The sequence below is a fragment of the Myzus persicae genome, unplaced genomic scaffold (genome assembly GCF_001856785.1).
Source record: "Myzus persicae strain clone G006 unplaced genomic scaffold, MPER_G0061.0, whole genome shotgun sequence".
In the NCBI taxonomy this organism is placed as follows: domain Eukaryota; kingdom Metazoa; phylum Arthropoda; class Insecta; order Hemiptera; family Aphididae; genus Myzus; species Myzus persicae.
Window position 1 is genome coordinate 152,167 of NW_019102855.1, and position 70,642 is coordinate 222,808.

At 27.2% G+C, this 70,642-nt stretch overlaps 10 protein-coding genes across 18 annotated transcripts in view; 5 read left to right on the forward strand and 5 right to left on the reverse strand.

Moving 5' to 3' along the window:
* The first annotated feature begins 720 nt into the window (after positions 1–720).
* LOC111033262 (60S ribosomal protein L28) lies at positions 721–3,180 on the forward strand. Its single transcript, XM_022313929.1, has 5 exons — positions 721–853; positions 1,040–1,137; positions 1,227–1,355; positions 2,870–2,983; positions 3,052–3,180. The coding sequence occupies exons 2-5, from the start codon at positions 1,051–1,053 to the stop codon at positions 3,145–3,147; spliced, it is 426 nt and encodes a 141-aa protein (XP_022169621.1). The 5' UTR covers positions 721–853; positions 1,040–1,050; the 3' UTR covers positions 3,148–3,180.
* LOC111033258 (intraflagellar transport protein 122 homolog) lies at positions 3,047–13,180 on the reverse strand. Of its 2 annotated transcripts, XM_022313921.1 has the most exons (26): positions 12,914–13,178; positions 12,763–12,831; positions 12,556–12,665; positions 11,243–11,363; positions 10,903–11,187; positions 10,755–10,830; positions 10,487–10,678; positions 9,729–9,817; positions 9,361–9,469; positions 9,136–9,279; positions 8,936–9,073; positions 8,687–8,851; positions 8,512–8,631; positions 8,320–8,438; positions 8,097–8,250; positions 5,730–5,891; positions 5,496–5,662; positions 5,142–5,422; positions 4,932–5,076; positions 4,769–4,862; positions 4,592–4,692; positions 4,316–4,424; positions 4,091–4,250; positions 3,627–3,826; positions 3,351–3,515; positions 3,047–3,289 (listed from the first exon to the last, which is right to left on the reverse strand). In XM_022313921.1, the coding sequence occupies exons 2-26, from the start codon at positions 12,819–12,821 to the stop codon at positions 3,212–3,214; spliced, it is 3,543 nt and encodes a 1,180-aa protein (XP_022169613.1). In that variant the 5' UTR covers positions 12,822–12,831; positions 12,914–13,178; the 3' UTR covers positions 3,047–3,211. The 2 variants fall into 2 exon arrangements, with proteins under 2 accessions (XP_022169613.1, XP_022169614.1); XM_022313922.1 differs by lacking the exons at positions 3,047–3,289; positions 3,351–3,515; positions 4,091–4,250; positions 4,316–4,424 and having other exon boundaries at positions 3,685–3,826; positions 12,914–13,180.
* A 99-nt stretch (positions 13,181–13,279) lies between these two features.
* LOC111033260 (kelch domain-containing protein 4) lies at positions 13,280–19,057 on the forward strand. Its single transcript, XM_022313925.1, has 9 exons — positions 13,280–13,460; positions 13,563–13,690; positions 14,253–14,423; positions 16,454–16,689; positions 17,183–17,349; positions 17,408–17,557; positions 18,282–18,509; positions 18,571–18,756; positions 18,833–19,057. The coding sequence occupies exons 2-9, from the start codon at positions 13,583–13,585 to the stop codon at positions 18,994–18,996; spliced, it is 1,410 nt and encodes a 469-aa protein (XP_022169617.1). The 5' UTR covers positions 13,280–13,460; positions 13,563–13,582; the 3' UTR covers positions 18,997–19,057.
* A 231-nt stretch (positions 19,058–19,288) lies between these two features.
* LOC111033259 (myotubularin-related protein 10) lies at positions 19,289–31,772 on the reverse strand. Of its 2 annotated transcripts, none has more exons than XM_022313923.1 (12): positions 31,487–31,772; positions 30,570–30,627; positions 29,634–29,770; positions 29,412–29,567; positions 29,220–29,344; positions 27,075–27,209; positions 26,712–27,016; positions 26,491–26,637; positions 25,430–25,602; positions 20,494–20,664; positions 20,222–20,437; positions 19,289–20,148 (listed from the first exon to the last, which is right to left on the reverse strand). In XM_022313923.1, the coding sequence occupies exons 1-12, from the start codon at positions 31,574–31,576 to the stop codon at positions 19,927–19,929; spliced, it is 1,935 nt and encodes a 644-aa protein (XP_022169615.1). In that variant the 5' UTR covers positions 31,577–31,772; the 3' UTR covers positions 19,289–19,926. The 2 variants fall into 2 exon arrangements, with proteins under 2 accessions (XP_022169615.1, XP_022169616.1); XM_022313924.1 differs by having other exon boundaries at positions 31,474–31,497.
* On the forward strand, positions 22,023–24,020 carry LOC111033261. 3 transcript variants are annotated; one of them, XM_022313927.1, is made up of 2 exons: positions 22,023–22,563; positions 23,020–24,020. In XM_022313927.1, exon 2 carries the CDS (start codon positions 23,023–23,025, stop codon positions 23,509–23,511), a length of 489 nt encoding a protein of 162 aa, XP_022169619.1. In that variant the 5' UTR covers positions 22,023–22,563; positions 23,020–23,022; the 3' UTR covers positions 23,512–24,020. The 3 variants fall into 3 exon arrangements, with proteins under 3 accessions (XP_022169619.1, XP_022169618.1, XP_022169620.1); XM_022313926.1 differs by having other exon boundaries at positions 22,043–22,559; XM_022313928.1 differs by lacking the exon at positions 22,023–22,563 and adding an exon at positions 22,573–22,858 and having other exon boundaries at positions 23,020–23,649.
* Positions 31,773–36,772: 5,000 nt separating the features above from the next.
* LOC111033257 (39S ribosomal protein L38, mitochondrial) lies at positions 36,773–39,924 on the forward strand. Its single transcript, XM_022313920.1, has 7 exons — positions 36,773–37,062; positions 37,122–37,277; positions 38,413–38,618; positions 38,678–38,796; positions 38,877–39,035; positions 39,355–39,579; positions 39,634–39,924. The coding sequence occupies exons 1-7, from the start codon at positions 36,903–36,905 to the stop codon at positions 39,833–39,835; spliced, it is 1,227 nt and encodes a 408-aa protein (XP_022169612.1). The 5' UTR covers positions 36,773–36,902; the 3' UTR covers positions 39,836–39,924.
* LOC111033254 (WW domain-containing adapter protein with coiled-coil) lies at positions 39,246–61,092 on the reverse strand. Of its 4 annotated transcripts, none has more exons than XM_022313917.1 (13): positions 60,848–61,092; positions 60,723–60,756; positions 59,170–59,383; positions 58,256–58,329; positions 58,097–58,192; positions 57,285–57,492; positions 56,973–57,215; positions 53,622–53,746; positions 53,378–53,561; positions 52,539–52,699; positions 52,339–52,466; positions 52,162–52,265; positions 39,246–39,264 (listed from the first exon to the last, which is right to left on the reverse strand). In XM_022313917.1, exons 1-12 carry the CDS (start codon positions 60,886–60,888, stop codon positions 52,172–52,174), a joined length of 1,602 nt encoding a protein of 533 aa, XP_022169609.1. In that variant the 5' UTR covers positions 60,889–61,092; the 3' UTR covers positions 39,246–39,264; positions 52,162–52,171. The 4 variants fall into 4 exon arrangements, with proteins under 4 accessions (XP_022169609.1, XP_022169607.1, XP_022169608.1 ...); XM_022313915.1 differs by lacking the exon at positions 39,246–39,264 and adding an exon at positions 50,487–50,852 and having other exon boundaries at positions 60,848–61,091; XM_022313916.1 differs by lacking the exon at positions 39,246–39,264 and adding an exon at positions 50,870–51,414.
* On the reverse strand, positions 40,050–44,036 carry LOC111033253 (zinc finger BED domain-containing protein 1-like). The gene is made up of 7 exons (XM_022313913.1): positions 43,577–44,036; positions 42,944–43,452; positions 42,506–42,799; positions 42,213–42,437; positions 41,656–42,146; positions 41,376–41,590; positions 40,050–41,267 (listed from the first exon to the last, which is right to left on the reverse strand). The coding sequence occupies exons 1-7, from the start codon at positions 43,656–43,658 to the stop codon at positions 40,921–40,923; spliced, it is 2,163 nt and encodes a 720-aa protein (XP_022169605.1). The 5' UTR covers positions 43,659–44,036; the 3' UTR covers positions 40,050–40,920.
* A 301-nt stretch (positions 61,093–61,393) lies between the features above and the next one.
* LOC111033256 lies at positions 61,394–66,167 on the forward strand. Of its 2 annotated transcripts, XM_022313918.1 has the most exons (10): positions 61,395–61,684; positions 61,770–61,857; positions 62,439–62,498; positions 62,753–62,973; positions 63,031–63,210; positions 64,034–64,359; positions 64,423–64,573; positions 64,718–64,813; positions 65,676–65,759; positions 65,822–66,167. In XM_022313918.1, exons 1-10 carry the CDS (start codon positions 61,605–61,607, stop codon positions 66,000–66,002), a joined length of 1,467 nt encoding a protein of 488 aa, XP_022169610.1. In that variant the 5' UTR covers positions 61,395–61,604; the 3' UTR covers positions 66,003–66,167. The 2 variants fall into 2 exon arrangements, with proteins under 2 accessions (XP_022169611.1, XP_022169610.1); XM_022313919.1 differs by lacking the exon at positions 62,439–62,498 and having other exon boundaries at positions 61,394–61,684.
* A 1,707-nt stretch (positions 66,168–67,874) lies between these two features.
* The window catches only part of LOC111033251 (protein PFF0380w-like), a 6,428-nt gene continuing 3,660 nt past the window's right edge, over positions 67,875–70,642 (reverse strand). Inside the window, exons 3-8 of the mRNA XM_022313910.1 lie at positions 70,408–70,605; positions 69,268–69,443; positions 68,677–68,831; positions 68,316–68,562; positions 68,095–68,249; positions 67,875–68,016 (exon numbers count right to left, since the gene is read on the reverse strand). Coding sequence (XP_022169602.1) covers positions 67,892–68,016; positions 68,095–68,249; positions 68,316–68,562; positions 68,677–68,831; positions 69,268–69,443; positions 70,408–70,605 — 1,056 coding nt within the window. The 3' untranslated portion in view covers positions 67,875–67,891. The remainder of the gene's footprint in view (positions 68,017–68,094; positions 68,250–68,315; positions 68,563–68,676; positions 68,832–69,267; positions 69,444–70,407; positions 70,606–70,642) is intronic.

The window sequence follows — 70,642 nt, forward strand, 5'->3', positions numbered from 1 at the left end:
CGGTGTCGTAAGCGATCTAAAAAAAATTGTATGATCTACATTGTAGATTCTACAACTATAACAAGCTATATACAATCTACAATTTAGTGCGTTAGAGACGGGAGTTACCCGTTTCCTCCAAAATATACTATTGGCTATTTCAGCCATAGCCCCTTCCCGCCAGTAATGAAAAAGGTACGATTAAAATTTCCGCCAAAAGGTATTTTCGTCAAAAAAAGTTTGGTGTATTATTTTTTGGCCCCAAGAAGGGCCATGCCCCTAGTAACTAACCCCTAAGAATAATGTCAGCTGCCAACTGCCAAGGATCGCATTTATAGACCAACAAACTGGGTCCTTCCCAAGCAGCCAGCATATTTTTACTTTATGGCGCGGACGTACATACAGGACTGGTCACGGACGCTCGTTACAGTATAAGCCTTCGGAAAATTAGTGTCACACTCTGTTCAATATTTCTGTGCCTTCAATTTTTGGCGATTCCGCAGATATATAGAAATATGGAATTAAAGTTTATTCTATACCACGATTAAAGATAGTATCTTAAATCGTGTTCTATACTTAGATCATATTATATGTATATGATCTAAGATTCTATATATGATATATCTGAGGGTGATCCATATTCCGTTATCATGGTATAAATTGTTCATTTGAAGCAGTAGTACCAATAGATATTGTTATTCGACAAACGATATTATTTTATGACTGCAGACTGGGAAGGAATTGGTTACATTGCTTGATTATTGTTTTGAGGTTACTTTTGAGTCGGATTGACATTTCACAAAATTTTGTGTTCAGGAAAAGTTTCTTAATTAATCTTTTCACGTTTGTAATTATCTTCACATTTGGACACCAAGTAAGTAAATTTAATTTTCATTGAAGTACATGTATTGAACCATCATGTGTTCACATTTATTTCTGTTTAAATATGTATTCTTTTGGTCAAATTTTAACGTGATATTTTGGACTCGGTGTCTTTTGAACCATGTGTTGTTTACCAATTAAGATTGTACAAAAAATATACGTTGTATGTTCATTTTAGATTCGTTCACCATGTCGGCCGATCTAAGCTGGATGATAATTAGGAACAGTAATGCGTTTTTGTCAAAGAAAACTAACATTAAGAAACCATTCAGTAAAGTATGTTAAATTGTAGTTACCTACGTATAAAAATTGTAATTGATTTTATTCTTCATAATACACGGCCGAACTTGAAATATATTTGTTAGGAACCAATGAACTTGACAAACTTGGCATCAAAACGCTACAATGGTCTTGTACATGATAACAGTATTGGTGTGGAATCGGCTCCAAATAACAAGGGTTTCACAGTCATTACTAAGAAACGCAAGTTGGCAGTGAGTATATATTATGAGTATTAATTTAAATGATTATTGATTATTATATTTAAACTAAAATTGGTGATTAGATATGCTTCACATTTTCTTAATCAAATTTGGCATCCTTGTGGGCTTCTAATTTGTAGCTTGTTTTGTTGTCATTTAAAGAAAATTATATTTCTTAGGCACTTATTGATTAGCATATTAACATCTAATAGGTGCATCTATATTTTGTTATTATGTTATGTACTTAATGTGATGAGATCTATATATTAAACAGTTCCACACATAAGTTTACTAATACAAGATTTTATTTTTAATAAGTATATTGAATACAATTTCTGTTACGACTGATTCAGTTTGCTTAGTAGATTAAGATTTTTAACTTAATTAATATGAAATAACTCCATAATACCAATCATTTAAGTGATGAATAATGCTTCACCAACTCTGAAATAATTTGAAGTTATAACAATATTTTGAAACTGATAAATTTTTGGTATAGTTGAAAACATTAAATTACAATATTAAGCAATTATACATTTGTGTATCTAATGATTTTTCTCAATAGTATACATATTTTTTAAATGTTATGTTTCAAACAAACTTTAAACATTTTATTATTTGGTTACGATCCTCTATTAATATAGATTATTGACTATATACTACAGCAGTCCCAACTTTTGCTCCTGAAATAATTGCTGGGTCAAACAAAACTATTCTACTCTTGGGCAGGGGCGCTGGTTGCTTCTATTAGTGGATTGTAATGATGGATGAGTAGAACTTGTATGTATTTTTGTTTGCTGCCTGGTGTACTCTAGTGTGCTTATGTTAATGAGAATGTTGTCTGAACATATTCAGTTTTCAGATTATAGTTAATCCACACTTATTATCTTTGTAATTAACTAAACTGTTCAAATTAGGCTATCATAGACCTTAAAAAAAATTCCAACAAAGAATTTTTTTAATTACAGTTTCGCTTCTATACATGACAAAATATGTTAAGTAATTTTGTTAATTTACAAATGTAAAGGTTAGTATGTAAGGTACAAATAGATAATCTGTGATGCTTGATTAATATCATCCACTTATTAATTAATAAATGATTAAATTGTATGAATTTATTTCAACGATTAATTGGTTTAGCTTAACCCAAGTGATGAATATAGCTTCACCAACTCTGATATTTTTTGAAGTGAATAACTGTATAACTGATGGGTATTTAGTGTTTTCAATGGCTTTTGTATGCTTTTAAACACTAATTTTGTATTTATATTAATATAGTTACTTAAATTTCTTTATAATTGTCTCTATTCATGTATTATGTAGGTTAGGATTTCTCTGTGGCAAACAATCTTACCAAATATCAGTGAATTCATATTAAATATTAATTCTACTTTTAGTTAGCAACTAAGGATGACTTTCCATTTATAAATAATATAAATTAAACCCTAAGCTTATGTACTGATCCACATGTCTAGAATCCACTGTGTTCCATCATAATATGTAACTAGTTCCTTTATTTTTTTTAGAATAAACCAGGAAAGTCTCTTGTGAAAGTAAACTTTACTAGTGGTCCAAGAAGATCATTGTTCAAGTTGCGTAAATATTTGCTTGGAAACAACTACAGAAAAGACCTTATTCAGGTACTATAATTAATTTCAAATATAAATTAGAAACTATAAAATAAATGAATTTGTGATTGATATTTTAGGCTTCTCTGAGGAGGGCTAGTGCCATTTTGGAATCACAAAAACGAGCTACATTGACCCTAAAGAAGTTGGGTAAAAGCAAGAAGCCAGATGCTTAATATTTTTAAAATATATTTTTTTTTGTCTTAAAAGTACAGTTTTTTTCATTTCCTTATTTGATTACTATCCTGTCTTTGTTCTGCAAAATGGACAATAACCTAATCTTAATACTTCAACTTCATATTCATCTGAATGAAACATCTGAAAAAAAATATCATTAAACAAATTTTAGTATGTATAAAATATTAAATAATATAGGTACCTTAAAACAATTTTGACAGTTAGTCACTGAAAATCCAGGTAATACATTTCTGTAGTATTTAAACTTCAATGGCTTTGGCCATTTACAAACTAATATACTAGTGGTGCTCATTGATTTTAATAAATTTTTGTTTACTTTTATGGGTTGATAAGTATTTTCTTTATTCTAAGTAAAAAAAAAAATGATTTTATAATAGACATCTGTCTGCAAGCCTTAAGCATAATTATGAGTTATGTTAGATATTATGATCATCCTAAAAGTACTTGACAATTTTACCTCAAAATTCATAAGTTTATATGTAAACGGGTCAACAGATTGATCTTGATTTTCTTCATTTAAAATCAATGTATTAATTTTCTGAGATTTATTTTCAGACTCTTTAGGTTTACTTTCATCATATGAATTTTGTATTAATTTCAATGCCTCAGTATCTGATATATTATCTTCTAATTGAAATTCAATCAGTGGTAAAATTTCTGATGGGTATAAATTGCAAAAAAATGTATTAAATTATTTGTTTAAGATTCATGATTACAATTTTTCTTTTGACAACTTCTTTAATATACTAAAAGCTAAATTATAGCTAACAGTTATTCAAATTAACATGAATAAGGTCTAAGGAGTAATAATTTTTTTAAGCTGCTTAAAATTCTGAATTTCTCATCCATAAATTGAAATAGCTTAGCTAGATATATCAGTTATGTTGGATGTTAAATTTATATTTATGCAATAATACAAACCAAATTTTATGTGGGAAAATATAAACTTGTGATTGCATGTGATACATGTTGGAACAACTGGAGAATTATAAGTTAAACAACGATAACACATTGATAAAAGATCTTCGTTGTCATGAAATGGCTTTGCACGAATACTCAATGAAGCAAGATCTATATAATCCTTGAGTAATATAATATAAATAAGATAATATATATTGTATTTTTAAAGAAAGCAAGTAATACTACTTGATATTCAGAAGGAATTCTCAGCTGTTGTAATTTTGTTAAAATTTGTCTTGCTAACTTAAATGCCCTCATGGTAAGTGCTTGTTTTGATAATGTATATAATATTGCACTATAACATTTAACAATTTTATTAAAATAATGAATTTTGCAAATTTAAGTTAAATTTTCCTTTTTTGGTATAACTTTTAAATTATTAAATAGGTATTCAAAGACGACTACTTGAACAATACATAAGTACATAACCTAATACTGTTTTATTTAAATTAAATAACTTACAATTTTGAAACTCCTTTTAGATTTATATTTTTTGTCTTATTCATGAGAAATCTTGATATATTGAATAAAGTTTCTGGTTGATATGACATAAAAGGATCCTCCTGCAGGAAATATCTCACAATATTAAATATTAAAGTGAATTAGCAAATGAGATGCAATGTTATGAATAGTACGAACCATGTAACGGTGAATAGCATTGTATGCATAATATATTGAAGCATACTTGTCATATAAATTGTGTTGGCTTATCATTTTGTCAGAGGTTTCATTACTGAAATAAATAACCTTGTTAAAAATATTGTCTGCATTTGATATCTAACAAAGGTTAGATAGTATTTACCTATTTGAAGCAATATTTAAATATTGTCTACTTAATAACCAATAATAATGACCAGCATCTTGAAAACGTTGTTCGTCAACAGCATTTTCGGTCAGCATCTGTAATACCTGGAATGCACGTTCTGGTCGGCCACCTTTAAGAAAAGCTAAAAAACGAACAATTTATAATAAAAGTACAATATTAAATGTAATAAGACTATAAATTGAAAACCTTTTTGTGCTTCAACAAATTTATCATTTTCTGCCAGCCATTCAGCATAAGGTAAGTATACTAGAGGAGCAAATATTGGGTTTTTTTCAACTAGGGCAAAGGCTTGATCCCAATTATGGGCCTCTACATGCAAAGATACCATGTCAGGTCCCATATCCTTGCCCAATTTAGCATATATTTCAACAGCACTTTCTGTATCGCCTAGTTTACGGAGCTCATCACCAATTCTACTTAAAACTACTTCTTCAGCTTTGTCAGTGTGACGTCCAAGTTCTAAAAGCCTATGAAAATGTAGAATATGGTAAATTGTTGCATGTCTGTATGGTTCTATTGAATTATTATATATAAAATTACATGTGAGTCCAACAATTATGAACCATAATATCAATAGAACGGTCGAATTCTTCAGCTGAAATATAAAGTTCTGCTGCTACTTTATGTTCATCAATACTCATAGCCCATTCAGCACGTTTAATAAGTAGTTCTTTATTTTCACCAGCCGTATTTAATCCAATAAATTCCTAAGATCCAGTTAATGAATTAATTTTGTATCAGAAATCAATAATTTAAAAAATAAATGTATAATACTTGTGCCAAATCAAACATTCTCAAATCGGTATACATGGTAAAAGCTTTATGTTCAAAACCCCATTTTTGATAAATTCTAGCAGCTTCTTTGAACTTTCCTTCGTAAGCAAGTACATCAGCCAGCAGACAATGTTTGTCTTTATCATTGTGTGATCCTTTTTCCTTTTAAATATATTAAATTTTTATATAATTCTAATATTTTATAAATTATATTATATTCTTAAGAGGTAATCTGGGAATAATGGACATAGCCCTTTAGGCATAAAATGTATAATAATAGACTAATCAATACAAATATAAGTACTAAAAAGCGGGTAAGTACAGTAAGTTACATAGGTCACTGTAATAGATGGTGTAATATTTGAATTTAATGATATATAATCATTGTATCCAAAAAACAATTCTAAGCGAAGATGGTCTGTCAGCATATAATATTAATTGGTTTATTTGATGATATTATTCTGATTAAAGTAATTTATTTAACTATTAAGAATTAGCACCATTTCTTCTTCTAAGGCGTCTTAAATACCATTAAGGTCCATTGCCACAATAACAACATCCTTCCACTTTTCTCTGTCTCTTGACACTTCCTCCACATTTTCCACTCCAATCATCCTGAGGTTATCCTTGACACTATCAGTCCATCGTTGTCTGGGTCTCCCTCGGGGCCGTTTTGTATCATTTTGTTATGCTCCCCAGTACACCTTCATATCTCCAAACATGACCGGCCCATCTTATTCTGCTACTCTTCATAATTCCTACAGTATCGGCTTCTTCAAATAATTCTCTTAACTCTTCATTTGTCCTAATTTCAAATTCACCTCTTTCATTCTTTTTTAGTCCAAAAATTGTCCAAAGTATTTTCCTTTCCAAAAATACCCAATTTCTTCTCATCCATTTTTGTTATTGCCCACGTCTCACATGCGTATAATACTATAGCCTATAGGTCTAATTAAAACATTGTAAAATGTTGTCTTTGATCTTCTTGATAGTAATTTTGACTTGAATAGTGTTGATAGTCCAAAATAACATCTATTTGCTACCATCAATCTTTCTCTTATTTCTTCCTGACTATTTGTGTTTTCATTCACCCAAGCTCCAAGGTATTTGAAATGTTCTATTCTTTCAAAGAAAAAACCTTCTATTTCTAATAGTCTTGCCGTGTGATGTTGTCTGGATAGTATTAGGTATTTTATAAAGTATTTATTTTTGGAATTAGCACTACAGTTAGTTATAATCATTTTTGTCAAAAGAAAACTACATTTGAAAAGTCATTGGGTTAAATCATTATTCTTGGTTATTTAATATGTAATTTTGTCTAAATTTGAACATAAAATAACTATAAAAAAAACTGTGTTCATATTTTTTGGTTACAGAATAACCTTACTACATAGAACATAGTTTTACATTTTCAATCCTTAGCAACAGAAATTGAATGTCTTAAAAAATTTAGCTACTCAATAATTTGTAAACTTTTAATTGAATACATTTTGTCAACATTTCAAATTTAAATGTTTATAAAAAAAATTGAGCTAATGTTATTGGTCATTTTTTGGGTCATAAGTCGAAACCCGTATTTCCTTAACTTTTTTTATTTTTTCCAGGTGTATTTGAAAACTATTGGGAATTTTAAATTGTAACCTCCCAAATGCACCAACTTCATTCACTTTCCCACCAAAAAAGTTAATGAAATTGAAAATCTAAGTATTGTTTCAACTATTTATTGTGAATACAGACAAAAAAAAAACAAAAACAAAATTATAAAACACCCCCAAAAGATAAATATTTAAATATTTGAATAAATTATTTAACATAAATTGAAATATTCAGGGGATCCTCATAAAAGTTATATTGTAGTTATTAATAATAAAACTATTGGTAATGTTCATAATACAACTAATGTCATTGTATCGTCCTATATAATATATTCTATGTCCTATACATATACTTCCATTTGTCCCAATTCAATTAAGAGAATATCAGTGCACTAATTGTTTTTTTTCTCTGAAACACACACAATATAGAGAATCTGCATTCAGCAAAACCAAACAAATCTTGTATTGGAATTGAGCTATTATCAAAGGTTTTCTGGTCTAGTAAGTTGGCTTTATTTTTTCTTTTACAAAAACTTTAATTTTTCTTATTTTTTTTTTTTTTAATTTTAATATAGTACATACTCTATATAACACAGATAATGTTCTTATTAACGTGAATTTGATAATAGATAAATTTTAACCCAATAGTAAAGCAAAAAACACAAGATTGGATCTGCTGAATGCACATTTGCCATGTTGCTCAAATCACCAAAAAGAAAAATAGTGCATTATTGAAAAAAAAAAGAATTAGCATAGTTTCAAATTTATTTACTTCATATAGTGTAATTAGCTCCAAGTATTTCAGTTCATTAATATTAGCAAAAGCCTTCTTGGCAATTATGAGATCAAAATGTTCTAAGGCTTCTCGAGCTAGTATTTTCCAATCAGTATCAGTGACATTAAGACAGGCAATTTGATATGCTTTGCTAAAAAATAAATTAATAACCAATTAATAACATTTTGGTTATTTTTATTCACAAACAATTTTTACTTACCTAAAATATTTTTTTTCTAAATATTGATATAATGGAACTGATAATGCAACTTCAATAACAGATACTATAGAATCGTTTAGAGAAAATATTTTAGAACCCCACATGCCAATTACATGTCCCTATAATATTTATAATAATTTATTAGATTAAATTACATCAATATGGTTTTTAATAATTAAATTAATTTATTACTATGATACGCTGTTGATGAGCTGGAAATTCATTAACTTTGATATTAAATATATGTTTACCCGAAAAACATGCCATGTCAGAAAATTTTGAATTCCAAACCACACTAGTAATATCAGACTCCTAGATCACATAATATGTCATTTTAAGTTTGAAAATTATACTGAAGTAGATTTACTTGAAAAAGAAGCTTTTTTGATTTCATATCAAAAAATGAACACTTGTTTTCATCATCAACAATAGCTGCTTTGTCCATTGATATATTAACATCGAAACAACGGACACTTTTAGTAACATTAAATAATTGCTGCACAACTAAACTATTAACACGTAACATCAAAACCTATAACAATATACAATAAATTTGTTAGTTAAATAAATAAATAAATAAATAAATAAATAAATAAATAAGAACAAAATAAAATACTTGTCCATTATGTAATCCAACCAAAATTTGTTCTCTGCCTGGAGAACCTCCAATAACTTTTAAATATTTCACAACAGAATTCATGGTCCATTCACGTTCATATATACCAGCTAATGATAAACATTGAAGTCTTGTTTCCTAAAATTTTAAATTAGTAACAAATTAATATGTTATTTTCTAAAAATGTGTTTAAGCCTTACTTGACACAAAACTAGATTGTTTGAACAAACTACTAGTAGATTACAAACAGCATTTTCAGACAATTTTTCTTTGATCCTATAGTGCATTTCAGATGTTTGAATTGAAGATGATTCATATATTACTATTTTTGATGGTAATTGAACCTGAAAGAAGTTAATTGACAATGAAGAATCCATACACAAAATGTATAAAATATTTTTTAACTACAATAAACTTTAACTTACAGCCAATCGATCTTTATAAATTGCAATTTTTTTAATTAAATCTCTGCATTTTATTCTCACTTTTTTGTTAGTAACTAAATCTTGAACGACAACATCTGTCATATTTTCTCTAATAAATAATAATGAAAATTATGAATTAATTTTTACAAAATGTTTGCATTTAAAGTTTAAACTAAGTAAAAGCATTGTTAGTCAGTGAAAATCTATAAACAAACAAAATTATCAACAGTGCCATTTATTTGAGCAATAATAGAATAATAGGTGACTTCAATCGCATCAAGATATGATAATGAATTTAAGACTTAGAGTACCATAACCTTGTATATGTAGTGTAACTATGCAGTTACAAAAATCTGTAACTTTAGTACCTGTATGCATATTTTTCTTGATAAAGTCCATGTATTACACTGAACTCGATTTTGTAATACGCTAATGTTCCATCTTGACAACCTAACGCCTATTAATATAGATAGTTATAACTTATATTTAAGTGTCAATACTTTATGTATATCAAATAACATAAAAACTATATTTTAGAAATAGCACAAATTTAAATAATTTGGAAATCCTATAAATTTTAAAATTATAGCAGTAAATATTAATACTAAAATTGTATATGTATACCTTTAAAATTAAATAAAAGAAACCTTTTCTACAATATTATTGTACTAAAATACAATAATATTGTGTCTTAGTCATCAATCAAAATGTGTATGATTATTTTAAATTGAAATCATGTATTCAATAAACAATGATGTACAGAACTATTGAAAAAAAATTTAACTTATGAAGTTGCAAAAAAGGAGTACAGCATAGATAGGTAGAAAATTAAATATTATGAAAATAATTCATTTCATAAAAAAAAATCTGACTTTTCTATAAGTTGGTGACTTAGTAATTAGGGGAGAAGGCCAAAGTTTTGATGATCAATAGCTCACTCTACCATCTGAATGGTACAGTAGATTACAAATAATAACTTTGAAAAATTGATGTAACAAAAATTAGGGTTAAAGGTATTTTAATTACATCTTAAAGATGTTTTCCAGTTCCTTGTTTATGCTACTAATTTTAAATACAAATTATATGCAATTAAATTAAAATAAATTGTTTAATCGAAGAAACTTACAACAAATTTTGAATGTGGATGCACAGAAGAGGCCCAAATCCAACTGTGCTTGTCTTCAAATTCACTCAACTTTATTCCATCAATAGAAAATATGGAGCATTTTCCTTTACAACCACCAATTAATAAATAGGAATCATTATTTAGGGTTTTAATTGTTAAAGCTTCCAAATGTATGTTTTTATTCTTTAAAGTCTACAAAAATATTTTGGATTATTATTTTTAGTTATGTCATCAAGATATAGATATATATTATTGTTAAATTAATTACTTCAGAACCATTTTTATTATAAAATGATAATTTTTGTCCCCAATCAGTAATGCATAATATTTCATCTTCGTTATATCTACAAGTTACAGTGTGCATATAAATATGATAAATACAAATATAATGTAAGATTATTTATTTCAATAAGTACTTAGACGATAACCACGTAATTGCCCAAACAGATTGTCCATCAGATAGCTCAATATTTGCAACTTCCTCCCCGCTTCGATTGCGTAAGGAAATACATCCATTATCACAACCAAGAGCTAATGATTGACCATCTGTTGACCAGGCACATGTATTTATTTTACACGAGATTTTATATTTTTGAACAGATTTTTGTTCTAAGGAGTATAAACCAAATTCCATAGAACCGCAACTTGCTAAGTGATGAGTTATTGAATTAAAATCCATGCACTGGACTGTGTCATTGTGGCTGAAATAATTATAAAACTCAGTAAACAATTTTAAAAACAAATTACAATGATTACTTGTATTTTCCAACTGGTTCAAATTTGGATGACCAAAGAATAACTGATTTATCTGCCGAGCCAGAAGCAAATAATTTACCATTTTTAGCATTTGTCAAACAAATAACATTTTCTTTATGTCCTGAGAGTATAAATATATACATTTACAGTAAGTAATACACTAATATGTAATAGATGTATGGTCAAGCTTGGATTAAGATCTTCAGGGGCCCAGAAGCCAAAATTAGGTCGTGCCCCCCCCCCCAACATGAAAATAAATCTTTAAAATAATAAAAATGTATTATAAAACTTACAAACATTATTTTTTTATTACAATACATATATCTACAATCAAAATTAGTATTTTATATAAGTCTTTTTTTTAGCTTTTTGTGTAGCAAATGTTTCTAATGTTTTATTAAAGCTTAAATTTTGTAGAATATCATTTTTTGTAGACAATATCATTAATGATGACAGATTTTCTTGTGTTTGTTGGGTCAATCTATTTTTATTTTTAATTCTGGCCAACTTCAAAAAAGCTATCCTTGCAGTACAATAGCAACATGAATGGTAAGATATATTCTTATAGCAATATGAATATTAGGGAAAATATTAATAATATTATATTCGGTCATCCATTCAAATATCTTGAGTACATCACTTCCATCAAATGTTGGTTTTAACTGATCCCAAAACTGCTTGAAATGTACAACTTCACATTTAATGGAATCATTAATGTCATTTTTAAATACACTAATAAATTTATTAACACTTTCCTCAACATAATTAGTAGAATGAACATGTAGTCTAGTTAAAATAAAAAGTCTTTAACTACTACACTATATGCATTTATTCTTTTGTCCAGTTATGAACAAAATGTATAAATTATTACGTGATGTGTTTCAACCCAAAATTTCTCATTGCCACTAAGTATAGGGTATATGGCCCTATGCCCCCACTTACCATGCCCGTAGTGGTAAACACCGTTACCGTAAACATGGTACGCAGGAGACAAGACACAACGTCTGTTAGTTCTACAAAAAAATTCTTGTAGGCACTATAAAGAGCACAAGTTACCAATCAATGTAATTTTAAACCTAGAAGACTATGGGCCCTTTACAAACCTGGGCCCCGGGGACGTGTCCTCCCCCTTAATCCGAGCTTGTGTACGATATAAGTCAGTCAAAAGTTTTAAAGCTTGCAAATTTAAATATTAATTATTGAAATTAAAAAAAAAGAATAAAGTGTAAAATAAATGTACATGGCTTATAATACAACATATTTTATTATGATACAAAATATACTATGTCAATAGTCAATAGATGTAATTTTACCTTTTAAAGTTTGTAAAAGATGTCCATCGATAGATCTGTAGATAAGAATATCATGACCGGCTGTTGCTAGTAATTGAGAACCATCAATACTGAAGCAAATACTGTAAATACTATATGTGTATAAAAAAAAATCATTAGCAGTATTTTATTTGGAACCATTTTAATAAAACAGACATTTTTTAATTTTTAAAACCATTAAAATATTACCATTGTTGAATTTTATCTTTATCTTGTACTTTATGAAGCCAAATAGGAATACAATGCATCTCTAACTACCTACAAACATTAAGACCGTTAAAAACTAATATAAATATCAAATCTAAGTGTAAAATAAGAAGTGATTTAATCCTATACTTACAAAATATTATTTATACTACTATTTGGAAAAATTGAACCCAAATACATCATACATAATAAATCATAAACTAATGTTTAGTAAGTTAATTTACACTAAGTTTCCTTGAGTATAAAATTTGAAAACCTATTAGCTTTAAGAAAGTAGGAAATAGGAATACTGCAATACTACATTATGATCATAGACATTAGACAAGAATACGATTTGTGAGATTGATTAATAATAAATAATAATTATTATTAATTTAAAATGTTGAACAATTTTCATTTATCCACAACCATAAAAAATAAACCAGGTATCATAGATAAAGATAATAAAATATATTGTGATATCGTGTTTGATAAGTCCGTGATTTAAATATATTATGATAACGATTTGTTTATCTAGAATTTCTGAATCTTTGAATTTTAAAGTGTAAACAATACAACGTGGTTACAAAATATATTTGTTTTTACTGTTTAATATAATTTAAATGTAGAATTTTTATTACTTGAGTTCATAGCATAGATTAATATTAATTATAGTCGCCAGTCAATAATTATATAAAAAAGTGAGTTATTGGTCAAGTATTATTAAGCATATAATTTGGAACTTATACTTGTTACACCTAGATTTACATCTAATGTTTTTGAAACTTTTACTACGATTTCAGGTGAATATATATTAGTTATCATGGGCAAAAATAAAAAAAAAGGAGCTGCACGCATTGAAAAGGCAACTGCTAAGAAAGAAAAAAAGATAGCACAAAGGATCAAAAAGGATATTGGGAAAATTGGAGAAGTAGGTTTATTTGCTAAATAATATTATGTTTAAGGTAAGGGCAGATCTAATACAAGAAAATCAGTTAAGTGACTTACCTTAGTTTCTAAAATATGAAATTGTCATCAAGTTATTATGTATAACTCTTACATTTTTAATCTACCAGTCTACCACTTAGTTTTGGTTGTTAAAATAATAAATATATAGTAACTAAAATTAGCTTATTTATTCTTAATAAAATTACAATTTTTTCAGGGGTGGACTGGGCCAGGGTGTTATGAACCAAGGAATGCCGAGCCCCCATTCTTATTTATGATACAAACTCCTATTACCACTATCGGTCCCTTTCTTAAATTTAACTCTTATTGTAATGTTTAACTCTTTTCTGACTTAAGTAAGTTTAATAATAATATATGGGCCCCTAACTAATTTTGCATCCTGGACCAAAAATATCTAGTTTGCCCCTGAATATGTTCACCCATGACAAAATAAATGGAGGTACTGTTTGTATTATTCTGTCATTGGTCCCCTTTAATGCACGGTTAATTTTATACTACATTTTATTTATTTAAATTGTTTTTAGCCTGAGGTATCTACTATTGTGGCTCATATTGAGGCTAAAAACAAAGCAAAAATTAAAGTGACTGAAACAAAAATTGATAATCCATCAAGGAGATCAAATTTTACATTTGTTCCTCATCCAGATAAAGATGAAATTATTCTATTTGGTGGAGAATTCCATAATGGTAAAAATGTAAGTAAGACAAATTTCTAATTCAAGTTCTACTTTATATTAACTTTTTTTCTGTAATAGCTTATCATTTAAATTGTTCTATTTCCTTAAGAGGATGCTACTTACGTGTTTGTTGTCTCTGTCTTACCGAAGTACGACATAGTAAGTGTTTGTTTATTTGTTTGAATAGTGTGCCGTTCATTTTGATATTAGAGTGAACTTAAGTATTATCAAACTTTAGGTAAGAACATTATCTATGCTCAAGCGTTGGCAAATTGTTGATATTTTTATTTACAAGCGAGATACAAGCATTTTTTATTTGTGTGGTTTCACATACTCGTATCTTACTTGAAAATATAAATATCAAAAACTCGCCGATAGTTAAGTATAGACAATATTCTTACCTAAAAGTTTGATATCATACTTAAATTTACTCTAATATCAAAACTCACGGCACACTATTCAAACTAGTGAACAAACATTTGATATGTCGTACGTTGGTAAAACGGAGACAGCAAACTCATAGGTAGCATCCTCTTAAAATTATTTTATTTAGAGTTGATGACTATATTACTACTAATTACTATATAATATGTTAAAATAAAAAATATTGCTTATTATTGTCATATACCTCGTCATTGAGTGTGAATAGACTAGAATAGATATGTTAAATTTGAATTTGATGATAAATCATTTCTCATAAAAATTAATTCTTAAACAATTCTAAACATTATACATAGTTGTTGTAATTCAAGCCTTCTCTCCAATGGGTAGAATAGGCAATTTGATTACAAACGCGCAGTAAAGATATTATTATCAAATTTGACTGTCACGTCTATTATATTCTATAGTATCAACTACTCAACTATTATAAACATAATATATTACATTATATTTATATTATATTAATATTATCAGTATTTAGCACGGTTAAAGATGTACTTCGATATATTAAAGGGAGGTATATCTTAAATTGTGGTATTTAGACATCTGTAAGTTAAATAATAGATGTCACGATAGAAATAATCATCGTCATTTCTAGGAAAATTTAAAAAGTAAATATCTACCTACACTAAAAATAAAACCCATATTTCTTATTATTGAGAACCGTCCAAAATGACTCTAAAAACACGTCCATACTCCATATCGATATCGCATTACCATTTTATAACCCTGTCAAAATTATGAACTGAGATATTGTTCATGTGCCTCCGCGTCTGGCTGCAGGGTATGCGAAAGCATACCCTGCATACCCCGTGCACACGCCTATGGTCAGTACTGCATAAAAATATAGAAATAAAGAATATTGAATATAGAGTTAATTTAGGAGGTAAATGTTCTGAGCATTCGGCGAAAGGGATGGTTATGGCCGTAAGATGTGGTGTGACTGGGGATAACGAAAGATAGGGTAAGGCAGAATTTTAAAACAAGCTTTTTTAAGAAGGCCTTGGGCATCTAAGGACCCATTTAAGAGAGACAACATGAATTTTTAGTCAGCTTCAATGCAAAGAGAGGAAAGAGTTTGGACATGGAGAACTTCACGTATGTAGGAGTATTTCTGTTGTACCTACGTTTGGAATTTTAAAAATGAAAGCAGTATAATATGCTAACAATTAATCTGTACACGTTCGAGGCAAAGTTGGTCTTTCACAATAAAAGGGTGCCAAACAACCTATTCATTTTTAACTACAAAATAATATGCAAATTTTTGTAATCTTGATAAATATTGTTAACATTTAAAGTTAAAACACTCAAAAAAAATGATATTGTTTTCTAGAGGTTTTTGAAGTGTTGTGTGTAAAACTTATGATACTCATCAATATTCATAGAAAAAAAACTAAAAACATAACTCATAAGATGAGCTTCAAATGTTTATAATATATTGTTACGGCAAATTTAAGTTAATATTGCATCATTTTTACTACTCAAAAATATGAGTACAGAAACAAAAAAAAAGACATTATTTATTATAATACTAGAAATTCTAAAAATATAGTTAATTTTCCTTTTTTTCTGAGTAAAACTTGTGATTTTAACATATGCTTTTGCAGACCATAATGTTCAATGATTTAATATTTTATAATATAAGTCATAATACATGGACGTTAGTGGATGCTCCTGGTGCACCGCCTTCTAGATCATCTCACTCTGCAGTAAGTGTTGCTGTAGATAATGGACAGTTATGGATTTTTGGTGGAGAATTCGCCAGTCCTTCAGAGTATCAATTTTATCACTATAATGATTTATGGGTTTTTGGATTAAAGAATCGAAATTGGACAAAAGTTATGTAAGTTACTACAAATAATAATATATTTAGGTTCAATTGCAGTTTTAGTAAAATCTAGGTTATTACAACTCTTGGAATTTAAATTGTTCATACTTTAGAAGAACAATTGTACTATAAAAATTGGTGTAATGAATTTAATTTAAAAATCATATCCATTTGATATTCAATAATTTATAATTTCCTATTCATATATAAAATGGATTACATAGATTCTAGACCCTCTTTGTTATTCAAATTAATTTAATAAAAGTTATATTTTGAATACAATTAATTTTGTTGATCTGAAACATCCGACAATGAAAAATCCCTATTAGGTTTTATTCAATTCCATATCTCTACAGCATAATACTTATGGTTGAGAATATGATTATATTCATAATAATATTATTTCTGATTCCATCATCGTGAAGACTTAGTTGAACAAATGTAATTAAAAATATCGAGATATGTGATAACCTTGTATGTTCAGCTATATTCATAATTCAATATTTAGGGCTGAAGGAGGACCTTGCGGTCGTAGCGGTCACAGAATGGTACTTAGCAAACGTCATTTGGTATTATTTGGTGGATTTCAGGATAATACTCATAATTATCAATATTTTAATGATTTATATGCATTCAGTTTGGCTGACTATAAATGGAAAACTATCAAAACTTCTGGTATGATAAATATTTGTGTATTTTTCTACTTAAAAAGCTTATAAAAAATTCTTTTCAGGACAAGCACCTTCGCCAAGATCTGGATGTCAAATGTTTGCTATGGAGGATGGTAGAATTATTGTATATGGTGGTTATTATAAAGAAAAAGTTAAAAAAGATTATGACAAAGGAACAATTTTAATTGATATGTTCATGTTAACACCTGAAAGTAAGTTTATGTTTCAACTAAAATAAATGAACGGTACACAATGTGTATAATGTATATTGATTAGTTATTAATTATATGTTATTGGTACAGTTAAGTTATTTTTGCTGGTGTTTATATTGTGTACAAATACTGAAATAGTGAAAATGAATCATAAGTAAAGTTGGGAGCTCCAAAATGTTATTACCCATACGGAGACAAATCTCAAATATAGCCCTGGTTCTAGTTGTGTCTATTTAGTAAAGCGATATTATTGAATATTTTCACTTTTGTAAATACTCAATCAGAAGATGTCAGCTCACAATTTGATTTCTCATTTTGACCCACAAGCAACAGCAAATTTACGTTCAGTAGAACTACCTTGTTTTGTTTGCATTAGTATGTCGATTTTTTATGATATTTTAATTTATGTGAGAGTTATGCCTGTGTGAAATTTAAAAATGTTCATCTCTTTAAAATTTAGATATTGTAAGACAGCTAAAAATATAGGTAATTCTGTGAAATTAAAATTTATTAATAAGCCAATTCACTCTTATATTGATCTAACTAATCAAGAAGGCTGGTTTTGTTGAATGCAATTTGCTATGTTGTGCATAACCTTAGGAAAGAGGAAACAAATTGCATGCTGACACCATATTAAGCAGCCATCGCTGTATTATTTTATTGTACAGAAAAAATTCTAATATAAATTGTCTAATTTCTTCAATTAACTTCATTACATTTTTAGAAGGTGATACAGATTTTTCAAATTATCGCTGGTCAAAAGTGAAACAAGCCGGTTCATTACCGACCGCTCGTTGTAGTTTATCTGGTTCATCAATTGCTGGACACAATAAGGCATATGTATTTGGAGGTGTTTATGATGAAGAACAGGGAGAAGACGATTTAACTAGTACATTTTATAATGATTTGTATATGTTAGATATGGAACAAAATACACCCACTTGGAGATTAAGTATATAATAATTTTAATAAAATAATATAATATAATTGCTTTTACTAAAGGTTATTTTTAGTTTCAGTTAAAGAACAATCGAACAAATTAGCTTCTGAAGAAGAAGCTCTAAATTCGGTTAATTCAGACCCACCGACTCCGCGGTCACATAGTGGATTAGCATTTAAACATAATACCTTGTTTGTCTATGGTGGAATTGTTGAAAAAGGCTCAAAATCACTAACACTCAGTGACTTTTATTCATTAGGTAAGAACCATGTTATATAATTGTAGTAAATTTAAAATATCTGATTACCTAAATTGCATTTTAATATGAATTTCAGACATTAAAAAGTTAAAAAAATGGAATGTGATTTGCGATGACGATATTTTAAAAACTGTGACTTCAGACTCTAGCTCTGATGATAGTATGTCAACCGATGACTCAAGTTCAGAATCTGATGCATCTGATGCATCATCATCAGACGGACAAATGGATACTGATTGATTCAAAATGTTACCACTGTGGAAATAACTTTAAAAAATATAAATTGTTTGAAATCATAAAACAGCTATATTTTACTTAATATGTATATTTAGACCTAATACTTTTAGGTTATAAATGTGCTTCATTTGCAATTGATTATTTGGGTTTTCAATCTTTATCTTTATATTTATAAAACACTTGGGTATTGATTTTGTGTTTTAGCAATGATAATTGTTTTTTCTAATGTCATGTCTTGTCACTGACTCCAAATATTATAATGCTCCTGCATCAAGCAAAATGAAAAAAAAACCCGTTTTATTATTATTAATTATTATAATATGAAATATAAATTTTCACATGATATCAGTGGGTCTATAGAACAGTTTTGTTTAAACTTTAAATATCATGTTTCCTGTTTAGTTTTTATTATATATCACATTTTGATTTTAATACACATTTTGTACCAATACTTTTGTTTTAAATAAATTAATATATAAATAGTGTTTAAAAATAAACTTAACAATAACACAATGTATCTTACAATAGTAAAATATTTTAAAATTTAAACTGTAAAAAATAGTTTTAAAAATAAATCATCATATTAATAACAGTACATAGGTAACAACACACATCAATAGAATCATTTGCAGCTAGATAAATTGGAATAAAATATAAATATATTTTTTAACATTCGATAATACTAAATTTTTACTTTTGTTAATAATAATTGAAAGTGTATTATTTTAGAATTTGTGTCATTTGTAGTAGTTACTATAATATGTTAGTTTTTTCAAAATGTATTGTACAAATATTGTATTTTTATATGGTTACTAGTGGTATTAAAATTAGCCTTATATAATACATGTAAATAACCTGCCAAAAACAAGCACGTTGATTAAATACATTTAAATCAGAATAACTAATATAAAAAATAGTTAGGTAGTGTGTTATTTATAAGTGTTCGGGTATTTCAACCAATGATGTTTCCAATTGTAAATCACTAGTGTTTAAGGATAAAGAGCTGATTGTTAATGTTGAAGGAGGAACTGAATTACTTGACCTCCAATGTGTAAATGGAAAAAAAGATCCAATGTTAGATGGTGTACAAACTTCTCGAGTATCCTTAGAATCATTATCATTCATATTGATAAGTGTTCTGACTGCAAAATCTTCCTAAGATGAAAAAATTTAATTTAATTATTTTAAATTATTTTAAAAATAAATATGAACAAAATTGAACACTTACTAATGGTTTGCCTCCATTTGATATTTCTAGAGTAGGCAAAAATCTATAGTAACACTGTGTCCAAATACTAAGACAAGAAATCTCTGTAGATACTTTTAGTAGATCATCTTTAACTTTAGAGGCATTGAAAAGAGGATTATGAAATTGAATTAAATCATGATCCATGAATTGTTCCTCCCAATCCCATATTGACCGTAACATTAGTGGACTAACATCCTGGATAAAATTATTCTTAAGTTGGAAGTATCTTTAATTGGATAAAATATTCAAACCTTAGTAGCACAATGACGATCCCGTTCACAATCAAATAAAAATGTATCAAATATAGAAACATGTGATGCATCCCAAAGAGTGGTTAAGTAGGTCTCGGTAAATTCAAATTTTTCTGGGAATTGTTGAAGTAGTTGCCATACACAATCCAAAAATAACAATAACAATGGTGACTGCAAAATATAATTAAGCAAGTTTAAAAATTATTACATTAATATGTATACATAAAATTATAAACATTAATATATACGGCCACAATGTTAGCTTATGAGTTTTTTACTTGTGTCCACGTATTGGACTACAATTAACAAATAACAATCAATATTTGAAAATACAACATTCCGATCATTATATAGTATGACTATTGACTATGGTCTATGCCTCTCATTTTTTGGGTTAAAATGTTAACACTTAATACATACACAGGAGGTAGATGTTCAATCCTCAGAGGCTACTTGTTACGTTTTTACGATATGTATGAATGTATACAAATTAATACAGTTTAAAAAATAGTTTAATATATATACATTATACAATTACATATAATTTTTTATAGAACCCCTTCCATTTAAAATATTTGTGTACGCCATTGAATCTAACAATACAGTAATTGATAATAAATAAATGAATACAACAGAGATGTTCAGAACCCAAAAGTTCCTTGACTTTATAATTTCAAATACCTACCTTATTTTAAGTGTAATTTTTTTCTATGCATTTATTACCAGTTTACATTTAAGATTCTGAGTGGATTGGCAAATGTTTTGATTTTACAATAATGTATTGTTTTATGTCTGTCATGTTTGTGTACACAATTTATAAAAAATAAGGTTACTTATAAGTTGTTATTGGTAAAATTAAAAAAAAAAAAGTTGAGTGTAAATTCACAACAGTTTTTAATGAGTGTTTGAAGTTTAAATTTTCTTTTTAAATCTAAGCTTTTAAAATGTAATAAATATAAAATTCCTCAAATTGTTCTACAATGGATAAAAAAAAACTAATTCAAATTAATTTTTCATGAGCATTTCAAGTATTATCTAGATATTAACCTGTAAACAAACGATTTCTCATAAAACAATTTTCTTAATAGTAGAAACTTGAAATTTTCATCAAATATTAATAATAGCTATTTCTTGGTATATTTTCACTTTTTTTCACCTTTTTCAAGGTTGTTATGCTCAACAAAAATCAAGGTATTTGCCCCAGTGAATGGAGCAAGTGATGGACTCCACCTTTTATCTGTGCGAATATAATAAGTCCAAAATTTTCATGAAAATACGATATTACCATACTTTTTCTGCATTAAACAAAAACTAATAATTTACAAAAAAAAGGCTTTGCTCTAAAATTTTTTAAAACGTTGAAATACATGTTTCCGAAAAAAAATCCGAAATTTCGAGGGGGTATAAAATTAGATTATAAATATAGCATAAATCTTGTTTTAGCAACCCCATGAAATTTCAGATTGTATTTCACAGTTTTAAAGAAGATGGTGCGAAAAGTTTTTATCGGTGATGATAAGTTTTTGAGAAATGTAGGAAAAAGTGGCAAATATATTTTCAAAAAATCAAAATGTTGGTTTGTTTTATGAAAACTACACAAAAAATTTGATTTTTTTTTCAGAAACCTACGTATTTCAACTTTATGCATAACAACTCTTCTAGAAGGTAGATGGCTCTAGCAGTCTGGTTATATATACGTTTTATTCACGGCTAAAGATAATATTATCTAGATCATGGATAGTAGCCTATACTCTATTGAAGTTCAGAAACTTAGAAACGTACTCAGCGGCCAAATGCACAAGTCGGGCCGCGCACATAGGGGACGTCGCTATATGAGGATATTACACGCTATTACGGGCTACAACCACGATTAAAGATATACTTATACCTTAGGTATATAATATATACTTATATCTTTAATCGTGACTACAACAGGCATACAGATAACTAACAGTCAACAGAGTGGGCAGCACGAACAGGCGTCGCCTGTCTGCGCCCGACGTAAAGAGGACACCACCCGGCCACCGACTACGTTCCTTAACTTGATCAGAGTGACAGAATAGATAGTAAGTTAGTAATCGTGCGTTTACTACATAGTAAGTTGGTATCGTAGGTAAATGGTAATATCAGTTATAATATGAGTCAGCTTGAATCTTAATATCTTATCAATAAATAGAAAATAATAACAACAATGCAGTAATTAAATAATTAATGTTTGGTAAATTGAACATTGCTTTAATCAAATGGATAAGTGCTTAAAATCGCATGAAAAATATTTCGTAAAAGTAATTTATTATTTTTAATTTTTAAACTATTTATTAATTCCAAATTATTTTGTTGAAGAGTTCTCAGTAAAAATTATTTTGTAAGTATAATGAAAATCGAATTTTAAGATTTTAAAAGTCTAAAACATATTCAAATATTTTACATGACACAAAGCCACCTACTATTTAATGACGTATATAATATTTTGTAAGTACAATATTACTACACAATCTTGTAAATAATTTATGTTTGAATATTTAGAAAATGAATGGAGACGAAGGAGGCATTAAATTTGTAAATTGCATTGGTTCAGACATAAATATATGGAGAAAACTACCATATGATGAAAATTATGAATGTGAAACTTGTTTACTGTATGATGAACCTGAATATCATCTTGATGATCCTGAATGTGTTAATACTACTTGGAAATTTTTTGACCATATAACAAAAAGATATCTATTAGGAAACGGAAAAGAAATTTTTCATTACCAAAAATATGAATGCCCTCCACTAATAGTTAAAATTAGCACTCCGTTATATACATTACAAGAACTTTGCAAATACACAATTTCGACAAGGCTTTTGGTGAACAATATTAGTAATACAGCAATTGATGAAATGGAATTACCCGAACAGTTTAAAATTGATATAAAAAGTTGTGTACAGAAATTAAGAGAACAATATGATGCAGATGGAGATGATTGTATTCAAGATTGGACAGTATACCACGAAGAAGAATATCATTATTAAAATGTTTTAAATAAAAGTTTTTATATAATATTCTTCATTATACACATTTTAATCATTATTTTTAAATATTACATTATTTATTTATTTTTCTTGAAAAATATCATCATGATTTCAAAATAAAAACATTTAATCCTCAAGTTACTTTGTTTTAATACTGATTTTGTGTTTCCCCTGGAGCCAACATTATTCATCAAACATAGACATTTAGTGAATTATGCATCAAATTAAAAATTGTATTGGTCACAGCAATTCAAAACAATGTATATTTTATAATATACTATATAGCAGAAGTTCCCAAACTGTGGGTTAGGTTTATTTGCGTTATATTTTTAAGTAATACATATTTAGACATGTGTTTCTATTACTTATTGTTGATGTTTAAATTTAGTTTTATCATAAATTGTTTTCTGCTTACATCACAATTACGAATTTACTGCAACCGTGTGAATACAAGGCAATAAGATTAGTAGTTATTGAAAAGATAGCAATTTATTGCTATAATAAATTCCTTGATAAAAATTTAAAAATAAAATATACTGCTCTTCAATTCAAAATGTTTCTTTTTTTTAATTTTAATATTATATTTGTAGCAGCAGAAAAAAAGAAAAGGTTATTATTGTGGGACTCGAAAAATTTAAATAATTTCCAAAATGGGTTGTACTACAACAAGTTTGGGGAACCTCCTTTATATAGCACTACTTTCCTTATTTGGGAGACATTTTAAGCTCGATGATTTCAGGACACGGACAATTGATACAGAGTGTAGTGTTTACTTATTCTATAGTATGTTAAATTATCATAGTCGGGAGTTAATTATCGTCAATATATTAGATTTAATAGTTATAACATCATAAGATATGAGTACTGAAAGTAATATTAGATATCTGTGGCATACCAATGCAATGTAGAGTTAAAAAAATTAAGAAGGACTCAAGACTATATACTATTTATACAACTTAACAATTTAATACAAATTCTAAATTGATTTATTTGTTTTCATTATTTTATTTTTATTATATATTTATATTTTTATTATATATTTATATTATTATTACATCTTCCACATTTATACATTCAAAATATTTTATAAATAAAAAGATGTCTCATGTCCTATATTCACATATACTGGGTGATTCATTTGAAGTAGACACTCATTATTCAAAAAGTATTAATTATTTTTGAAATACTTTTTATTTGGTTTCTAGTCATTACAAAACAGCGTTATGATAATGTCCAAAAACTTACACCAATACTCATTATTCAATGACTCAATTGAGTTGTCTTATATACTATTGTCTAGTCATTATACAATTGTATAAATGTTTAATGAGAGAAATTACATTTCTTGAGCAAGTCTTTTTAAATTTGCTTAAACACGACAAACATAACACGATGGCAATTTAATATAAACTGAATAATTGTTAAGTGTTACAAGCAATACTCAGTAGGTACAATGTACAGTGTTCTGTTATTGTGACAATTATTAATGTTAACAGCGATAAACGATGAATGCTTTTGTAAACTCCAAATACACCATAAAAAAAATCAAATATCTATATTCTTTAATGTGTGAAAAACTAGCATTAAGGAAAAATATCTTTGGCAGTCCAGTTATTCCCCCTCTAACTTAACTTGGATCAGGCCAACAGGTTGCCTATTACTGACCCTAGTTCTAGAAAGTTCTAATAGAAATTGGAAATATTTGGTAACATTTAAATTATAGTTTTCCTCAGAATCTAAAATGAGTTTTGAACCTATATAATATAAATAGTATATATAATAATTGTAGTAATGTCTAAAATTGAGTACTTTCAAATAGCTGTTCAACTGACTAATAGTGGTTATTGTTGTGTGGCATAACTCAGCTTTATATAGTGTTATTAAAATTATTTACGCTAAAAATATATATATACTTTACTTTAACAGAATCGGTACTATTAACATGACCAAGTCTTGTACAAAATTGATGACCCATAACGACCCATTCCTTTTGGATTAATGTTTGCAATCCCACAATAGATCGAAAATGAGAATCTATCATCAACTGTGCTAGACTAGAAATTAAACAGCATAAATCACGTCCGTCTCGTTCTATAACATACAAATAAAAATTCATAAGTAGTATTCATTGTTCATAAAAATTTAATATTTGTATCAGTTTTACACAAATATTGTAAACGTATACTGGGTATTTATTTCATCACTGAACACTCATTATTTCAATAAGTATGATTTAAAAAAAAAAAAAAATGGTTTCTAGTCATTAAAAAAAAACATTTTTAAATTTTATTTTTACTTCTCTGAAATACAACATACAGTTTTCATTTCATATTCAGAAGCAGAATTTAGGATGAATCTTTAATATTTTTTCACTGGTATTATAACGATTTTTGAGGAACTTTGTACTAAATGTCCAAGTGTTTCGACTCATACAATTTTTTTTTTTTTGTTGGTTTGGGGCCTGGTGGATAATTAATGATAAAATAAACATTTAGTGATAGTATTTCAAGTATCTACAGTTATTCGTTTTTGAACAACACCATAAAAACAAAATCATTTTTGCTTCTCTTTCTACTGCTTTTAACTACTGGGAATTTATTCTTTTAACACCCTAAAGTAAATAGATTCACTTTCCAACCAGAAAAGTTGCAGAAGTAGAAAGTGAAGTAAAAAATTGATACATTTCTATCGTCCCAAAAGATGAATAAATGCACAAAAAAAAAACACAACATTGTACAATCAAAAGTGATGAACTAATGTAATAATTCATTCATCACTCCGCTCAGAATCTAAAATGTTATCATTACATTTTTAGTTCTTTTTATCTTTACCTAACCTAACCTTAGTATGTACATTGCCAATACCTACCCTTCTTTCTCTCTCTAAAATTGACCCTAGTTCCCACAAAGCATTTTATGATTGAACATTTATACCTAAAGGGTTTGTCCTATACTGTGAAATAAACAAATAAATAAATACCTTGTAATACAACTGACTCATTTCTATTAAGTTTATTAGCAGCTATTAAAGCAGAGCTAAGACAACTTGAAACATATTGTAACCATTTACTGGCTTCCAAAAGCGAGTAAAAATGATTATCTTGTACCCAAAACTGCCGTGCACTTTCTAACAAAATAAATCCATTTTTAATAATAATAATAATGAATACAAATAATTAGGTATGAACTATTTTAACAAACCAGGGGCACAGATTTCTCGTAATTTTATAAAACTTTGATTAACATCTTTTGGCGATGGCAAATTTTTGGTTAAATCCATAATAAATGGTCTTAGAAGGCCAGGATGTGATTTCCTTACTATTTCTAACATAGCATTTTCTTGAGTTAGATTTGATGGATCTACAACATCTGCTTTTCTAGATAATGTGGCTCCATTTACAGTGCTCCAACACCAAGTTGGTAGTCGTCCTTCTCGAAAATGTTGCATTGCTATTCGTAAATGATTGTCAATAACTGCAGATCCAATAACAATAAACTGTGGCAAGCTATAAAAATATTATGGTATCTTAGAAATAATTACAGTTTTATGAAGTTTTAATCTACCTCGGAGATAAACGGAATTTATTATTAGATGAATTTAAGGTCCAACCAAAACATTTGGTACGTTGAAGTTCTTTTTCCCAATCATCTCGACATCTAAAAGTTGGTGTTGAATATTTACTTTGTACATTTGGCTCTCTACATAAAAAAAAATATAAATTTTAAGACCTATGGGGATTTTTTTTATTTCTTTGGTATACTTATACCAGATTACATAACAATATATTAATTGAATGGTTCACTAAAATAATATGGACCAATTATAGACCACTAAATGATGTTTAAGAGACCAATAGATCTCTATTGATTCATTAAAATATGATTAGCGATTGTTCATGCGATGCTGCATTAGGCTATTTTGAATAATACAGACAATCTTATGCTAGGTTTATACTCTACACACAGTAAACAAAACATCAATGTTTCTTTCACACACATGAATAATTCCTAAACCTAACAAATAGTTTGAAAAAAAAGAAATACTATTTATTTTGTCTCTGCGTGGACCCAGCTTTATGAATGAAGGTATTTAATTATTTAGATAGTTATTACTAACTACTAACTAGGTACTTATAACACAATTGAAATGGTTATCAATTATTATTAAAACAAACTGGGGACTTACATTTAAGCAAGTATAACAAATAATGATTGAATTATGAAAATAGCAAAACTATATTATATATGAAAAATGTCGAAGTTAACTGTTAACCTATACTATGTGTCCAGAAGAGAAGTGAGCAATGTATCATGTGATAGGTTACCAATTCTAACTTAACCTAGCCTTTATTTAAGGGCAATTTAACATTTTTTTAAACAAAACTGCCGAACCTATCCCACACATTTGCTGAAGCATCTTCAAAACTTTTCAACATTTTACCATAATTTTTTTTAGATGTTAAAGATATTTTAGTGATTCTATTAACGAACATACACTATTAAACTAGAAAAGTAAAAATTATTTTTGTTTAATTAAGAAAAGTAGAAAAAAAGGTAGGACTTTCATTTTTTCATAACTTAAGGTAGGTTAGTACACTAATACTATCATATGATGCTGCCCAATCACTTCCCCTGGGACACATAAGTAAATTTTTTTTCATACATGAAGTCATAATTCATTCAATATGATAAAAATAAACAATTTAATTAAAAATTAAACACTTCCAGTAAACAGCAGTTAGTAATAATTAATCATCTCTTAGAACACAATGAACCGGTTTAGCACATTTTAAAAAGTAGGTATATTGGTTACTTGAAGTTATAGCCAATAGGCACATTATTGGAAAATTGCATGAATTGAATACAGCACACAGATTCAATAAAAAAACTATATTTTACAAACATAGTATATTAATGTTAATAAAACAAGCAAACGTATCAACAAGGATAATATTGTCATTTTTATCGAAGTAGGTGAAGTTTAATATTTAAACAATTACTGTTATGTAAATGGTGATTTTCTGAGAAAAAAAATGTTTAAACCGTAAAAACATGTCAGTTATGCGTTCCTAATAACTGTTGTGATCTTATAAGTTGTGTACTAACTGTATAAAGACTGACAATGATTTTTGATTAAATATCAGTTTTAGACTTTTAAATTGTTGATATTATTTTTTTTTTTAATTCATTTTTTTTGAAATAACGCCAGTCCGCTTTTACAAATATTACATAATACGTATACAGGATATTATTTAGTTACAGTATTATTTACATAGAATTAAATTAGCTTTAGTTATTTTATAATACCAATATTATAGATTTTACAATATGTTATAATATAAATAATAGAAAGTCAAATTTTCATAATTTGTAAGATTTATAAATATTAATTCATTTATATTAATATGTCCAATATTGTTTAAGTATAAGTAATTGGCTCAAAACTTTAGTCAATAATCAAAAAATAAAGGATGGAAAGTTAGGTTGGATTTGAGTTTAGCCAATAAAACAAAGTTTATTGCGAGAATTATAAACTTTTTCATTTTTGAAGAATAAATCTCCTACCCTAGAGATTGAGAAAAAATTCTATATACAAATAAATCCAGATTTAAAATCTAAATACAATTCTCAACTATTCACTATAGAGCTTTTTATTAAAAGCTAAAAAGCAATTACAGCTAAATTTTAATTTTAATAATAATGAATTACCTGTAGTCATAAGCAAATAATAGCTGATGTCTTTTTGGAAATGCATGATGTAATAAAGCATTTGCTAATGTTTTACCATGGCCAAGTGGAGAAAATTTAAAGCTATATGATAATGTTCGCATATTCTATTTTCATAAATAAATATTTATTAATTATATATTTTAACATAAAATAAAATAATGTTTCTTTTACTTTGCAAATAATATGTAATCCTTTGACTTTATCATTAAAGCGATGCCCTGTCATAAGTCTTTTTTTTTTGTCCCCTGTTAATAAATAAATAATATCTATATTGGAAAGACAAACGTCATACTGACCTAAAAGCAAATTTTCTTGATATGATGTTTCCTGAAACAAATGTTTGAATTAAAATAAAATTCATAAATGAAAATAAGCTAAAAATAATTAATTTACTTTTAAATGTTTTTCGTTTGAAGTAACAAAAGAAAGTCTGAAATTTGTAACAAACAAAACACCGGATATTCCAGTTTTTTGTTCATTAACTGGAGTGAATAATAAAACACTTTGTGCTTCAGCGATTATCATTTCACCTGTAAAATTATAACAATATATTCTTAGACTTAAACCCTAACTCCCTAACTATTCACATAATATTATATAAAGTGGTTGAATATGTGTGGGGAAAATAATAAATTACAGTTAATATTACAAAGCAAATAGGTATCATCATAATCATTGCACATGCATTTTTACACCAACCAAAGAGTACAAAGAGCCAAGTCAATAAAATGACCATCTCTCTCAATATGATCCACATAAAAACCACCATGTACCCATTTTAAACATTTATCATATCTATAATATTGTAAAAATAATTATTAAAATTTGTTTAGACAGAATTGATCAGTGCTTATACTTTTTTTTACTACAATCCACATCAGTTATCAAGATAGATGTTTTTTTTTCAAATTTTTACCCGTGGAGAAATTGACCAAAATTTAACCGGATGGAAACATATTATCATATTAATTATGAACTAATTATTCATTTTATAAATGGACACTACATTTTTTATGATACTCTTTGTATTATTAAATTATATTATGGTAATAATATTACCGTTTTATAAAATATGGGCACCCATGACTGTTTAATATATAGCTAATATTATTTTTAATAATTGAATAGGGTATGTTAGTATTAATTAATTATTAAGTCTAACAATAGTAACATTGTCGATCCTTGAATTTGTAGGACTATATCAAATAAATAATAAATAAAAATAATAATAGCAATAAACAAACACCTATAACTTATTAAAACATTAGATATACTATAGTTTTATAATTATATACGTTTAATACAAATAAATTCATTATTTTTAAGTACCTGGATGGAGTTTGGGTGAAAGTTCATGCTCAATGAATGATGTTTCACAACTCGAAATCTAAAAATTAAATACACAATTTAATCAAATTACTTGAGGATAAAGTAAATTTTGTTGTTTCTATCTATTTTAAATAGTTTATAACTAAATAATTATTAAATTTTTTAACTTGGTAGGTGTAGGTTTCAATTAGAGGAACATGTTAAGAGGACACTACACCAGCTGTGTTGTCTCTGTCTTACAAGTAAACATACCAAAAACTGTTTTTCTTGCTGGAAAGAACTGAGAAGGTTGCAGTTATAAATAAGACCCAAATTTTCATCATCAACTGAGGAGAATTTTAACTTTGTTCTAGCGTTTTTATGTATTATATTATCCAATATAATTGCAAATCAACTATAGTGTCGACAAAAAGTAATTTCTTTAGTACAGTGAGTAAAATTAAGTCATTTTAAAAATTTCATACATAAAAAGGCATAAACATTTTTAGATAGCACCTAACATAAATAAGTAGATTAATTCATAACCTTATTGAAGAAATCACAAAAATATTTCTAAAATACTTCATTGAAAACTCAAAATGTATTATAAATGTACCTTTAATCTAAAGGTATAAAAAATAAAAAATACAACTGTTGTATAGTTCAGTTTAAGTAGTATAGTTTTTAGTTTTTAAACTTAAATGAGTATGCTATAACAATGTTGTTAACATTATTCATAGTGCATATACATCACCAGAAAAATGTAATGGTTACGTCTCATATGTTATGTTATATCTACTTCATTGTCAATACCGAGATTACTGGCCATAAATCATTTATTACCTAAGAACAAAAAACTATAGTGTACATTTGTAATACAGCCGAATTTTGGCTGATAATGTTATGTCAAGTATTAAAATGATACCTAAGAATTTTACCTGTTCGTCATCGTCCCAGCCAACATAACTTTTAAAGCTATTAGTTAATCGATTTTCATTCATCATTAAAGCTACCTCATATCTATGCATTGGGTAAATTGTTTCACAACAAGATGATATTGAAACTAATAAAATGTAGTAATTGACGAACTAATAATGAAGAATATATCACAGTTAAGTTAAACGACAACATCAACAACTAATTATTTAATTAATTATACGTTTAAACATTATATGATGATTTAAGATAAATTAAAATTATCCTGAATCGTCATTTGTAATATGGAATATAATATTATTTAGATTGATAAAGGTTTAAGTAATAACAAATTAACAATTAAGAATATTTTGATATTTTCAACAATTTTTTTTAAAATATAAAACATAACCCAAAAACCATACAACAAAAACAATATAATAACTGATAACTGATAAGTGAACGATGTGCATATCAGTTTATCACAAACTATAATATAATATAGGTAAAAAGGTAGATAGATTTTTGATTTGCATTTATGTTTGAAACCACAGATAAATGGGTAACAGATGATCCATTTATCGTAAGACCCTCAATATTAATGAAAACAAAAACAAATTTGAAAATATTTTTGTATATAATTTTGATTCATCAAAAACTAAGAGCAACATTTTTGTTAAACAAATGTAAATTTTTTACTATTTTTTTATTGGTATCATTTGTCGTATACGCCGATAACTTCGACGTACACAAAAAAACGAACAAATAAAGCACTTTTAATAAACACTCGTGTTGAATCTAGGAAAAAAGAGCCCTAATATGAAAATACGGTAAAAAAAAGCCCCGTACTAAATAGTAAATACATGATTCTTTTTTTTTTTGATTTGCATGACTACATATAATCATAATTATCATAATATAATCATTACATTTATTTTATTAATTATTAAATTATTTTATTATGCATCTAATTTATTATAGATATTAGTTGGTACATTTATTTGATTAAAAGGGAGTTACATAAAGGTAGTTATTTAAAAAAAATTATATTTAGTATATGACATTAAACAATAAGTAATTATATCACTGCAGTCACATACCTATGATCACATCCATACCAAACGTATTGGTTTGAAATTTGAATAACCGATCCCGTCAGCTACGTCTTCAAATCTTCTACATCTTCAACCTACACATCAATCTGAACAACAAAATACTTATATTTAAACTGCTACTAAAGCCCGTATGGTCATATGGTGTACAACTTTGGGGTTCAGCCAAACCATCTAACATAAAAAAATTCAAATATTTCAATCTAAATGCATTCGACAAATTACCAAAGCCCCTTTTTACGACTCAAACGATACACTCCATAAGGACCTCTCTATTCCAACAGTTCAACTCGTAGCCAAAACTATGTATAAACGATTCCACTCAAATCTCTCCAACCACCGCAATTCTCTAATCTCAAATTTATCTACCCTCAGCATTCCAGGTGACCCTGGAAGACGTTTAAAACGAAAATGGTGTCGGGACCTCCTGACTGAATAAAACCCATCCACAACTCCAAGAAGTTCCATCACTGGATGGATTCTTCGCTCAAGTCATCAGTCCCTTTTTATTACTCTATTACAATACTTACGCTTATTGTAAAAATAATATATTTACAGATTATGTAATAAAACTAGTTAAACACAAAAAAAAAATATATCACAGTTAAAAATCATTCCATAATTAACATTCCTAAACATACATTACTATTATAAAATATTGACATGGCCCCAGCACCTCATCACTCTCTCAACCGTACACACTGCCACTCTGGCCTAAAGGGGGAATATCGATATATTGAATAATTCGCGATGGCCCAGTGTTACGCGTCCGGGAGTCCATCGTGGGTCGCGGGTTCAAATCCCGTACCATGCAATTTTTTTCATTAATTTCTCGATATCTCTTCTAAGACCGGCCACATCACCTGTGGTCGCGTCAATATACAAGTATAAGTAGTATAGTTGCAATCTGCAATAATTGCCTTTTGTACATAATTAAAAGAATGTTTTAAGTTTAAAAAATTAAAAAAATTATTTAGTAGCATTGATTTCTGATGTTGTGGCTAACTACCATTAGAAAATCTAATATACTTATATCATTACTACTGTAACTACATGTCTACATGAACGAAAAAACCACATTTTTAATAATAAAAGTCTACAATAAAATATAATACTTTCATAATTTTTAAGGTAAAGTCAAATATCAATTACTTTTATTAGTGTATAGGTTAGGTTTATTTAGGTGTGTTTATATACCTAAATAGTTTAAAATATTGGGCTTATTATTTAATTAAATATTATTATGATATAAAAGTACGTATATAAAAATTATATATTATATATATGGTTATAGATGGCTATTGATAAATAATAATATATTGTTTAAAAATTAAAAATTATGAAGTGTATGCAGGGCCGCATTTAGGGGAGTGCATTGGGGACATTTGCACCGGGCGGCCAAATATTGATAAATTTAGGGGTGGCCGGTCCCCGCTGTAACCCGATGTAATATTGTAACAATAAATAATTTTTTTTTGGAAAGAATTCGCACTATGACACGACTATTGTGAACTTAGCAGTGCAACAATAACGGATAAGTGCTAGCATAGAATATAATTAATATTATTTTAACATAACTACGGTTATAGATAGACAACCATGACTTGACATAAAGAATTATAACTAAAAATGTATTAAGAAAAATAAAAAAAGTGGATCTATTTTTTGGTGGGGGTAAAATTATGGTTGACCCAGGGTGCAAAAATTGTATACACAGTACTGAGTGTATGCTTTAATAAAAAAAGTGTTAAGTATTTAGTCTTTAACCATCCAAACCCACTCATATCTAAACTTTCTTCTTGTACAATTCCTGATAACCCCCCTCGTCGCCTCAAACGCAAATGGCCGCGTGATTTATTAAAAAATGCCAAGTGCTACTTATTATAAAGTTACCTCCCCCCTAAGTTTAATTGGAATAAGTAGTGTCACTGGACACTCCCTTCCCTCAAGATTTTCATGTCCTGTAATATTGTTCATCATATTTACTTATTATATAAATTGTATATAGATTGTAAATTTTCTTAAATAAAAAAAAAAGTATTTAGTTGGTACCGGGCTTTTTCCTATAGGCGGGACTTTTTTTTACCGTATTTTGATATTGGGTCTTTTTTTTCCGAGTACCCTCGTGTCTGGTGGTAATCGAATCACACGATCACCTCCACTGACCCCACATTTGTCTAATTCTATGACTTATATATTATAGCTTAACCTAGTTTTGTTTTTCAACGTCTGCTAAAACTTACTGACTAAGACTTAATACTAAATATTACTACATGTATCATGTATGTTTACTCAGCCAGCTAGTTAATATTTTTAATGTTAGTAATTTATTTATTTATGTATGATACAACATTACAACACACCCCAGTGTAACATAAAATATGTCCTTATATTTTAAAATAATTAATTCAGTTCATAAAAAAATCAAATGGTTTGGGTTTTGTACAAAAAAAAAAATTAAGTAGATGCTATTGCGTGGTCAACACAAGTAGTGTTTTAGTGTTTATTCATCTTCTCCTAATCAAATTACATAACCAGGAGTGATACGGGAGTTTTGGGACACACTATATGGGTTGGATTAAATGGTTTATACTGTTTATAGTATTAAGTACTGTTACATTTGTACATAAAGATGCTAATTAAATTTATCAAATTAAAGATTTTATTCCCGGGCTTTTTCTTCCGAATAACATGCAGTGTGCACCGTCCGTAAGCCACTGATACTTTATGCAGGGCCACAAAGTTCTAATCTCTAATTAATGACTCATGTTAAAAATATATTATTCAATTTTATTATTAGAACATCAAATATTCGTTATTGATTTGGAAATGATACCAAATACCAATGTTAATAATTTATATTTATTTACTAATACACTATTATAATTGTTTTCCTATTATATAGACAGGGCCATCCTATCAAAATTAAGAGGTAGATATAAATATAGATTTTCGTATTTTCATGTAATACCATAAGAAGTCGTGGTACTTCCATGTGTTGTTTCCGTCTTACAAAATAATTAACAACACAGAAAAACTGTTTTGACAACTTTACCAACGAATTTTAAATTGCATTGAGAACATCCTTATCTGTGTCGTAGCGATTTTATTATTTCGAAAACATGAATACAACTAAAACTTTTGGTTTGAGAACATTAAGTTTTTTTTGTTTTAGATTCTGTCATTCTGAGCGGAGCGATGCATGTATAATATGTACCTATTGATTTTATAATAATGTGTGTTTTCTAAAATTCTATTTTTTTGAGGGCAGTAAAATAGCTTCGTTTTCTTCAACAGCATATTAAATATAAATATAATCAAATTTTAATTGGCAGAAAAGTGAATCTAGGCTGTACTTTAGGGAGTCAATAGTACAAAACGTCCAATAGTTCTCAAAAGCTGCAGGGAAAAATTAGGGAAAAGCTCAGATTTCTATACTAAAACAGTTTTAAAAAAAAATCATTTTGTTTTATATTGTAACTCTAAAAAAAACCCTGTATATAAATTAAATTGTCACTAAATGTTTATGTTATATCATTTTATATGCACCATAACATTTTTGAAATAATGCGACTCTTTTTGAGCTATTTATAGGCATGAGAAAATGTCTATTTTCTTTTAATTTTTATCGATAAAATCGTATTTATTTGTTCAAAAAGTTTGTAAATTTAATACAAGACTACTAATATATTGATGCAATGGCTGTAGAAAAATTAAAAAAATTAAAAATGCGAAAATGCATAATTTTTCACAAGTAGTATATGTTTTATGAAAAAATAAAAAAATTGTATGGGCTCCATAGTATTGTTTGTAGGTCTATGATCTTTATTGACAGATAGTAGATACTCGACATACCAAAGGATGTTGCATTGTAATATTGTATAATACAACTACATTCTACACTGTGCATAGGAATTGAAGCCAACAACGGTAAGAGTAATGACGTAAAGCTCTTTATAGTTTATACTTTATAGTTGATGGAAGAAATTGAACGATAATAATTTTATTAAATGTTATCTATCGTTAGCTTCACGATTTTGCATCAAAATATATCTTAGTCCGTGATCAATGCCACTTCCATGTGTTTAATATCAACGTTTTTACCCATTTGCAAATTTGAGATTGTGATAAGAAATTCTCAGCTTTAACTCCATATCATTTTTGTTGCCGGCGCTACAAATTCAGTGAACAGTGTTATCAATTATCATTTAATATTTGCTATCTAGTATCTACCTCTTGGCTCGACTTAAGTTAAAACCGTGTATAATTTTGCTATAATTTGTCATTAATAAAAATTATAAAATACCTAATTATATATAAAATTTGTATGAAAAGAAATTTGAATAACAGTATGTCTTTTTCGGTAACATGTTTGCTAAAAAAACAAAATCAATTACTTGCTGTTATGAGTGTAAGGCACAGAAGTCAACGTAGAAATTTAGGGAAACCTCCTGGTATTGCAAAAACACTAGAAGAGAGATTGGAAGGTATTATTCTTATACTAAAGTTGTGCATCATTAATTATTAAAATAACTTTTATATTTAGAAATGAACTTCAAAGATCCAAAAATTCACTTTAAAGTTGATATTGGATTACCTACACCACAGAGAGACAAAAAATTAGAAACATCCAAGAGAATTGAGTTTATAAAAAAAATAAAATGCAATGCTGAACTTGAAAAATTGTCCAGAAATAACGAGTGTATGTATAATATGGTGACATTTCCAGGTGTATTAAGTATATTTATAGATTATAGAGACTTAAAAATACTTGAATCAATATTCCAACGGTTTTTGGTTTTTTTTTAATAAAATTTATTTTATATGCTGATTTCAAAATAAAAATTGTGTAGGAAAACAATAGGTTAGGTAACTTATTCAATAACATACTGTTTGTGCACTAGGTATGACAGTTTAAAGTTTGTAATATTTCTTTGCTAAGTTTAAAGTTGTCATAAACTATCCTTGAAATAGGCTTGATGCTTATATCTAATTGTTGTGATTGAAATCACAATGAATTGGAAAAAAAATTGATAAACTATGAAATTGTTTAAAATAATTTAGTTGAAAAGAAATAAAGGGTTCAAATTGCAATTAACTGAATTAATTATGATGTTAAATAATTGTCAAGTTTATAGTTTTCTTTCATAGATTTAAAAACAACAAATAAGCACTTAGCCAATACATATTGGCTAAAAATTAACTTTTATGTGTAATTTAAAAAAAGCATGTTTTTAATTCATTTCATTCTTTGAACCAATACCCATGTTTAAGTACATAAATTAAATAGTTTTATGTATGAAAATTCTGAAAGTAAATTTACAAATGTACAAGCTAGTCACCCAATTAACTGCTCAATTCCTAATCAACCCATCCCTCAAACACAGACTTACACACACGTAATGTTTAACGCTCCATCCGATAGCACAATACTTTACCCTCCTGATATTAATAAGATAATGTCAAGGTTCGTAGATGACATTAAGTCTCTCATAAATCCATTAATTTCCCTTCTCACTAAAGTAATTTTCTGCTTACTTGATAAAAATGCCGAATACCAATCATAACAATAACTCTGTCACAGACAACTCTACTTATATAAAAAAGTTAACATTTAAGTGTCATCATTGGGTGGCTTCTTAAATCATTGTATTCTCTTTTGTAAACTCATGTTATATGTCTTTTAACCTAAATACTTATTATGTCTTATGATATAGATTGTGTATTTCGACCTAGTATAAAAAAAGTACATAAATTAAAAATTTAGAAATTATTTTAAGAATGCTTAATATTATTATATTTAATTAAACGCATGTGTGATGATTAATTGTATTTAGTACCTGTATCATTGGATGAAATATCTAATGATTGGTCAAAAACAAATGCTCCGTTACATATAAAAAAAGTAGCAGAATATTATGGTATTTTTGAACATTTATTTGGAGATGCCTATTTCACGCCTTACATTCAAATGGATATTAGTTATGAATGCAACTCAAATAAAGTACCTGTTTATCGAGGAAATATTATCAAACCGAATGAGGTATTTATCATGTTTTAAAATTTTGTTTGAATGTGTTAACAATAATTTTGTTGTAATAGGCTGTGTATAGTCCGGAAGTACATTTTGAAGCCCCCGAAAAGACACTATGGACATTAATGCTTACAAATCCAGATGGACATTTACATAAAGAAAATTCTGAATACATCCATTGGCTAGTGTATGTATTTTACATAAGTTCTGTTATAGTTTAGAATCACCAATCATTTTTATATTCTATAAATATAATTATGTTTATAGGGGAAATATACCAGATGGAGATGTTAATAGAGGTGAAACAGTGTTTAATTATTTACAACCATTTCCGGCAAAAGGAACTGGATACCAAAGAATGATTTTTATTCTTTACAAACAATCCACAGAAATTAATTTTTCTTCAATTAAATCAGTTAGCAAAAAGTAAGTTAAGTTTTTAATTCTTGTATCATGCGTTCTTATTGTGTCCAAAGGCATAGTTTGTACATTTCTAAAACGAATAAAACAGTTATAATATTAATCAACTATACATGCTAATATTAAGTGGGTGGGCAAAAATAATTACTTGAAGCCTCGTGCCGCCTTATTAAAACATATAATGTAGTACACATTTTATATTTGTTTGACCTTGATAGAATATATTCTGTTCGAGCTGTAACAGTGTAAAATACATTAATTTGTTATACTATTAGTAATAATATACATTCAAAAAAGACAGTTACTTATAGTAATTTATTTTTAGAATAGATTTGGCAGAAAGAACATTTAGCACTTTTGATTTTTATCGTTCTCATGAAGATATTATGACACCAGCTGGATTAGCATTTTATCAAACTGATTGGGATAATTCATTGACAAAGTTTTATCATGATCAATTATCTATGCAAGAACCAGTTTATGAATATGATTTTCAACCTCCATATATTAAACCACAAAAATGGTTCCCTCTCAAAGAACCATTCAATTTGTAAGTTTATAATAATTTATTACTTTTAAATGTCTTAAAATAATTTTATTTTAGGTACATGGATAAGTATCGCGATGAAAAACAAATAGCTAAAGAATTTTTATTAAGGAAACTGAGAAAAACACATCCGTTCCAAAAACCTGAACCCCCTCTTAAGTATCCAAATGCAGTGCCATTCAAGAAAACTACTCCGTCTTGGTTAAAACTTGAGATGAAAAAAGAACGTTTAAGATGGGGACGAGTGAATGATTACTAACAATTTTCAAATGATTTACTTACAGTTTAAATATTAACATATTTGTTCATTATAAAAAATAATAAACTTGAATGTCATTTTTTAATAAATATTCTTGTTTATTTTACCAAATTGTATTAGTTTGCCATTATGATTTTAACCTTTTATTATTGTTTCTGCTTAGAGAACATTACTAGTGTGTTTGCTTACTTTCTCTGGTCCATGCTCAACATAAAATACAAAAATGCTTTCACATAAGTCTTTTTTTATGCTCTAGGATAATCTTAAAATCTAAATTTCACAATACAAGTTTTTTTAGAGAGTATGACGTCATAACAATTTCCCTTAATATTAACTCAAAGCTATTTAACATCACATAAAGAAAAAATAATAAAATACAAAACCAATATTATGTCAAATCCTTAAAAATTGCATCCTCTATAATTTGTGTAAATAAGTTTGATGAAACACTAATAAAACAATAAAAAATATAAATTAATAAATATATATTTATAAATTTATAAGAAGAAAAATATTGATTAGAAGTTAGTTTGTACTCTGTTAAACTTTTAATTGTATATTTCGGTTCGAATTTAGATATTATTTCTGTCTAGTTCCTCAATAATTCACTAAGAACTTAGCCAAAAAGATGAAAGATCATATTGTACTGGTTTACAAATTAAAATACTCATGATTAAATTATTTGTATAATTATAAAATATCCATCCATCAACTTAATTATAAGACATAAACATTTATAAATAAATACAACTTATTAGTTATTTCAAAACTACGTTATATCTATTTTGCAAAAAATTTGAAATAGAAAGAGCAATATTTATTGATTGCTTATAACAATATCATAGTAGCATAAGTATATAAAATAATTTAAATTTAACTCATGTAACTTAAAAATAGTCAGAATATTCAGTTATTGTTGAATGAAATGTAGTCAAAACTATCACTCATGCAGACATAGTTAAATTATATAAAAAAAAAAACCTAAACAGCAATAAAAATATATTTTAAAATTAAAATGATGTACATTATTTACTTTTAAATGTTAGAGGGAAATTAGGTTAGTGAACAAATTAATTTTTTTAAGATCAATTATTTTCTACAGTATTTGCATTAATAAACATCATTTTATCTACTAGTTCTTGATTTATTTGTGATCTTTTTATATAATACAGTGTTTGTAGCTCAAGTGGAAGTTTACTAGATGATCCACTAAGAGCATACACAAAGTGTTTTCTTGCCAGCCTTATTAGATTTTGACATTTTGATGACATTCGAGACCACCATAAAAGTGGACACTCTTCAAGACAAGGAGTTGGTTCAGATTCATACTGAGCAATTTCTAAATTAAGTCGATCTTCAAGTGACATATTATGTTTATTGACAATGGGAGAACTTTTTACATTAGCAACACTTCCAAGTAAAAATCCAATACCTAAACCATAATTTGAATTAATTGCAAATATATTCTGGTTATTTTTACAATATATTTCTGTATTATTCTACAATTTACAAATTTTTATATTAATATTGAAATACTAACCTGATACTCTAGGTTTTTTAGGTACATTAGTGTCAACTTCTGTCACATTCGATTTAGTATCATAAGTCACAGAACCTTCAATTTCAACCATTTTTACAAGTTCCTGTTTAATTGTTGGAAGATGTTCTTCACCTTCAGTCATAGGAAAATCTTTGAATCTCGGATCTAATAATGTTGCTATGTGTAAAAATGTTTGTACATCAATATTATTGTACCTAAAATTTTTAATTAATAATGAGCAAATCAATAAAAAAATATTATTGATGTATCATATTCTTACTTCCAGTGAAGTTCATTGGCAAATGTATTCTTTAAACCAGCAGCAAGATTTGAATCACTGGGTTTAACTTTCAAATGATAGCTGGTTAGTTGATTAATCAAAGGTTTCAATAATGATATCAATGGTATCTTTTCTTCACTAAGAGTAGTAACAGTGACTTTTAAAGGCTCGAGAGTTGTAACAATATCTTCAATAACTGACCAATCTTTATCAGTTAATAACTCATGGGGAAAAAATCCAATATCCAATGTGTTGCATAAAGTTTTTATGGTTTCTTTTCGTTGAACAAAACGTTCTAAATAGTGATATGTGGTTGTCCAAATTTGTGGGTACTCTCGACTGAGAAATGAATTAAATACTTGAACAACATTATCCTGAACTGTTACAGATGTCAAAGCATTATGGTGATGTAATTTAGCAGAAACTGTTCTACATTTTGTTAAAACATTTAATACTTCTGCAGTTTCAAAACAATTTTTGGTACATAAATTCTAGAAAAATAAATAAAAAATAAATAAATGAAAATATTCTGAATTTCAAATTCAAAGTATACACACTTGTAATTCATAAATTAGGCAAGGTATCAGAACGAAACCTTGAGTTCGTAATGCTGCATCTAAATTATCGTTTGAAAATGCTTTGATGACTGTTTTTACTTGTTCAATATTAATACTCCAATTTAAAAACAAGGATCCCAAAATTCCACACCATTCATTAGCAGTTCTATTAGGATTACATAAAATTGTGGCTAGTTGCTTAATACTCAGACCTTCGTTATCCAACTAGACATTTAAAAAAATTTTTATTAGATTATTTTAAAGTTATTTTAAACTCAAATCAATAATATTACCTGTTGAAAAAATACGCTTATTGTAATATAAATATTTAAGCTAGAACATTTCCATTCTTCTATACCTAAAGCAAAAGTGCTACAACTGTTTGCAATGCTATTAAGAACAGCAGATCTGGTAGATTCATAAATTCTTGGTATTATGCACTGTTCTAATTTATATTTTCCTGGAATTTCACATGGGGACCTCAATGTAGCAATAAGACGTTGAAAGCCTCTGCCTTCTACAATATCTGGTAAATGGAGATCAGTTATAACAAAATCAGTAATAGCATCCGATACAACATCATTCGACTAAAAAACAAAGATAAATATTTATAATTTATATTTAATTAGTCGGTGAACAAATAATATTCATAAATGAGACATAATTTCAAGGCTTATCATAAAATAATTGAATTACTATTTAAAAAACATTGAAAACAAATTATTACTCACTGAATTATCAATTTCTTGAAAAATAACTGACATCTGAGGAGTTTGTTCTTGGATATTGGCAACGTGTTCCCCCACAAATTGTTCATTAATTTCCCCTTGTATATACACATCCTGATGTTTTATCCTGCAGCTTGACCTATTAACATCCACTTGGCCTTCAGATGTAGCTAATAACATTAGTTCATTTTTGCCATGTCTTTTTTTTGGACTTCCATCTTTTGATGATCCCATTTCCAGTACCACTAATTCAGTCTTATGCCTGCTTTGTAAGTGTACTCTTAAGTTGGTAGTATTACTTTTGTAAGCAAACTGCTTTTTACAAAGTATGCATATAATTCGATCTTGGGTAATTATATTGCCATTCTCTGAGGCAGGAAAACCAAAATATTTCCAGTAAGGACTATGCATACGCTTTGGTACAACTAATTTTTGATAACTGACAGTTTCAACGTTAGAACGGTCCGGCACTATTTTAGTATAAGGACGTTTGTTTTTTTTTTTTTTGCCATCTGTAAATTCAACAAACATGTTTAAAAGTCACAAGAAATTATTTAATAAATTTTAAAATAATTTCTGCTTTTTAATCAAATTTAAAGACGTTTTCTACAAATTTCAAATAAATCCGCAGCTTACTGTTTGATGTCCCGGACTGGATTTGTGATGTCGATTGCAAAAATGGATTTAATTCAATTGATATTTTATTACTCCGATTCATAATGTATTTGTACTTGAAATTTGCCTCCAAAATTCGGATATTTCACATTTAATGTTGACTATCGATAATGCGATAATTATATTGCTTTTATCGAAATCAATTTTCGGATAGGGCCGATAGGGGTATAGACTATAGGACAACAAATAACAAAAGAAGAAATAAACACAACACAGAAAATCAAAACCCGTATAAAAAACATCGATCGATGTTCCAAGTTTGTTAGGGAGATAATATCGTTTCGACACTTCTCAGAGTGCTAAAAACGGTGTTCCAGTGTAGCCACATGTTGAGTATGAATAGTACCCAACACGGTCTTAGATTATTATACCCAGTGACAAAATATGCATAGACGATAGACTTATACTACTTAACCTTACTAACGTAAGTTCTAACCTTAGATCATATACGATCATATTTAATATATATATAATTATCATATATGATCTAAGGTTCTAACCCTAATACAACACTATACACAGATCTATAAAAATCTACAGTTAATTTTTACGTGTTTTACTAACATTAAAAAAGTAAGATATAGATAAATGTTGATTTCACCAACATTTGGAACATACATATATCAACATTTTCAAAAGAAAAAATAACAAAAAAAATAATTTAGGAAGTAAACTGCATATTTTGTTCTTAGAGTTAAAAATTAAAATGCTCGTACTGCTACATAGTATTTTTTGAAAAATCATCTTTACAGACTTCAGCTCTTCTGGCGGATAATGCTGTCAAATTACGACCACAGTCATATAAAAATGCTAGATAGTTATATAAATAGTACCTTATTGGCTATTCCTATTTCCTAGTATTTCCTACTACATTAAAATTATGAAGCTGACAAAATGGCCGAAATTCTCTAATCAAAGAGGTGAATGTTTACAACACGGTCTTAGTAGATCTTCTAAGACCGTGATTTACATTTATATTATAACAAAATGATAAACAGTTATAACGTTATGGCGGGAAACCAAAATACAATTTTTAAATTTATCATGATACTAGGTAATAATGATTATTTATATCGTTTTAATTTTTCAAAATTATTTTGTATTAAACATCCGTATTCCGTATATTTATTACCTACGCATATTTATAAATATATTAAAGTTGATTGGTTGTTTGGATATTTGTATTTGTTTATCTATACTTAAATTTTCAAAAAATATTTACTTCATTATTTATTTTGAACAATCTAAAAAAATAGGAATATAGTATTTCAAAAAAAAAAAAATGTTTATAAAATTTAAATTAACGCAATTATTTCTTACACATGTATTAGCCAATAGATTTATTCAAACAAATTTTTATAAATGTAATATTCGAATGAAAAATTGATAGTTATTAAAGCAGGAAGTACTACCTATGTTACTAAATTTATAATATGTGTGACTTAAGTCAAAATCTTAAACATATAATGTACTCGATAAAAGATAAAATAATCTAAAAGAACTTTTCGAGTTTATTTTGAAGAAAAATCATATTTCTGTGATAATATTGAGAACTGAGGAAAATGAGAAGTACGAAAACATGTTCTGGTAAGAATAATTACAATTTAACAGGGCAGCGTTCAAGAACAGTGCTCACACTACCACCCCGAGCACGACTATAACCTGCTATAACCATACTTCACCATAGACCAAAACTAGTTTTCATATCGCGAAAGGGCCACCGCCGTTTATAAATAGTCGCCAAGAAAACAAACAATATGTTCATGGCAGAATTAGTTCTATTATTTTCATAATAATCATAATATCGAACTTTATACTTTGTATATTATTATTCTATAAATAGTATTTTACACAAATTAAAAATATACAAACAATGTGAATAATTATTTTTTTTAATGTTGACCGACCAAACATGAAATTTAAATCTGTAAATCAAAAAAACCTGGTGGTTACGAATTAATTAAAATCTGTTTATTATCACGTGATAAAGGTAGGTATAGATACAAGGTAATTTAATAATTTTCAAAATTCTAACTTCAGAAGCTCATACAAAATTAGTGTAGAATATTACGTACTTTTTTTTTTTTAAATTTCTAATTATGAGGAAACCTTATGATAAGTTTTTATTAATAATAGATAAGTATTTTAGCTGAAGGAAAATTTTATCTACTTTTATAATAAAAAAACTAATTAAATTTGAAATTTGATTTTGTATAGAAAATTCTAATATTGATATTCGGTGGAAATTTCAAGTATCTATTGTGATTAAGTTTTTGAGGTACACCAAACAAACAAAATCGATTTTATCGAAAACTGTTTTCAAGTAAAAATTCAAAACGCTTTCAAAGCTTTTGAAAACTTCTGGGAATTTTAAACTTTGATCTACCGAACTACCAACTAAGTTCACTTCCTTATCCGAAAAGATACGGAAGTTGAAATTCAAAGCATAATTTCGAATTTCTACCTTTTTCGTACACACCAAAAAAAATATTTATTCTATACTAAGTAGTGATCGTAAGACAGAGTTTACATAGGACGTTACTCGAAATTTTCCACGTCGAAAAAAAATTTTAAACTTATAAATCTAAAATATGTATTAATAGGTAAACACATTATTCGAGTTAACTCATTAATTATATATAACCTAGAGGAAATAAGGTAATTTTAACATTTTATTGGTTTCGTGGTGAATAGTGATGATAACAATTAAAAAAGCGATAGAAAAATGAAAAATTTGCTGGTACCTAACACACACAAAAATTATTGTAAAATCAATTCGCTCAGAATCTAAAATTAAAATCAACTATACTTAGTTCAGCGAGAGAACGCACCGCGGACCGGCCAAATCTAGTTTTCCCCACGCGACACCCTACCATGGTGAACAGGTTTTATGAGCGTGGTGAGGGAGGAATGCTCCAAACTTGCGCGATTTCTCGCTGGACAGAGTATACACTTTTAACTTTTCGATAATTCTTCCGGCCCCAAACTAACTAATTATTTGTAATTCTATCCAATTCGTCAAATAAACAAAAATAAGAGAAATTTCATTTTGAAGTTTGCATATGTCTCTGAACTTGAAATTATTAACAATGGTCTACTTTTAAGATTTAATTCTATTTTCTATCTTCTATGAGATGAGTCCAGGGGCGCAATTTCAATGAAAAAAGTGGGGGTGCTGAAGCCCCAATATTATTTTTCATATTATCTTATGGTTATGGATGCCTAATGACTATTAAAATGAAAATAAATATGAAAAATATTGAGGGTGCTAAGCAACCCCCAAGCACCAGCCAAATTGCACCTATATCATCTCAGATGACAGAAGGTCAACTAAAAATAAATACTATAAGATCATTTTAGATTCTGAGCGGAGCGATAGGTACCTACCTAACATTCTCACAAGGATTGTAAAAATGTACAATGATGTGTTGTTTTATTTTTTTGTACCTATGAGTACAAGTGTAGCAGTATAGGTTAGGTTAGTATAGACGTTTAGTACTATAGGTACGTCTATACATAGTTGAGACAATGCTTCGATTTTCAACTGACATCAGTGACTTTTCTGGTAGTGAAGTGAATCTAGTTGATGCATTGGAAAAATCAAAATTGACATTTCCGAGTTTTCAAAAGCATCAGGAAAAATGAACAAAATATAAAATCAGTTTTTCACAAAATCTATTTTTTTTGGTTTTTGGTATAACTAAAAATAAGACAACCGTATAAGATACATAAAGTTTTTGATGGATATTTATATTAAGATTTTTATACCTACTTTATAACATTTTAAAAATATTTTGACTTGTTTACTTACATTTTCAGTTTTTTTTCTGTCAATGGCAATACAATTTTATTCATTAGGTCAAAAAACTTGAAAATTGAATATAAGGTTCCCGATATATTACAGCAGCAGTTGAAAAGTATTAAAAATACATTTGCACAATTTCATTTTATGTTAAAATGTTGACAAAATTTATCAAATTAAAAATGTATAAAATGTTCAACATACTTTAAAGCTAAGGATTGAAAATCTAAAACAATGTTCCAAGTAGGTAGGTTATTCAGTAACTATGAAATGTACTCAGTTTTTTTTTGAAGTAATAATGTTCAAATAATTTGGATGCAATTATATATCATTAAATAACCAAAAACAATGATTTAAGTTATTTTGTTGTAATTTTTAAAAATATTATTCGTGGATACCCACTTGAAACTTTTTGGGTATATTATTATAATTTATACATAGTACACACAATGACTTTTGGAATGTAATTTTTAGCAAATGTGGAATTTAACCTAATGTAGTACTAATAAATAATAATCATTAGTAAAATAAATTACTCGAACCACAATAATATCATCAAATATATTGTATAATATAAATAATATATGGCCTCAAAAACTCTTCCAGACAACCCCACAAGACGTCTCAAACGCAGCTGGTGCAGAGACCTGCTTAACCATTAAAATACATTTAAGAAAACTAAAAATTAATTAATTAATTTTTTTTTTTTTTTTTATAACTCTTTGTCTAAGGTGACTCGACTGCGAGTCTTCCTTCATGTCACTCAAAGTCTTTATATTACTTATATCATATTTACTTATTTTATATAATGTACAGATTGTGAATTCTCAATAAACGTTATAATTTTAAAAAAAAAAAATATATTAAATTACTAAGTTATATTATAGGCCGACAGACGGTTCCGCTCAGAATCGTTTTTTGGAAACAATGATTGTACATCATAAAATACAAATTTAACACTATCCATTACGGTGACCCACTTGTAAGTAGTAACCTACTTTACAGCAGAGCAAAATCCACTCAGCACTTACCCATTTCTTTTTACTGTGTATAAACCACGTAAAATATATTATCTACATCGTGACCCGTATTTTATTAGTCTTACCTCAGTGTTTGATAGCCATCGACTATCGCCTAAATCCCAGACAAAAGCTCCTATAGATGGCGCGTGGAGTACAGGAAATCGTAATATACTTATTTATTTTAGCAATAGCATATTTAATTGATATTATACAGTTACGTGATTTCAATATTCAACTTAAATTGTGCTTAAAACATTGCTTGAATGATATGAAATATGATTTGTGGGTTTGTGTCATCGCCATTAATATTTAGTTTCCCACAACGTTTCCTTGTCTACACTTAAGAATTTTTTTCAAATGTCGATAGCATTCAGAAACGTTGTTGGTTTAGTAATCAAAAAAAATTTAAGTCAAGTATCATTAAAAGAGGCTAATGCAGCACTGCAGATGAAGTTGACACTTTTAAAAAGATTATGGAACACAAGAGAACTAGAGAAGGTAACACCCGATGGGCAAAAGCCCAAAGGATATATTGAACATACTTTGTCGTTATTTTAATCAGAAAGAGGTGAATGTGGTTGCAATGTGGGTTCAAAACTTAAAATTTAAGATATGTGTAATTGCCCCATTGGCAATTATAATTATCCTAATTAATTTCAGGAAAAACTCTTAAAAAACCATTTTATATCATATTTTATTAATGAAAACATTGTATTATGATTAAAAAAATGTAAAATATAATGGTTCATTTTATATGAAACAAGTGATGAAAATTTATTTTTAATGATATATAAGCAATTTATTTTAGAATTGGTATATTGGTATCACAAAGTTAACCCTACCACTCATCTCAATTGTACATTTGAAAAACACCAATAATAACAATCATAAAATATTGTTAAATTAATAACAGTCTAAATTATTATATTATTAAAAAAATATGTACAATAGGAAAAGTTTGATAAATTAATGCACCTAGTACATAATAAATGAAATGTACAAAAGGAAAAATAAATTTAATACATATAACTTAGGTAAGTATACATCATTATTATTATTCTGAACATTATTTATAAGTCAGAACTTGGAACATTATTTATTCATAGAGCTACTCTTTGGATTTGTCTGGTCCACAAATTACGTAAGAAACAAGCAATGTTGTGCGCATATAAAATAGTGTATAGATAAACACAAATTAAGTTTTAACACTAATTTAATGATGAGAAATGGGTTAATATTTAAAAAAAAATATCATGAGTCAAGGTTAGGTTAAATCATAAGTCAATAATCATTATACAGCTGAATTTAAAAAATCTTAAAGGTTATTTTTTTTCAATTTATTAAATTTAGATTAACATAAAATTGCTCTTGTTTAATAAATATATAAATTAATTAATAAAACCATAAGTAGTTAATATCTATACACATTTTTTTGCTACATTATAATTTCCCTAAATAAAATAAAATAAATAATGTCACAAAATACTGGATTTGGCAGAAGTTCATAATTTATCTTAAATAATTTCAGCAACGCCAAAATTTGATATCAACCCTTATTAAAATATATGCAAATATTTATTTTAAAGTTGATAAATGTCTGAATAAAATTATACCCCCCCCCCCCCCCCCATTGACATCACTAATTAACTTTCAAGTTCAAAAATTAGAATGACTTAAACAATGTATTTGCATATAATTATTTGTCTTTGTTGAACAATTTTGAGATAATTATATAACTATAATTAAAATAAATAACAAATATTTTTTGTATGCAACATAAATATTGATTAAATAAATGCTATTGCTTCTGTATTATAAGATGTTTTGATAGTACACTGCCTATTATCTTGCTATTAACTAAATAAGTCAGACTTCAATGTTAAAAGAAAATACCTGTTCTCTTATTACTATCAAATTAATTTGGTTTAAATTGGTGTCTATTGTACTAAAATTGTAACCTTATTAATAATCATAATATTTAGGATATTGTATGTATAAAGAGGATGTCCCTTACATTGCAAAAATATACAAATAACTCTGATGAACGTCAAAAGGCTAAAATAAAAATGTAATACTTAATAAAAAATAATTTAAATAGATACTGGGTAGTCTTAATAGTAGTTTTACATAACATTCATATAATAATTTAATTATTACTGGATACAGAGAACAATATGTTAAATTATTTCCAAGATTTAATTTTGGTCAAATTGATCTATAATAATAAATATTTTTCTATTTGTTTTAAGAATTGGAGGCAACAAATTAATTTTAATTTTCATTGTCAATATCTATCAGTCTTAAGTTCTAGATTATAATTACAAAATTGCTTATCTTCTTTTTTTTATGTAGAATTAATAATAATAACGCTGAGATCTGATAGAAAACTGCATTAGTTGTTGGGTCCTAAAATCTAAAATAGGGAGCGGTTAGTAACAAATTTTATATTGAAAAAAATATATAATATAAAATTACAATGCAATTTTTTTTTATACCACAAATAATTTAAGCAAATTTTTACAAATGGAATATAATTGACCAAGAAAAAATAGTTTGTGTGGTTCATTTAAATTAAACCCGTTAATTCAAATTACCATAAATAAATAAATTAATAATAAACTAAAATAACTTGCATATTGTTAAACCTTAAATATTTACTTTTCTAAGCAACACAGACTTTAATTCACCAATCAAATAATTTAAATATAATACTTAGTCTGAAGAAAAATAAATGTATGTATAGAAAATTATGGCATAATTAATAACTATATTACAAAAATATGATATAAGAAATTGTATGCAATACTTTACAAAAACTAGATTGATTCATGTTCTGATATTTAATCTTAACGAAACAAATAATTTTAAATATTTTGTTTTTACTATTAAACAAAAAAAAAAAAAAACAATACAATGTGTAATTAGTTGAATTGAAAATGTTGAGGTAGATAATATTATATCTTTAGAATACAAGCCTGAAAGATGAATAATCAAACATCACTTCTAACATTTGTATCCCAGGTTAAAATATTAAACAAAACACAAACGGAAATGCAATGTAAAAAAATATTTTGTTTTGATGATTTTTATGTTTTAAATGAAAAGTACTTTTCTATCAATAAATTCTAAAATTGAATTTATTTATTTATCAAAACAAAGTTTACTTTTCATATAATGCTATTATTATTTTTTTGGTTTTTTTTTTAGAACAAATATTTGAGTATCTAACATACTAAATATGGACATCAAACATCATAATTAAAATAAACAAAACTGTGACATAAAAAATGGTGCTGAATTATTCAAAATAATTCTTCTAATTTCCATCTGATTATGTGTATCAATAGATACATGATATATTACCAGTATTCAGAAGTAAAAGTGATTGTTTTAATAATACTAAGATTTTCATGGGGATATATATATTTTTAAATAGAACGTGTTTTATGTAAGAACAAATTAGACTTTAATATTAGTACTTAATAAGTACCTATATTTAAAATAATATAAAAAGTCTGACAGCTATGATTAAAAAAAAATAACTTCAAAATGATAAATAAAGAATACCAAATACCTAACAATTGGAACATAGTTATTAGTTTTGGTCTTGAAACCCAGAAACAAAATTATAAAAAGTTTGTAAAAAATCAACATAACAAAAAAAAATGTTTGTGGTCACTTGTGGTAAAGTTGACAACTATTTAAATAACAAAAACACTTGCCATAGTATATTTAAGTCGTCCTTCCTTCATCTCCTTCACCCATAAATGAATTTTCAGATTTTAATTTTTCTAAAGTTTTAATTTGTTGCTGTAAAAATAACACCCTGAAAACCCAATTGAATAAGAAATATAAAGAACCAAGTTAAATGGAGGTTTTTTTATATAATGAAAACTCACTTGTGTTCTAGTAAGGATGCTTGCACTTCAGTCAAACGAACAATAGATCTTGCATATTTGAGTTCTGCTGATACCCGTGAACAGTGTACACTTCCTAATATATGGGCTTCTTCATTTAATTTTTGTGCCTTAAATGAAATACTCAGCTATTAATATACTGAATTTGTTTTTAAAATGAATTTACGTATTAATAATTTTACCTGTTTTGCTAAAATATCAGCTGGCCACGATTTAACGTGTGATGTTAAATCATCACGTAGAAAGTTTGACATGACAGGAGACGTTGTAGTTCCAAGCTGTCTGTAACTCATTACATTGTTGACTTGGACAACTTGTTCTGCATGGCTTGTTACAGGACTTCCTTTTATTTTAATTTCATTAAAAAACATGATTAACACATTAGTTTTTTATTTATGTTAAAAACTGTTTTAAGAACATTATAAATAACATTTTTAAAAATGATCTTATTATTGTCTGATAAAATTAGATTTCGGGAATAACATGTTTTTCAAAAAGAATTCGTTGGGCTATAATCACATTTTTGTGTGGTATTGTTCGAATGTTAAAAAAAATCCTTACTTCGATTAAGTATTAATTTATTTTACCAATCAGGGTGACAGACAAAATCAAAAGAACAAACAAGGATAATAAATAAAAGTAGTAAAAATAAAATAAATAAGTTACGATATGGTAAAAAGATAACAAATAGTTGGGTGTTTTATATTGTGAAGGCTTTAGAACTTTATTTGATCTAATGAATGAAGTTTCAAGCACCTGGAGTGGTCAACTGGTTGTTAGTATAGACGTGGAAAATGGTTGGGCCAGAACTATTTGGGATTTTCAGTGATAAGAAAAGCATATAATATTATAAGGTATAAGCTTGAAAAAAAATATTTTTAACAGACTATTATGGAATTTCTTTCAGGTTTAAAAATTCGAAGACTAGAAAATTAGTTCAATGGACTATTTAGAATATGTTTATTTCATTACTATTTAAGATGAAATGTGGGATGTATAGGCTATCAAATTAAATAATTACCTTTAACTTCTTGGGTATTATTAGTTTCTGTGCTTGCAGGAGTGGGTGGACTTCGTTCAGTAACATTATTGGTCGTCGATAAATCAACTAAATTCTGAGTTATATTTGATAATGGTGGTGTTGTTGATCCAACATCAACATTTGTTCTTTCACATGGTTCACTGTTAACTTCAGCTCCTTTTACCTGAATTGTAATAAATTCAGTTAGGATATTTAACTTTTGAATTAATTATAAAAAAAATACTTGTGATTGAGGAGTTGAAGAACTGTGCCTTTGTGCAGGTACATTTGATAGTTGAAAGGACTTTTCTGAAGTAGGAGTGCTGTCGCCACTACACAATTCCATATCTTGGGTTTGCGAAGAATCGCCTAATTAATATCATAATAATTAACGTATTATATATTTATACATTGAAGATCTTGAGTATAACTGTTTATTTATATAAGTTTTAATTTAACAGTTAAGAAAATACTGTTTAATGATTAGTCAGGTATTTAAACGTACTAATGTACATCTGAGCATAGGCGGTACTAGACCCTCTTGGCAGGGGGGCCAGAAAATAGTTAAAACTATATTTTATATATTTTACTTTATTAGTCCAAAAATAAGATTTGTATCTCTCTCAGTGCCAGCATACTACACTACTATACTAGGTAATCAGTAATCACTATAAAAATCTATATTTTTAGAGTTAGGAAATCGATAATTCAAGGAATTATATATTAGATAGAATAATAAGGTACAGTCCACAGGAGGGGCAGTTGCATACCCAGCCCCTCCCGTAGTACCGCCTATGCATATGAGTAAGAAAAGTTTTGCGTTGAATGTTCCTTTTGCTAATAACCTTACATGTTACAACAAAATAAGTTCTTAGAGATAAAGTATTTATAATTAAAGTTGAAAACTTTGTTTTTTGGTGTATTGACAGTATTGTGTAATGAAAAACTTAATTCAATTTAAAAAAAAAAAAAAAATAATACTAATAGAGTAATATTATTAATGTAATACAGTGCATTCACCTCCTTTTTTTTAATAATGAAATTAATTAAAATCTGTGTTTTCAATTTAGAATATATTTACAGACCATATATAAAAAAATCTTGAGAATTTTTGTACTACTTAAAGAATTTTTCAATCAAACTGAGTCGTATTGCAATACACTGTTTTTTTTTTTTAAACTAAGAACTCCTCTTTAATGTGAATTATTTGATGGATAATTTTTCCAAAAATGTTGATGTATCAGAATCAAAGTTTGAACAACTAGTTTTTGAGTTATTTAACTTTGCTAAAGAACTATGAATAATGCATAAACATATAAAACAACTAGATAGCGGACTGCATAAGCATTCCCGCAGGAACGTTGAAGTCATGCGGCCATATGTGAACAGGGAAAGGTTTACAAAATAACTCAATAAATAACATATCTAAACACATATATATATATGGAGGCTATGGGTATTTTAAAACTGTATTGATTAATTGGTTTATTAAGGACATGATAAGAAAATTATTCACTAAATAATTTATGGTAAAGAAGGGGGGGGAGGTCCCATTTGTAAAATTGTTATTGCCGCAGAATACTCCTTTAGTAGAATAGAAAATCTTAAGAAAGTGAAAATATGGTCTAGAAGTAAATAAAAATATTCCAGATTAAAATTAAAATTAATTCATTATTAAAGGAAAACACGAGGGTGAGTATCATGGTTGGTGAATTGTGATTTGTAATTTAATTAAAAATTAATACAATATTTATTGCAGTAAGTAACTACTAGTGACCAACTCAGTGATGAGCTATATTTAAACACCTACTATACAGCAGGTCAAGTATTCTTGTTTATTTATTTAAAAAAACAATAGCTATATCATACAAAAACAATACATTTGATAATATAATATAGAAACTATTCAATAAAGATAAATTTAAATAAATCTATGTAAAAACCAACTTTAAGCTAGTAATATACAGATTCATTTAGCATGCTCATCCTTTTCTTTCTTCAATAACGCAGATATCTAATATTTTTTTTTTTTAATTCTTAAATATAGTTTAAGAAAATATTTTACAATTCTTGATATTATCTATAGTATTTAAGGAGTGTTTTGTGGAGAAACAAATTGTTGTTTTTCAAATGACAACACAATTCTACTTAAATTATAGGTACAGTAGATTATTTATCCGAAATTTAGGATGTATAAAAATACAAATTTGTACAGCTAGGTTTTGAGTTTTCTAACTTTGTGTTCTAAGGATAAAAGGTCCATAGTAATAAGTTTATGAGATATGAGGGCCATAGTGATTTATGAAATTGTAGTCATTTATATTATCCAACCCATTCATAATTTGTAAAAACGGTTCAAGTACAATAAATACTATATCCAACTATACATCTATTTTATATTTATGCAAAACCAGTTTTAAGGACTATTATCCTTAATTCAAACCTTTTAAAAACTTAAGGAACTACTCATCCTTAATATTTTCAAACACATTATCTACCAACTAATTTACATTAAAGAAAGAGGTATTTGAAAAAACAAAAGTTCATATCAAAACAAGACACACCTTAAGTAGCACAAAAAAATTCCAAGAATTTGAAAACATGGTCTTTGAGTAGATTTAATAATTCTAAAAATTAGAATTTGAATTAATTCATTATTAAAGGAAAAAATGGGGGTGAGCATGCTTGGTGAATCACCCTGTTTAATAGGGTCGGAAAACAGAACATATTCCGTGTGTTCCTAAATTCATCAGATCGGTCAGCCACTGGAGGGGAGCTAATCAAGCCGATTGACTTATCAGCAATCTGCTATTCTAAAGGATGGACTGAAATGAAACTCGATGGATTTGATAACAATATGCAAAAGTTTAGGAACGCACGGATTCATAAGTCCCAAATGTTTGATGAGTTATGTTGTAAAATTAATAAGAATGCTTGAAAAATGAATGCACATAACACACATAGCGACATCATAAGTTTCAGGTTTTTGTGCTAAGTAAGTTTTAAGTTTAAATATAATATAAGATATAAAAAAGGTAGGTGTACCATTTAAGGAACATTGTTCAATCATATTGTTACTTCAATCTTGTCTATTTTATTTAGGTAAATAATATTAACATTACATAAGTATTTTGTTAAGAGGATGTCAGCACAATGATTGTTTTCACTCCCTGGCCCAGCACATGGACAAAATGCATTTATGCAAAATCATTTTTCTTATGTTTTTGATTAATATTAGAGTAAAATCACCCACTACAAATATAATAGGGAATAATATTTTTGAAGGAATGACGTATCAATTTGTCTAAATATTGTCTCCAAAGAATTTAAACATCATTTAAATTTACATTTTTTTAATTTTTTTATTTTGAAAGTCTAATACTAAGTCAAACAATAATAAAATACAAAACTAACATGTCATACCCCCAAAATGTGTACTCTATAATTTTGCAATATATGATTTTACTCTAAAGTTACTCAAAAATTATAAAAAACAATTTTAGGTGAAAGCGTGAGGCTATGTTATTTATGTTGCACATGAGTCTGAGAGAGAAAACAAATATATTATTTAATATAATATACATTTTTAACTTACAGGAATTGATTATTGTAGGTCCATCTTGTTCAAGTCTATCTACATTACACTCAGAAACATGAAGAGATTGCGAGACATTTATTGGAAGATTATTACTTCGCATTTGGTTCCAATAAGCATCTTTTTGATGGTGAGTTGGTCTACTTGTAGAGTTAACTTGTTGTTGAGAGGACTGTTGTGAAACTTTGTTCACATGATTGCTCATGGATGATGATCTCATCATAGAGTTATTGGAATGTTTGTCTGTACATAATATACATTAAAATTATAAATAAAACTAATATTAGTTATGTTATAAATATAATTACAAACCATGGTGGTATTGTGTTCGAGAAGGTTGAGATGCTGGATAAGCTTCTAACCATTCTCTTGGCTGATCCCATTGGGATACTTCGGTTTTACAATTATAATAGTATTTTTTGCCTGAAGAACTTGTATGTTCAGACCAATCACCAACCTTAGTGACGGTCGAACTTCCGCCAGACCTGGATTCGCGGTTATTACTACTACTGCTGCTACTCTACAAATAAATAAATATACAACTAAAACAAACTATGTACACAAGTGAATCTAAGAATGAGATTTGTTAAATTAATTTGAGAAATAACCCAGACAATTTTGAGAGCAAAAAAATGATGCCACGTTCAAGCCAATATTATTTACCTAAGAGATACATACACGCATGTTGTGTATATATGACTTTTTTCTTAAACGATATAAATCATTATAAACAATGGCATAAATTATCAACTAAAATAACGTATAAGATAAAACACTAGATAATGGTTGATAAATCATTCTAAGACAAACAACATGAAAAGAACAAATCGCAAAACCACAAGTACAATATTATTCTCCTGCATTTTGGTGGTATTCAATAAATAATTTTAGACAAATATGCGTGATTAATAACAAGATTTCACTTAGATATAAATGTTAATTATGAAATGTAAATAAATTCTAGGCAATTGAAATTCTACAGGAGTCTTGTAAAATACATTGGTAGGTAAACACCCAATTATTCATGCTATGTAAACAAATATTTATGAATTTACTTATCGCATAAACAATATATGTTACAGATATTATTATATAATACACATTATGAAAATAAAAATATTTACCTGACAAGAGCTATGAACAACTTTCCGCTGACCAGATTCTCTAGAATCTCTAGAATCCCTAGAATTTGACCATTTCACAGAATGAACAACCATTTTCTATAAAATTAAATAACAATGTTAAAATTAAAAATCCAATATAAAATTAAAATAATTAATTACTTCCGGACTAATCCGATCGTGGTTTGTTCTATATTCATCTCTACTTCGTCTATCTTTTGGTGACCTACTATAATCTGAAAATAAATTTTTAAGTTTCAAACTATAAATTCATATATACATAGGGACTTTACTATGCTTTCAACAAATATCAAAGCACATAAAGTATAAGAATTATTAGCATTTAGAACACTAAATCTTCTCTTTCCATCATAGAAAATGTATCACCATTTACTTTTTTCAATAAGCTTAGATATTTGATAAATATTTTAGTTATTTTTAAAGAAGTATATAAAGTGGATTACTTATTAGTTATTAGAAAGTATTTACTAAACTATGAAATATTTCCTTTCTAGGATACCTCAAATTGAACAATATAAGATGGCAAACACATAGAATAATTAAATAATAGCAAAGCGTAATTAAGTTCATACAAGATGTACAGGTATTTGATATAAATTTTAAACTAGAAAATGTTCAAACTTCTAATGGTTATATATTTTGAAATTTATCCAACAGATTCAATTTTAGTAGAAGTTTTAAAATGTGTTAATCCTACTTTGAATAATTAAAACAAAAAAAAATTTGTTCAAATTATTAAATGTTCCAAATAAATAACATGCACATAATATTTAGTTCAAAATAAGAAAATAGTTTATTTGCAACCGTTCTGAATTATTTTTTTAAGGTTTAAAGATTATGTTTTTCTACAGTGCCACAAAGTGTCAACCATCAGAGCTTCACCCAGCATATAAACTTTGATCCAGTTCAGATTAGAAGTTTACGTTAGTCGCTGCAGCAAATTTTTTAGCTGAAGTTCCTAATTAAGATGACCAAATAGTACAACTGGGTCATAACGGTTATGGGAATAATAACGGTATTTAGTATGTATTTTATTAACTAACTAAAACACTTACCTGAATATTTATCACTATTCCTAGATTTATAGTCTCGAGAATCTCTCTCCTTATCTCTGTGACTTTTTTGAGAATGATATGAACTTTTGCTAGAGTATGATCGATCTCGTGATGGACTTCCTCGGCTAGGACTTGGATACGAGGTACCGTTTCCCCTAACACTGCCATACTTTTGATCACTGCTAGAATTTTTTGAAACTAAATATTTAGAATTCTGAAAAATAAATTTTTAATTTTAATAAAATAATGTGTACCAACAAATTTCAGTTTATAATACTGGGTAGAAGTTTACATAGTACAATCACTAAACAAACTCATATTGCTGCTACACCAATATTAATCTAGACAGCATCTACACGGTTTTTTTTCTACAGTGAATGGCTATCTCTGCCACCAAGATACCACAGTACTACTACTCGATACTTGGCTAGCAGTGTAGATACTAGATATACTGAGTATAGGTACATCTTGGTTGTTAGAGTATAGCTTGACTGATTGATTAGAATATATCATTAATCACAATTACTATACTTTGAGTTTAGATTGGTAGATTATTTGATCCAATGTTTGCAAGGCAAAACATATTAAATATACCCACAACATAATAGATACAAACAAAAAAAATATTATATTATTTAGTTCTACAAACTATTTATCTTCAGATAACTTTTACTGTGGACTGATAATAGGTACATAAACTTATAAATATTAGAGGAATTTCATTGGATTATAGAGGTTTCCTAGCACTTGATTTTAATAATGTTACATTTCATCGGTTTTTAAATGGATAGCAAGTTTAAACAGACAAGTTAAATTTTATTTATATCACTAATTTTAAAATAAGACATGTATTCACTTGTACATATTATAAATTACTAATAACTTATAAGAAACTTAAAAAAAAATATTTTCATTTGTAATATCATACACAATTGTACTTAATTTGGGTTTTAATTTTGTGCTAAAAAGTAGTTATTGGGTAAAAACATGATATGATCATTTGATAAAGTTAAGACATAAAATATGATAAGGTACCTAATAATAATATTCAATATAATTTTTTTGTAAAAATGTTAAGTTATTGAATGAACAATATTTATAGATTTAAGGTGTTCACAATAAAGCATATACAACTAAAAAGTAAAACAATTAACATCACAATATTAAACATTTTAGTCATTATTGAAAAAATAACTTGATTTGCAAGTTGGATCAGAATTATTTTAACAATTAATTTTCTAAACATATACTAGGAACCTAATGTTTTTTGTAATTCTATCTCCATGTATTTGTTACCCAAAATATGTATCAACATTGTAAAGTTGTTGATACATAATATTACCTCCAGAACTTTTGATTCAATAAATCAGGCAAAATCACTGAATGTTATTAAATACAATGAAAATATTTGCAAAATAATTATGTTTTTTAATGATGATGAAGATAGATTTTTACTTTAATTAAAAAAATATTTCGTATGAACCAATATTTTGAAGGACATAGTTGTATACCTATCAATGCAATAAATTATCACAAGGCCCAATAATATTTACCTGATACTGATGGGACGGGTTCTTGTCATAATACCTAAAAACAAAATAGCTAAACATTAATATTATTATCGATATATTATAATTTGAAATTACGTTATTAGCGTAATTTGGTAAGTAGGCCTTACCCATCACTAATCCTTTGAAGTTTCCTCGCATGCATTACCATCAATGCCGATTATCTGTGGAAATTCACCGCCCGGCTATGGAATTATATCGTTAACGATAAATGTAGGCGGACGTGTCGGTGGTTCTAGGGCTGAATCAGACGTAAGAATATTTAATCGTAACCGGACGCCATCAAAGAGACCAATAGTAAAATGTAATAAAATGGAGTGAAAAGGAAAAAACATTTAGACGGGGTGAAGATGCTGTCAGGAGAGTGGAGGGGGCTTGTCATCCATCGGGAAGGTACGCACTGCCATTGGTCATTTCGAAAATCAGCTGGTGTGTATAAACAGTGCAAACAATGGATAGTAAAATAATTTAAAATTTAATTAAAACTAAATTAATTTTAGGTACCTGGTTAATGAAGGCACTACTTGAATATTTCGGATACTATTTTTTCCCAACAATTTCCAAAAGCAAAACTGAAATTTGACCAAAACAGTTTTTTGTTTATTTTTGTTCAGTTTGCAACCGTGTTGTATTCGTATAAATTTTGTTTATGCAAAATTCGTCCTTGAAATAAAAACACTAATTTGATTAAAAAAGTAAATAAATATTACCCAAATAGTAAATCTGCTGTCAATGAATTTTTTAAATTATCTGTATCATTAATTGCTTTAGTTATTTTGTGTATTGACCTACCACACTAAAGTAACGATCATTCTACCATAGTCTATTTTGATATACAAATACGAGTATCCTTTAATTATTTAAGCAATGGTAGATGTACCCGTTCAAGATATGAACAAAAATACATTTACTTGGCACAACAAGAATGGCTGCAAATCTGCGAAAACGTAATTTTTACTTTAGTATTACCTGTGTATAAATAAATTTCGGAGTATTTGACTATTAAATCGTTTTTTTAATTTTTTTTTCCAGATACAATTTATTTAATTATTTTACAAGCATTGAAGATTCGCATTCAAAATATCTTCATTATCAAATGACCAAACCTTTGTCTGTTCAAGTAAGAATAATGTTTAAATTACAAGTATTAACAAATTAAACTTGTAATTAATTAGGTAGTGGGTATGTTATTAAAAAAAAATGAAATATAATGTAACATGACTGCATTCAAATTTTATATTTTTAAAACCAGGTATTATTGTTTTGTTAATTATTTTTCATCATAATAAAACAAATATATCCATATAAATAATTATAATGAAGATCTTCACTAGCTATTTGATTCCTTTATCTGCAAAGTTTCAATTTTATAATAACTTTAATTTTTACAAGGTATATTTTCAATTGTTGAAACTCTTTTACTTACTCAGTAGCACAATAAAGTTTATTTTTATTCTATTAAGAGAGTACTTGGTACTTTAAGCATCAGCAAGCACATGAGATCTAGACTCCAATTGTACAGCACATTTTTCTTATCTAGAGACCAACAGAGGGATAAACCCACTGCTCCTTAAAATCTTAAATACAATATTTCATAATATACACTAGGTGCCTAAAATACTGATAATATTAAAGCTCAATTTAACAACATTATTTACAATACAATTATTTAAAACTAATTTTTACTTTAAAATATTTTAGACTCAACATGATTCTCCATGTAAAAGTGATTCTCCTCAACCATTTTATCATATTCATCAGGTAATTCTCTTATTTTATTTAAATTTTGCATGTACAAATGAACTAAAATATTTTGGCTATTGTTAATTAAAAAATTAAAATGTATCATATTCAAAATAAATATTCTGTAGGGTTATGTATACGAATAGGTTATAAATACAATATATTGTTGTGTTTGACTTCAATTGAGCATTTTGAGTAGAAACTATTATTACAATGAATAATTAATGTAATAAGTACATTATAAATTAATGTTGATGTATGTTTTATTGTAGGATTCAATTATTACACAGAAGTCAAGTCCAACACCAGTTAGATTTAGTCCTCGTATGGGTTCTAATGCAATCAATTATGCACGCTCAAGTGCTACAAATCGGGTTGCAATCACTCCCAACATGTCACCAATCAGCAGTTCTTATGTAGATCAATCAATAACAAAAATTAGCTCAATGTTTCCGACTGCATCAGAATCCCATATTAAATCATTATTAAATAAGTAAGATAATATTTTAATTGTATCTTATTTATTCTAATATAATGAAAATTGTTTTAGATATCATAACAGAGAAGCTGTTGTTATTAGTGCTTTGCAAGTAGAAAAACATCCAATTGCTACACCTGGACCATATACGCCACCATCAGTTAGTCGTCATTATATGTTACAAGCTAATCCTTCACCCATGGCTAGTCCATCACTTAAACCAGCTCATTATTCTCCAAAAATGAAACTCAGGTAATTTTATTACATATTTTTAAATTTAAATTGCTATAATATGTAAATTAATAGACCCTTATTAAAAAATCATATTGCAAGTGTTCAAATAATAATAAACATTAAATCAATCTTTATTAATTTAATTATTATTATTTATAATACAGGTCGGTCCAAATATTTTAACACTGATTGCTTAGATATTAAACTTCATCAAAATCCTTAGTACTAAATAGCTCATTTAAAATAATATTTACTTATCTATTTACCTCTGTTTATAAGTATTTAATATTGTTTGATTTAAAAATAAAATATTTGGTCAGACTAATCTAAATAATTTATATGAGTATGTAATCTACTATTATTTTATTATTTGACAGTAGATATTGAAAAATAGTAGAAATTGAAAACCACTCAAAGAGATTATCCCTTTAAATTGTCTTTTTTAAAGTGTGAAAACATTTTTCAACGAATAAATATTGTAGTTGATGACTTTAGATACAAGTATCATGTGTATAATTGTATATGTGAATGTGTTTGTGTGAGGCTTGAATTAACAATGTTTTGCCATGATTTTATTTTTTTCATTTACCTATTTTATTTTTATTTTTAGCATGAATTTTATTTTTGATGTTTCAGTATATGTAGTTAAATTGAATTGATAATTGTCTGATGTAATTAGACGATAGAAAATATTTTTTGTGGGCAAAATTTTACATTGATGGATTTATTTTATGGCATGAGTTGGTAAGTATTTTTTCTAAAAATTGTTCTTGTCAAATCGATTATCCAAATGATATATTGTTGTTTTTAATTTTAAGTGTTTGTTTTATATTTCATATAGATATTTGAAAAGTGTATTTCCAGTAGTAGAAGAAACAGTACTTTTGGATACATTATGCAGTGCTGATAATAATGTTAACCAAGCAACAAAAACATTACTAACTATGGGATTCAACAAACGACATAATATTACAAAAATTGTGCCGAAATTGCCCAGAGTTACATTAACCAACAGTGAAAATGATTACGAAGAGGACGATATGTTTTGGTTAAGAAGAAAAACATGTGATAATTATGATAAAACTAAATCTACTTGTTCATCTTGGCCTGTTTCTTCTGTTGTATCAACACCAACCAAAAAAATAAATTTGGACGAACAAATAAAAAGTAAAAATTATAAAATTAAAAAATGAATTATTATTTTTATTTTTATTATTTTTATTTTTATAGTAAAACAAAGATTACACGATAAATTTGATGATCAAGAAGAAAAAATTATAATTTTTGCCTTGGAAAGTACAGATTATAATGAATTATTAGCTGATCAAATTCTTAAAAATCATTTAGATAATGAATTTAAAACAAAGGATGAAAATGATGGGTAATATTATTCAAATAAAAAAAATAGATTAAAAAATAGTGTAATAAAATATACAACTTGAAGTCAATCTATTGTAATATTCACTTTTATATAAAATTTAAAATGCATCCTTAAAGAAGTTATTACTAATTTTACTTATTATAGTAAACTCAAAAAGGAGATTTCTAGTAACAAATCAATTGATGGCCGTGTTGTAACGAACATAAGCAATTCTAAAACTGAATCAAGAAATTCTACCTGGTAAGGAAATATTTGTATTGTATAGAAAAAATGAGAATAAAAACTAAAGGACTAAAAAAAATTGATAAGGTTTAAATTTTTATTCAGTTAGGGATTACATGACACATAGATATGTTAATTATTATACTATGTCACTATATTCTAGTTTCTAAATTCTAAGTCATGTTAGAAATGTATTGGTTTACCAAAGTTATGTACTTTATCATTTTTTAATACATTTTAAATATTTGTTTCAAGTCTTTATAACTATATATTTATTGTTTCCGTTGTATATATGTTAGTGCTTTTGATATGTAATTATGATTTTCATACTATTCTCTGTCCAGCAAGAGAACTTCATCAATTCTGTGCAATCCCTCGAAAACCTTATTATTGAGACTGGTCCCGCTATGGCAAAAAGTCGCTTGGGGATGTGCAAAATAACTGATTATTGTTGGGTCATGTAATTTTAGTGTCCTCCCGCTGGATAAAGCATAGTTTTGTCAGGTAGAAGGAAAAATGTTAAAAGTTACAGAATTTCAACTTTAAAGTTTTGTATTCTTTCAAAGAGTCCAAATAAAACTTAAATTGTCCCAGATATCTACTTAAATAATAAATAATAATGACCTATTAAAGTTGGGATGCTGAGTGGTTTCCTTTTAATGGCTAACGATAGTCGCATATATTCTTATTTGTTTATCTTTCATAATTGATATTATTTTACTTACTGGCATTTCTTTTGTATAAAATATAAATAAGTATAATAAGCAGTGTTATTACTTTTTTTATGTGTATAGTTCTATAACTTATACTTATATTTATATTATGTTTTCCTTTTTTGTATAATATGTCAACTATCAAATATGGTTTTTATTGGATTTAGTGAAATACATTTTGAGAGCCAGAAAATAGCAGCAAATGGTACACAAAAAAGTTTGGCAAAAGGTCCTAACAAAGATTTATTGAGGTAAATCCTATTTGTTACTAAACCATAAATATTCTTTACTTAGTAATTAATTTTCTTTACAGCAAAAAGTGCTCATCTAAATGTGAGCTAGATGAAAAAAATAGAGTGAAACCCAAAGGCCCAAATAAATCATTGTTGAGTAAAATTCATTCATTAGCAAAAGGACCAAACGCTGAGCTCAAAAAAGGACCATCTAAAGGATTAGCTAAGGGGAGTATTTTCCATAGACTATTTAGGAAATAATTAATCTTGTTGTTTATTATTTTTAATTCAGTACATTTTTTCTATATATTAGATTCTTTGAATGTATATAGGGAATTTAAAGTTAAATATTTTTTTTACATTATTTAATATTATTTTATTACTATAAGTGGCAAATTTGTAGATCAATTATAATTGATTTGTTTCATAGGTAATAGGTATCATATACATTTTTTTTTATTTTCTTGGATAGGAACTTTTTTCAGTTAAAATCTTTCTGATAATTTGTGTTACCTTTTTTTTTTGTAGATGATATTTAATAAAATATAAGTTTAAATCAATAATAATGTAATTAATAATTAATATTGAAAAATAAAAATTATTATGATAGTGTTTAAATCTAATCTTGGAATATGGCATTGATTTAATTATATTTAGCTCACAAACTAATCTTATGAAAATTAATTACTCGTTCACTGCTCGACATTTCTATGTATTTGGATGGTATAGTTGACTGAAATAGAATAAATTAAATTTTAAACCTGTGAATGTCAACGTTTTTAAATGATATTTCTATATAAATTATGCATATATGCATATTATTAAAATATTAAGTCTAAGTATTATCGTAAATTGTTAAATTTTGTTGAAATCTATCAACTTAGCCCGTTAACCATGTACAGACTTGTTGCTAATACCAACACAGCGACACAGACTTATTATAATATCACAATTTTATGTCACAATATTTTAATCCAGTATGTGTTTTTAATTATATGTATAATACAATATTACACAAAATCTTGTAAATTTAAAAATTATAGTGTGCATACAATTTGAATACTTTTAATTTGTGATACAAAAACACAAAATTCTGCGATTCATTATTTTTCATCAGAGAGAGATAACTTAACTTGGTTTTTAATAAACCAATGAAGTTTACGATTCTACAATTTTTACACAGCGCTCTATATTATCATACTTTTAATATTTTCATTATGGTACACTAAGATATAACTTTTTTTTTCAATTTATTTCTGATAGAGTTAAGGTTGGATCCAAAACTTGCCGGTTACAGTATGAAAAGTAGTGACTAGTAGGCAGTAGCTCCCTAAGCCTACTCACTCTGGCTGCTTATATGAAACTAAGTTCCCTATTCTTAATTCTATTATTTAGTATTGAAAAAATAGTTAAAAAGAAATTTAAAAAATATTTTTTGACTATATTAAATAATAATCCAATTTTGTCTAGTTACAACATAACTATAGGCACAAAGGTGTAACAAAAAGGTTTGACAAATGAAATAACTTTTTAATAATAAATAATTTATGGATGCTTGCGCAAAAAAGTGCAGAATATTTATTTATTAATACTGTAAATAAAAAAAAATTTATTGTGGTTTAAGTTACACTCTGTATAGTGTATATAGTTGCTGTTACTATAAGGACATTATTTTTTTGTATGAATGAAAAACTTTTAAAGAGCCTTCTAGATTCCATATTTCCCCCTGATTTCTATCAATTGTCAACGATATGGCAGATATGAAGACAAGTTAAATTTACCGACTGATTTAAAAAAAAAATGTTAGAATTCAGATTGCTCAAATTAAATGTTGTTACAATTATGTCTATTAAAAAATTTGTAGATCACTAGATTTTCACATTAGCCTGAGCCAATCTATTCCTGTGCCTCTTGGACATAGAGTCATAACCATACTGCCTTAGTTTTTACACAAGTCTGATGGCCACAGCAACACAATATTAATTTGTTTTGGCTTTTTTTTTATATCTATATAGTATAATATATATATATATGTATATTATACAAAAGCAAACCATAGAAATGTGAATGTTGTAACAGTTTTTTATAATACTCTCTGTGAAAAGTTTTTTTTTTTTTAAATAAAAAAATGAATATCAATCAATAATTTTTTATTGATTATTAACTAATAAATCAAAATGTTTAACTGTAAGCCTAGGAAATTCTCTTTCACCGTGTTTATCAATTCGTTTTTTTAATTTATCCACTTCGTGGCATTGCAAATAATTCAAAGTATCTATAAAAAAATTTTAAATTAATATATTACATCAGTGTTTGTGACATAACCTTTACATTAAATTAAGTAATAATTTACCTTGAATGTTTCCTTTAATCTTTGATGGTACTTTCCTATCAATCCAAGAATGAAAAAACGTACAAATAACTTTACTATTTGCACCTGGATACAATTTATTTGTTATTTCTATCCAATCCAAATCTGACCAATGCTTGGCATTAATTTGTTTTAATCTGAAAAATTATAATATTTTATTTATTACAACTTTAAATTTGTATTGATAGATCTAAAAAACTTACAATTTCAATGTAGTTAAGTTGAATGTTGACATTAAAATAGGTTTTTCACAAAATAACATTGTATATAAATAGTTCCATTGATATCTAACTTTTTTATACGTAAAATCGTCACCAAGGTTTTTTGCAATTGTAATCCATATATCTTTTGTTATTGTCAGACTTTTCAAATGTTTCCAGTGTTCTGTATTTGTTTCTAATAGAATATTTGTAAATAGTTCTTGTCGCTTTTGATCATCCCAAATAACTTCTAATCAAATAGGTAAAAAAATATTTTTGATTATTTTATTGAGAAAAAATATTTTTCATTTACAAATTACCTTAAGCTTTAGGTACTTTTTAGAATTAATTTGTTTTAACTCACTTTTAAATTCTTTATGTTGATTCCTTAAAACTTCAATTCTTCTATAAAGCTGTAATCTAGTTCTGTTTAAAATTAAACTTAATACTGAAAATTTGTTTCTGATCGCATCACATTTGTCTACTTTTATAATTAATTGGTCTTCTTCTTCACTAAAACTATGAAACAGGAAAAGCAGTAAAAATTATTAATAAATAATTGTTTGAGCTTTTCTTCAGGTATAGAAGATACTGAATAACATTAATTTCAATCAAATACCATTAATATGTATTTATGAAAATTTAAAGGAATTTAATTTATATTTATTTCATATTATGAGTGCGGAGATGCTACAAAGAGTAGAATAACATTTTCTTTTAAACCTCAAAGAGATTGTTAATATGTAGTTTGATGAGATACTCTTTTAAGTACCTATAAGAATAATTTTAATTTCAGTAAAACTTGATTTGAAAATGCTTACAAGATAAGATGTAGACATTGACTCTAACCCAGTCTAAACAAATATTATCTTTCTAATATTTTTTTAAAAATACATAGAAATATAAGACTAATCATTATACTAATATCAATTATATGAGAGATAAGAGTACATACCTTGTTTTGTCTTGGTATTCATTAAACAGAATATTGAATCTATTAAAAACAGAATACAACAATCGGTTAGGGAGTCCAGCTGATATATAACGAATAAATTGTAATCTTTCATTAGGGCTCAAAGCCATTTCCACACCATTAGACAAGAATGGTAGAATATTTGAAATATTGTATTCCTGAAAATGTAATATTTTTATCATATGCAATATAATTATGTAATATGTATAAATAATACAAATAGTTTAGTTGTTAAACAAAAATACTATGGTTAACATATTCAATAAGGCTAAATCTAAAAGAAAAAAAAATTGTTTTAAACATTTAGTCTGATCTTTTTAAAAACCTTAGGGTGTATTAGTTCTACAGCGATAACATATATTTTTCATTTTATGATTATTTATCCCGATTAAGATGAAGGTACTTCATCTGCACTAACTACTGAAATTTATTGAATAATTTCAAGTTTATAACGCCAGTGCCTACATATTATATATATTCATTAACAAAAACAAATTTAGTTTTTCTGGCTGGGAGTCATAAAGTATTTTTTAATAGAATATCAATATTCTCATCTTCTTTCCCATGTTATTAGAACCAAAGTTTATTTTTGCCTTTCAATATAATTCAATGTATATAAATTGTTTATCATAAGCTACTAGTAAAACTATGACAACTTGACATTTACAAATTCAATATTGAAATTGAAATTCTATATATTAAATACTGATATTAAAATCCTTTATACTTGGGCTAGTGACTCAACTTTTTTACTCCCCACTATACCAGCCTGAATGCTGGCTGCCATCACCGTTGCCATGAGTAGATGGGGAAAATTTTACCATGAGACCGCATCTCGATCATTCGGATTCACAAAAGAGTAGCGTTGGCCCGAAAATAGTATTTTAATATTCTTATTGGTCTTAACAATAACTCAGCATCAAAGACCATGAGTTAATTCTCTAGAGTTGCTGGGGCTATAATATTCAATATTCATACCAAACTGTACTCATATTTTATTGAAGGCATTAACTTATAATTATTCTACAATTTAAAAATACATCATATGCTCATGGGAGCAATGAAATGGGTCCATGCATCCTATCTAGTTTTATTAAAAAATACAATTTTTTTTAAAGATACCTTTTGAAATTTTGACCAATATTCCCGAATCATTCTATCTTCATCTTCATTAAATACTCTTAGTTTTATCAGAGGATTGTGCTTCTTTATAATATCCATTTTGAGTTTATTTGGTAATCTACTTAAAGTAGTCTCCATAAAATGAATTTTATTTTCCTGACATTCAGCTGGTAATTCAATTACTAAATCTTTTATATCCTAGGTGAAATAAATACAAATTAAATAAAGTATATAC

Excerpts from the sequence above, each read along its gene's own strand:
- LOC111033262 (XM_022313929.1), top strand. The coding sequence starts at position 1,051 with ATGTCGGCCGATCTAAGCTGGATGATAATTAGGAACAGTAATGCGTTT. Across the intron at positions 1,138-1,226 it reads TTAAGAAACCATTCAGTAAA|GAACCAATGAACTTGACAAA; the intron begins GTATGTTAAATT and ends TATATTTGTTAG. Across the intron at positions 1,356-2,869 it reads CTAAGAAACGCAAGTTGGCA|AATAAACCAGGAAAGTCTCT; the intron begins GTGAGTATATAT and ends TATTTTTTTTAG.
- LOC111033258 (XM_022313921.1), bottom strand. The coding sequence starts at position 12,821 with ATGCATTGTATTCCTATTTGGCTTCATAAAGTACAAGATAAAGATAAA. Across the intron at positions 9,470-9,728 it reads CAAGAAAAATATGCATACAG|AGAAAATATGACAGATGTTG; the intron begins GTACTAAAGTTA and ends ATTATTTATTAG. Across the intron at positions 4,863-4,931 it reads TTAAATATTGCTTCAAATAG|TAATGAAACCTCTGACAAAA; the intron begins GTAAATACTATC and ends TATTTATTTCAG.
- LOC111033260 (XM_022313925.1), top strand. The coding sequence starts at position 13,583 with ATGGGCAAAAATAAAAAAAAAGGAGCTGCACGCATTGAAAAGGCAACT. Across the intron at positions 17,350-17,407 it reads GAAAACTATCAAAACTTCTG|GACAAGCACCTTCGCCAAGA; the intron begins GTATGATAAATA and ends AATTCTTTTCAG. Across the intron at positions 17,558-18,281 it reads GTTCATGTTAACACCTGAAA|AAGGTGATACAGATTTTTCA; the intron begins GTAAGTTTATGT and ends TTACATTTTTAG.
- LOC111033261 (XM_022313927.1), top strand. The coding sequence starts at position 23,023 with ATGAATGGAGACGAAGGAGGCATTAAATTTGTAAATTGCATTGGTTCA.
- LOC111033259 (XM_022313923.1), bottom strand. The coding sequence starts at position 31,576 with ATGCATAGATATGAGGTAGCTTTAATGATGAATGAAAATCGATTAACT. Across the intron at positions 26,638-26,711 it reads ACGAGAAATCTGTGCCCCTG|AAAGTGCACGGCAGTTTTGG; the intron begins GTTTGTTAAAAT and ends TTATTTTGTTAG. Across the intron at positions 20,149-20,221 it reads CAAATGGAGGCAAACCATTA|GAAGATTTTGCAGTCAGAAC; the intron begins GTAAGTGTTCAA and ends TTTTCATCTTAG.
- LOC111033257 (XM_022313920.1), top strand. The coding sequence starts at position 36,903 with ATGAAAAGAAATTTGAATAACAGTATGTCTTTTTCGGTAACATGTTTG. Across the intron at positions 38,619-38,677 it reads ATATTATCAAACCGAATGAG|GCTGTGTATAGTCCGGAAGT; the intron begins GTATTTATCATG and ends TTGTTGTAATAG. Across the intron at positions 39,036-39,354 it reads ATTAAATCAGTTAGCAAAAA|AATAGATTTGGCAGAAAGAA; the intron begins GTAAGTTAAGTT and ends ATTTATTTTTAG.
- LOC111033253 (XM_022313913.1), bottom strand. The coding sequence starts at position 43,658 with ATGAATCGGAGTAATAAAATATCAATTGAATTAAATCCATTTTTGCAA. Across the intron at positions 42,147-42,212 it reads GCCTAATTTATGAATTACAA|AATTTATGTACCAAAAATTG; the intron begins GTGTGTATACTT and ends TTATTTTTCTAG. Across the intron at positions 41,591-41,655 it reads GCCAATGAACTTCACTGGAA|GTACAATAATATTGATGTAC; the intron begins GTAAGAATATGA and ends TAAAAATTTTAG.
- LOC111033254 (XM_022313917.1), bottom strand. The coding sequence starts at position 60,888 with ATGGTAATGCATGCGAGGAAACTTCAAAGGATTAGTGATGG. Across the intron at positions 58,193-58,255 it reads ACGATCGGATTAGTCCGGAA|AAAATGGTTGTTCATTCTGT; the intron begins GTAATTAATTAT and ends TTAATTTTATAG. Across the intron at positions 52,467-52,538 it reads CTGATATTTTAGCAAAACAG|GCACAAAAATTAAATGAAGA; the intron begins GTAAAATTATTA and ends ATTTCATTTAAG.
- LOC111033256 (XM_022313918.1), top strand. The coding sequence starts at position 61,605 with ATGGTAGATGTACCCGTTCAAGATATGAACAAAAATACATTTACTTGG. Across the intron at positions 62,499-62,752 it reads CATTTTATCATATTCATCAG|GATTCAATTATTACACAGAA; the intron begins GTAATTCTCTTA and ends GTTTTATTGTAG. Across the intron at positions 64,360-64,422 it reads TTTGGACGAACAAATAAAAA|TAAAACAAAGATTACACGAT; the intron begins GTAAAAATTATA and ends TTATTTTTATAG.